The sequence below is a fragment of the Sabethes cyaneus genome, chromosome 3 (genome assembly GCF_943734655.1).
Source record: "Sabethes cyaneus chromosome 3, idSabCyanKW18_F2, whole genome shotgun sequence".
Lineage (NCBI taxonomy): Eukaryota > Metazoa > Arthropoda > Insecta > Diptera > Culicidae > Sabethes > Sabethes cyaneus.
The window spans coordinates 120,330,049-120,402,137 of record NC_071355.1 but is presented as its reverse complement, the minus strand read 5'-3'; the positions used below and the strand labels follow the sequence as shown (position 1 = coordinate 120,402,137).

Below are 72,089 nucleotides of genomic sequence, written 5' to 3'. Positions count from 1 at the left end.
TTGCCAATTCAAAACAAGTTTCGTATGTGGCTCTGTAGACCCGTTAGAGGGTTAATTTCTAATTTTCTATATATATTCATTCAAGTCTGCAAACATTATCTTTTGTGTTTACATTATGTTTCTATAAATCACGTAAATGTTATAAAACTAAATAATATGTTCATCAAGTAACATAAATGACGCTTACAAGTATTTCTGCACCCAAGGAAAGAAAATATAATTATTGTAAGCAATACGTTGTGAATTTGACTGGCAAATAAGAATTTTGAGGAATACAGAACGGATATTTCAAAATATAGTCAAGTTAATTAGAGATGTTCCTGAGAAATTAAATAGTGATTATTGTGGCAGTAGAAAGGCTAGGTCACGCCGCTAGGTGGATTAATTCGGGTTTTCAATTATGTATTATTTCAGCGTAATCTTACGCATAGGGCTCATTTTATTCATATCAACCAATTCACAATTGCTCCGATTTTATTCAAATTTTGTGTGCTTATTCCTTTGCAGTATATTTTAGATTCGTATTTTTATTTGGTACTTAGGGTTCTCTTTTCTGAGTCAGTGTGGTCCCAAAAGTAACCATTTTTTCCACCTTTCTTTCTTTAAAAATTCATGACTTTTGATCCATTGAACCGATTTAAATGACGTTAATACCAAATGGAAAGTATTTTAATGAGCTTTTTAGACAAAAATATAGGACTGAAGCCCAAACTTTTTTTTTATTATCGCAAAAACATCGAAAACATTCACTTTTTATGTTTCCATGGTGTGTAGACCAAAGAAATTCTTCATAAATTGTTGTTCGCACACGGGAGAACAGCGGTGTAAATTTACCGGGAGGATCTTCTTCGCACTTGCCGTTCGGACACTAACTCTTTGTCGCGGGCCGCGTAATGATAAAACGGTTTGTCCTTAACAAATATACGAAGAGTTTATTCACTAGCGAAAATTATTCTTTAAGGCAAACGCTCGATGTGCACCTTATACTTTAATTTTAATTATTTAATGGTAAGGTATTCACTAAAATTATGGAACTATAGGTTTATATAATCAACAGATGATAAAATTATCTTCTCGACTGGCTACGTAGCTCAGGAGCGTTGCGTGGCTTATCTTGAGGCGATAGCGATTGAACTGATCGGTACTGAAGCAGCTGCCCGAGGCTTGCAGGTAGTGCGCTCATCGAGTGACCGATTAAGGGTGAGTGGTGATCCTTCTCTGATAACGGATCAGCCTCTCAGCGAAACGATGATGGATCCATTGATGATGACGATCGTAGCGGATGACGGGTTCTGGTGGGGAATTACCGTCTGGTAACGAACATCCTGGCACCCGCAGAAATAACCATTTCTGGAAGTTGTAAATCTCTTGGGAAGCGTCTTGCTGTAAAAATCGTCGAAACCGTAGCTCGTCGACATGAAAAGAAATATTAGACCCGGTAGAGGGTTTCAAAAATATAAAAGCAATGGACAGGTCCTCACCTGGACCCTGCCGTTCGAGGGCCTTGAATTTTCATTATTATTCCAATATACTGTTGTAGGTTGATATTTTCTCATTGTTATTGAAGTGGTTGATTCGCCCCTGCGAAAACCATGCTGGGTTGACGTGTCTCTACTTTTATCGAATGCTGGTTGATTCCGAAAAAAACGCGGGCTGGTTGTTGTGGTTATTGATTTGCGGCATTGCTAGATGGCAGTGTTTCTTCTTCTGCAGGTATTGGAAGTAGGCAAATTTTTGCTACGGGACGTGTGACAAATCCAGTAGCGGTTTGAAGTGTTACTACTCGCACTACACCGTCCTTTCCAGGGTGTAAATCGTGGATGCGAGCAGTTGGCCAACGTATTGGAGGCTGGTTTTCATCAAGAATGAGCACCAGTTGGTTCTTTCGAAATTCCACTGGTGTATTAAACCATTTTGTTCGAGATTGAAGAGTGTGTAAATACTCCATATGCCAGCGCTTCCAAATTAGCTGGAACATTTTTTGAACTTGCTGCCACATGGTGAGTCGATTGAATGGGATGTTTTGGTAATTAGAATCGGGAACAGCCTTCAGTGCGGTCCCAGCCAAAAAGTGACCCGGTGTAAGAGTCTGGATGTCCGACGGATCGTCCGTCAACTTGATGAGTGGGCGCGAGTTTAAGCAACACTCGATTTGTGCCAAGAGGGTTAGCATGTCGTCGTATGCCAATTCATGTTCCCCGAGAACACGCACAAAGTGTTTCTGGGCAGACCGGATAGCGGCCTCCCATAAGCCACCAAAATGAGAACCTTTCGGTGGATTAAAATGCCATCTAATGCCATTACTGGAGCATTCGATAGCCATGGTCTGCTTGAATTCCTCAGATCGCATGAGGCGACGTAGCTCATTTGCCGCACCGACGAAATTTTTACCGTTGTCGGTATAAACGTTGGAACACAGGCCCCGGCGTGAAACAAAGCGACGAAATGCCTGCATGAATTTTGCAGTGCTTAAATCTGCCACCAATTTGATATGTACCGCCTTGGTGGCGAAACAGATAAATACGTAGGCCTTCGGTGGCGTATCTCGACGATGACGAGGTTTTAGATAGATTGGTCCCCAGAAGTCGATGCCGGTAATAGTAAAGGGCCTCGATGCTGTTATTCTCGCAGAAGATAATTCGCCCATAAATTGTTCGATTAGCTTTGGCTTGGCGCGAAAGCAAATAACACAGGTTTGTACTATGTGACGAATGAGACTGCGGCCGCCTAAAATCCAAAATCGTAATCTAATGGTATTTGTGAGCAGCTCAACTGCCGCATAAAGAAGACGCTCGTGGTAGCTACGCACAAGAAGCGTTGAATACGAATGTGATTTGGGTAGTATAATTTGATGCTGACAATCATACGATTGATTGGAACGACTCAGTCGTCCGCCGATGCGAATAACATCGCCTTTACCTAAACATGGATTGAACCAACGAAGTCGTGACGAAGCAGATACCAGTTGATTTTGCTGTAACGACCTCCACTCATTTGGAAAAGCATCCTGTTGCACAAGTCTGATGAGAGCGAATTCAGCGTCTTGTAGTTCCACCGTTGTAAGTGGCTCACAATTCTTGCGTTCCGCTCTTGGTACTCGAAGCATTACGAACAGCCGCCTCCAGTACGCTGCGGTCCGAAGTAAACGTTGGTAATTTGAGAAAAGATTGACATATTCATCGATAAAGGACGAGGTTGATATTGCAGCAACTACGTGAGCAGTTTTTCGCACTTCCTTTGAACACTCTGGATTTGGGGTTGCTTCGAAAGTGGAGATAGGCCAGAATTCTGGCGATTTCTTAAGCCATGTGGGTCCCACCCACCAGGTTTTACAGCATGATAATTCGTTTGCAGCAAGCCCTCTCGATATAATGTCGGCGGGATTTTCCACTCCAGGAACAAAACGCCATTCACAATTTTGTGTTGCACGCTGTATTATAGCAACCCGATTTGCTACAAATGTGGCCCACGTTGTCGGTTTTGCTTGAAGCCAACTTAATACTGTCGTTGAATCCACCCAGAAATAAGTTTTAGCGTCGATTCGAAGCGAATCAGAAATTTTGATGTATAATTCGGCTGCTAGACGAGCCCCACAAAGCTCAAGGCGCGGAATGCTTATTTGCTACCTTAGAACGCGATGTAAGGAGTGCTGTTTTGATTTCACCCGATAAGTTCGTTGACCTTACGTATACACAAGTTCCATATGCAACTTCGGAGGCATCCGAAAAGAAATGAAGTTCGATTGTTGTTGTGTTAGGGAGCATGACCAATCGATCAATCCGAAGATCGCTGAGGTATGTTAATTGAGAGACATACAAACACCAACGATCCTTCATTGAATCGGGTAATTCTTGGTCCCAGTCGAGAGGTTTACCGTTATTATCCGTCACAAACCACAAATTCTGCATAAATACCTTCGCAAGCAACACAACCGGCCCAACTAAACCTAATGGATCAAACAATTTAGCGATTGACGAGAGTGTGTTGCGTTTTGTGATTGGAGTTTCAGTGTCGAGTTTTATGCTTGGAATGACATATTTTAGTCGATCAGTTTGTGGCTCCCAATGTAAGCCCAACGTTTTTATGGATTGATCCCTGTCGAAATCCACCAGATCATTGAGTGCACGATTTTCTTCTGCAACGTCATCAAGTACAGAACGAACATTGCTCGCCCATTTTCGTAACTGCATACCCGCTGAATCGAACATCGCATCTAGCTGTTTGCGTAACTCAATTGCTTCGTCGACTGTTTTTGCGCCCGTAAAGAGGTCGTCAACATAAAAATCTCTGCACGCCACTTCTGCTGCCAAAGGGTAGTGATGCTTTTCATCCATCGCCAATTGTTGAAGGACGCGAGTCGCCAAGAACGGTGCTGAAGCGGTGCCATAGGTTACTGTTTTTAGTTCGAAGACACCGATGGCTTCATCAGGAGTACATCGCCAGAAAATCCTATGTAGAGGCGTATCTTCAGGATACAGACGAATTTGCCGATACATTTTGGCAATGTCGGCAATTAGCATGACTGGATGCAGACGGGAACGAATAATAATAGACCGTAAATCCTGTTGTACGGTCGGCCCCACAAGCATAACATCATTTAGCGATCGGCCAGTTGCACTCTTGCAAGAGGCATCGAATACGACGCGGACTTTTGTCGTACTGCTCTCCTCTCGAATCACAGGATGATGAGGGAGAAAGAAAGCTTGAGAGGAAGCGTTAGACTCTTCAACTCTCTCCATGTGGCCGAGTTGAAGATACTCGTCCATAAATTTCCGATATTCTACTGCCAAATCTGGATCACGACTCAAACGGCCTTCAATGAGGCGATAGCGATGTAACGCGGTACGCCTATTGTCACCCAACTCGTTCAAGATTTCCCTTCTCAGTGGTAAACGCACAACATATCGGCCATCAGGATCTCGGCTGACGGTTTCGGTAAATAACTTCTCACAGCGTGCTTCGTCTGGCGAATATGCTGGTGTGGAGTCGGTTTCGATTGTCCAGAAACGTTCCATATCACGATGAATGTCGGCAGTACTTGCAACGTTGCAAGTGATAGAACTGCGCGGAGCACCCTCGCTCACTTTTCCGGAAACGACCCCTCCAAGAACCGAGTTGACCAGTGTAGGTAGAGCATTGCCGAGAGGAATCTGACCTGAAGCCTTAAATAGGTCGAAGAACACTTCTGCTCCAAGCACTACATCGATGGAACCGGAATCGTAGAAGGAAGGATCTGCTAACTGAATGCCCGTTGGAATGGACCAAGATGTCACATCAATAGACATTGAAGGTAAATCAACTGTAACCTTCGGGAGAACTAATAGTTCAATACTTGTAGAAAAGTCTGTAATCCGCGACATCACTGTAGAACGGAACTTATATCGAACTTACGTGGATGCTTGCCCAATGCCCGCAACCGAAATGTTGACCTTGTTACGATGAATACACATGCTTTGTGCGACGCGTTTGGTAATAAAACTGCACTCGCTTCCTGAATCTAATAATGCTCGAACGGGAAATTCACCTCCTGAATCGTCGACTAGCAAGATAACAGCTGTTGCTTTTAATCCCTGCTTGAACATGACTGTTCTCTACCTCAGGGTGCGCTGCGGTAGCTGATGAAACCGGACCATCGCACATAAGAAGGGCTCCATATAAAGTAGCGGCCAAAATTGCCGAATGTAAAATTTCACATTTTAGCACATGCTTAAACGCGGTTTTGTAGTAAATTGTCTATATTTTTATGATTCGTGAATAAAATTTTGAAAGAAAAAAAATGTCATGTAGAAATAAGCCGTCAAAGTTGCCCATTTCAAAAGTTTGAAAAAATGAGTCATTTTGAAAAAGTCAAAAAATTAAATAGTTATCGCGGATGTAAATATTATTGTTATATATCATTTTAAAACTGATATTTTAGCCTATTAAAAAATGAAATGAAAACAAATTTAAACTCAATGTGGTGCGCCATAGGCTACTTATAATAAAAATGAAATTTTCACAAACTTTAATCAAAAAAACAACTCTTGTCGCCTCTTGTCGCCGCAGTTTCTAACAGTGCGTCTGAAAGCTCGAAGTATGTTGTATCAAAACATGAATTAAAAGTTTGCTATAATTTGACGTTTTCCGAAAAAAATAATTTTAAAACTGTCATATTTTTAGCAAGTCTTTGAAATTTTAAGTACTCTTTCAACAAATTTGGTTATCTTTGTTACTAAATTTATTTAGTACCTGAAGAGAGTTTCAATGACAAAATGGGAGAATCCCCGCGAGAAAGAAAAATTTTTTTTGTCAAGCAAATATTTATATCGGTAACATTTGATCATTTTTCCCCAAATCACCCTAAATATGAGTTCTTATATGTTTAAATCATTTCTTTTGTTACAAATATAATCTAGAATCAATTTGAAACTAAAAAATAATTTTGGCCAAAAATCGCAATTTTCCGACTATTGTGCATCGGTTCTACTCGTTTGACGAAATGAGTTGTACTGGTATGGTGGTTGAACTGTTACAGGTGGATTGCTGTTGCTGGTGCAAAGTGAAGTGTGATGCCTACCATGACACCTACGGCACATGCTTTCTGAGGAGCAATTATGCGGCAGGTGGCCTTGTCGTAGACAATTTCTGCAGAGTTTTTTACTGCGAATTATCCTTTCCCTTTCATCGACAGTAATTCTAGAATATTTTTCGCACTGGTATATAGAGTGATGACCGGAACAAACTAAACATCCCTTGAAACCTCTTTGAACCGCACCGTGGTTTACTGCACGCTGGACATTGGATTTCTTGGAGGATGAGGATTGTGGCTGTGGATCAGGCCTGGTTACGACTGATTGAAGTACATTGACCCGAGATTGCAAAAATTCAATCAGTTGTTGAAATTTTGTGCTCTTATTTGCCTCTGAGTATTCTTCCCAGTCTCGCTTAGTGGTTGGATCTAAACGAGTGCTGAGAAGGTGGATCAATAGAGCATCCCAGTGCTCAATGTGCTCTCCTAATTGTTTCAGGATTCTAACGTTTGCTTCGAAGCGCTCTATCAATGAATGCAATTCAGATGCGGATTCCCGTTTAATGCATTGAAAGTTGAAAAGTGATTGAATATATGTGCGCTGAAGACGACGAGGGTTTGAGTAATGCTCAACTAGCATTTTCCATGCAACCGAGTATTGTTCGTTGCATATAGGGATTGTTTGAATCAATTGTAAAGCGTCGCCAGCCAAGGAAGAGTGTAAGTAATAAAATTTTTGAATTGTCGACAAGTGCATTGATGTATGCACGAGCGACACGAACAGGTCGTGGAAGTTGAGCCAGCTCTCAAACTCTCCACTAAAGGTGGGCAATTTGACGTCAGGTAATTTAACTTGTGGCGATTGATGGAGCTCTTGAGAGCGGGGTGCAATCAATTGCGAGTGAGTCTGGGGTGGATGATGATGCATGATCATACCCTTTGAGCGATAGTAGGCCTTTTCGATTTCAGTGCGTTCCTTCAGCAAGGCTTCTTGTTCGGGTTCCGAACCTTCTAATTGCTCCAAATCGGCTTGAATCTTGTTGAACTCTGTCCAGAGAGCGTTGAGATTCTCTAATCGTGCAGGAATTTCTACAGCATCTCGTTCCGCGTCGAAATTAGTAACGAAGCTCGTCATGGTTGTGAAAGAAGCGATGACACTGCGCTTGCGGATTTTTAATCCACGAAGCTTCCGTTCCACCGTTGACGTCATTGTTGACGCTCTAAAAGTATAGACCGCGTAGACCGAATAGGAAATTTAAGAATAATTGGAATACTAATCACCTGCTATAGGCAAGTAAATTGCCTTGAATTATATTATTATTTTATTCCTTTAGCCCAAGTTATCGTCAAATTCATCAGCGGCCGGGTATCGTAGGTGGCATCACAACAGCGTAATAATTAGTTGAGATGTTGATCGTAATTGCGGGTGATCTTCCCTCGATTCAGTTTATCGATCGCCAAATCCGTATCAATCGGTATGAAGAGCAATCACGAAGCACAAATGATGAAGTGATCTCGAAAATAAAAGATCTGGTAGACCAACTCACAATGAATTAATCGGATGGAATTGCACTCACCTTGGTGAGGCAAATAAATTGCCTTGTATTATAAATTTATCAGCAGCAACTAATAACGGATAGCGTGGTTTTTATACAGGTGCGATGGCGGCCAAAGCTTTTGTCCTTGCACAATTGCAATGGCGAATTCTCCATTACGCCATCAAATGGCGCGAAGTAGCGTGGATTTGGGCCGGATAGACGGAATAATCAACGTCTATCCGGTTCGAAGGACCATTTTCGCACACGGGAGAACAGTGGTGTAAATTTACCGGGAGGATCTTCTTCGCACTTGCCGTTCGGACACTAACTCTTTGTCGCGGGCCGCGTAATGATAAAACGGTTTGTCCTTAACAAATATACGAAGAGTTTATTCACTAGCGAAAATTATTCTTTAAGGCAAACGCTCGATGTTAGGGTTGGGAATACCGACAGGATTTTTGAGAACCGGTATTTCGGTACTGGAAGGATCAGTACCGGTAATACCGGTACTGGTACCGGTACCCAAAGCTTTAAAAAGATGCTTTTATTTGATGTCCAATTCTTAAGTCACTTCACCTCACCTTACAGTTACCATTTCATTGTACTGTCACTTAGGTAACAGGAGTCACCCAGGTACTTTCAAAATCGCTAATTGTGTTTTCATATAAAATTTATGAGAATAGGGCCCTTGCAAAAATGAACAGAGTTAGCGATTGCAAAAATTGGAGTGATTCCAAACGACATCTGGCGAAAGTCGGGAGGTTACGATGGGTCGACAATGTCGCAATGATGGCGGATGACTGTGCACCCAAATCTGTTCTTTTCGAAAACCCCACCGATACCATGAATAAAGGAGCCCAACGACCAGGTTGAAGTCGACTTCGAGAAGCTCAATGAATTGGTGACAAGTAGCCTACGACCAAGTACAGTGGAGACACGTTTTTGATACAACACGACCTCACGGTTGTATGCTGCTAGAGGAGAAGCTTACAAAATTCAACTTTAAGATGCACAGAATATTCAACGTACTGTTTACCATGCGAAAGCAAATCTGCCAGACGCTGAAAATGCTTTCTCAGAATGTATCGCTGATGGACAGGCTGTACTCAGGGTACCGAAAAGCATAGTCCAATACTCGCTCTTCAATCCTTGAGTTACATCGAAGCGAATTCATTCCGCAGAGTGTTTTGGTATACAGGTCTAATCGAACTTCTTAAAGCTTGAACTGCTATAGGCGTCTGAAGTCCGTTCTATTTTTTCTTCATGATCAGCTAGCTTTATTCATTCCAATAACTAACGCTCAACAATTTCCTCAATCTCGTTACTGGCGTTAAATCGTTGTAGTAACTCATCCGCTAGCTTTATCAAAAAATAGCGCGTAGTTTTAGAAATTATTTTAAAATTGTTATCTTCGATTTTAAGGCCGAATGTTAGAAAAAATGCATAATTGGTCAGTACCGAAAGTATCGGTTTTGTCTTGTGCCAGTACCGGTATTTCGGTACTGGAAAATCAGGCGGTAGTACCGGTATTCTCGGTTCCGATACTCCCGGTATCCCAACCCTACTCGATGTGCACTAATTTTAATTATTTAATGGTAAGGTATTCACTAAAATTATGGAACTATAGGTTTATATAATTAACAGATGACAAAATTATCTTCTCGACTGGCTACGTAGCTCAGGAGCGTTGCGTGGCTTATCTTGAGGCGATAGCGATTGAACTGATCGGTACTGAAGCAGCTGCCCGAGGCTAGCAGGTAGTGCGCTCATCGAGTGACCGATTAAGGGTGAGTGGTGATCCTTCTCTGATAACGGATCAGCCTCTCAGCGAAACGATGATGGAACCATTGATGATGATGATCGTAGCGGATGACGGGTTCTGGTGGGGAATTACCGTCTGGTAACGAACAAGTGTCGAGAATATAATGGAGACGCATGGTTTTGTGTTTACTTGTAATAAAAGGAGTTTATCACAAAGAAATGCGTCTCCAAAATAAAAAAAAAACCGAATTAATCCACCTAGCGGCGTGCCCTAGCCTTTCTACTGCCGCAATAATCATTTAATTTCTCAGGAACATCTATAATTAGCTTGACTTGGGTAAATGATTTTGAATTGGACCTAGTCGAATTCTGATCTTGAATGGACCTATTTTTAAATAAGAATTTTTGGATATAATTATCAAGTCTTTGTACTGTATTTAGCTTTTATGTTTATCTTTAATCATCACTGAACGTAAATATACTAAAATTAAATTAAAATTATAGCCAAAACCACTTTATTGCCGTGTATTTAAAAGTAGCTGTTTTTCAGCGTTTTGGCAGTCACCATAGAGTATTTTCAAACTGTTACTACCCGGAACCCTTCTGGTTTGAAATAAAACAATACTCTTAAAATGATGCTAAAATATGTGTAATTTCTATTTAGGTATTTAAAAGTTCAGTAAAACCAGTAAAATCTTCAAATTCCTTAAAAACGTTAACCCCCTTTTTTGATCTTGAATGGACCTAGTATTGATTTTAGAATGGACCTAGTTTTGCGCTTCGAGACATCACTGGCGGTAGCTATCATTGCCTACCACTAACGAACACGCCGTTGTATATTCCATAAAACTGCTTGTTGTCACTATAGTATCTCCGTTTATAATTAATCTATAAGCACGGGATATTGAAAGTAGGCTTGATTTATAGCCTAAATAAAAATTTAATTATATTGATAAAACTAACTATCACTCATCCTTTTTCGTAGTTGCTTCATAGTGTTTGTACATTGTAGCCTCTAGTTTTGAAACTATAAAGTCTTCCTAATTAGTTAGCTAACATATGTCATTTTGTGCTTAAAATAATATAAACTTAATTTATTCTCAGTATTGTACAAAAATTTTAACCAATCATTGATTAAAAGATAAGATGAATCAAAAGATAAGAGGGATACTAACTGCCTTCTGTAAAGGGAGCATAGTACCTTTTAAATTTTTTAAAACCTAAATTTTTTTATTGATTATTTCGAAAGAATAACATTTTGACCATATGTGTTTGAAGTCGTTTGCATGAATTCCAAATATTGACAAAGTTACAGCTATTTGTACCGTGCATGTCTGGAGCGATTAAACAACGAGTAAAAACTTCAACGTCGTTTTTCTCGAAACCAGGTTTTGAAAGTCGGTACCATAAATATCTCAAGAACGGCTCAAACAATTCTTATGATTCTATTTTTGTGTGAAAGCCAACAAAATTATCTAGTATTTGACCCATCCTTTTCTTGATATTGTAATTTTTTAATTTTTTTAGAAATGTTTAAAGTCAATTTTTTCGCTTAAAAACCATACATTTATGTTTCAATGTCCGCCATTTTGTTATGTGTTCGAATTCTAAAAAAGGATGGATCAAACACGAGATAATTTAATGTTCTTTCATGTCGTTTTGGAATTTTTCAATTCGAAAAAGCCCCCCAGCGCCAATCCATGGTACCGCAATTCATGATTTTTTGAACGACTATCTTCAAGGAGCCGTAGGGGCAAGGGGAAAAGGTTCCCTTATGAAAACAAAATTGCAAATATTAGTATAAAATCGAAGACCCCATTACTAACAAGACTGGCATCTCTGTTATTTTTTCATATGAACATCGAGCGTCACTATCAGCGGCGCTTGTTTTAGCGAAGGTGGTAAATTTTGCATGAGTGTTAGTAAGCTCTCCAAAATTCTGTATTGGTGTTTGATCGGCTATGTTGCATGGCGCTATGAATACTAGCACTCACTCACACAGATGCATCCAGGGACCACCTTGGCCGCTAGAGCGAGCTACCATCAGCGTCTCCCGAATATTAGCAGAGCTGCCAGTCTTCTTGTTACAGGGGTCTTCGATAAAATGTAATGTTTCGAATGCAAAAACCCCGATTCAATTTGCCTTTCGCGTTATCGAGAAAAAATTATTTGAAATTAGGCAAAAAATATGGTGTAAAAGGTACTATGCCCCTTAAAAAAGAGCTATTTTTGCTTCATTTGCATTTAGCACAAAACCAGTTACACTTAAATTTTTCAACTGGATTTTACATATTTGTTTTAGCACGAAGCAAAAGTGTAATCTATATAATCTATATAAGTAATCTGTATAAGTAGAGTAAAATTTTCCCAATTTGTTCGCCCTATGTAAAAAAAATCCCAAATTATGGTAAACGGGACAATTCTTGTATCATTATAAGTAATGCACAGAAGAATGAAACAAGTTATTTGAGAATACAATTCTGAAGATTTATATATAGCTTTATTGTATAGGAAACTCTAATATTGGAACTTCGAATTGAGTTACGAAGCTAATATTCCAAACTCTATTTAAAGTGGTTATCCCTGCTTAACTAACCTAGAAGGGAGGGCTCCCATACAAATGGAACACAAATTTCTTCATAACTTGGGAACTAATCAAGCAAATGAAACCAAATTTGGCATGTGAAGGTTTTCGGAGGCAGATATTTTTTCTATGGTAAATTAAGACCTCTCCTTCCTTTAATAGGGGTGGGGGGGGGTTCATCCATACAAATAAAACAAAAATTTCCTCATAACTTAACTATTAATCAAGCAAATGGAACCAAATTTGGCATGTGGGGGTTTCTAGAGACAGGATTTATTTCTACGGTTGTTTGAGACCCCTCCCCCTCTAGAAGGGGGGGCTCCAATCAAATGAAACACAAATTTCTTTATAACTCGGGAACTAAATAAGCAAATGGAACCAAATTTGGCATGTGAAGGTTTTTGGAGGCAGAAATTTTTTTCTATGGTAGATTGAGAACCCTCCTTCCTCTAAGAGGGGGGCTCCCATACAAATAAAACACAAATTTCCCCATAACTCGACTATTAATCAAGCAAATGAATTTGGGGGTTACTGGAGGCAAAATTTTTTTCTATGGCGTATTGAGATTCCTCTCCCTTCTGGAAGAGGGGAGGGCTCTCCTACAAATTAAACAGAATTTTTTTGCAATATTCAAAAAGTAATCGAACTCGCGAGTATTGCCGTCCATACTAAAATAAACCTGATTTAATCCACCTAGTGGTGAAAGGAACCTTTGTTATACGGTTTTATTGCTCTTTGAGATAGAAATCGACAAGTCTTCGGAACCTAATTCATCTATTGGTTAACGTTGCGTAGTGCGTTGGTTTTCATAAAACTTTTGGAAATTGAATAAGTTTACAAAATTTTAACAAAATAGCAGCACCTATAAATTTTGATAGATCCTTTTTTTATGAAATTACTGAGTAAGGGTAAGTTGGTTGTTACTAATTTGAGTAAGTGCAAGTAAAAGAAAGTTGTAAGAGGAAATATTATTCGTTAACATATACATTGCGTAGTAAAAGTCTAGTTCATAGGTTTTTGAACTACGCATAAATTTCTGTAATGCCATTCTTTTTGATTGACATCAATAAAGTTTTCTTGAATAAATTTCATCAATTTTTATTAACCTTCGGTTACTCACGCTGTTGCATTTTGTACAACACGTGTAGGTTTTTGAATGCCATATTGTTATAAAGTTACGAATCGCTGTTAAAACTAACGTATATTTTTCAATAAACTTGTTATGAGCAAAATGTCATAATTATTCAATGCATTAATACGTTAAATTGTTGGGAAAATAGATCAGCATAAACCGACATTACAGAAACGAAGCTAGCAGCATTAAGGTGTACCGCAATAGGCCCCAACTGGAATTTTCTCTCGTTTCTTCATATAGAAAAATGGTGTCTGTATGCAGCAAAACTATCAGCAAATGTAAAATGTATAAAATGTATCGGTGTAAATGTATAAAAATTCGGAGTCAAAATCAGGGTATCTTTTATGATCAAAGTTCTACAGTTCCTAAACAAGCAAACATAGAGGGATACTATGTTCAGCAAAGTTGTGTATTTTTACTGTTTGCACAGCTTTGTAATACACAAAAAAGGCATACAACAATTACAAAAAGAGCTAAAATAGACAAACTGATTTTACAAATGCATATACAATAAATAAGATTTCTCTAACTTAGCTGAAGAGATAGAAGGTTACTGTCTTCAGCAAAATTTCTTGTAATAATATGCTCTAAAACTTTGCAGAACATATCAATGTGTTATATTGAAACTGAAGAAAAATAATTTTTTTATTTCACTTTTAGGGGGATTAATCAAATTTTAAATTCTATCAGACGATAGAGCATTCAATTTCAAGAAACTCTCCCAAAGGTTTGATAAACTTTAAGCCAAGTTTTCCTAGTCAAAAGTCTAGTACGCACGTTTTCTTTGGTTTGGGCTATTGTGCGCGCGAGTAACCGTGTTACAAAAGTTGGCGCGAGTGTTAATATCTTTTGACCGGTAAAACCAATTCTTATGAAAATTTGTATATATATTCGTAGTGTCAAAACCTCTCGATTGATATAAAAATAATAGAAATTAGGTAAATTATCTTGATTAAAATCATTATAAATAATTGTTAATTTTGGTGTGGTGTATACGATTGCTCATAACTTTCAAATTAAACGTCCAATCAAAAAACCATTCAATAGTGATCTATCCGGCTATATTACCTGCCAAATGAAACTAATAGCGCATAAATCGGTTTGGCCATCTCTGAGAAACAGGCGATCATTTGAACCTTGTCAAAACTGATTTTTTAAGGCTAACTTTTAAACCACTTGTTTGTTTTCAATAAAACTTGGCACAATGTTTAGCAATAGTAAGAGCTTTCATTTGGTACTAAGATCGTTGAAATTGATTGTGTGGTTCCGGAGAAAATCGTGTCACGTAGTTTTCACATTTTTGCTTATAACTTTTAAACGAAAAGTCGGACCACAAAACAGATAGCATAGCAATATTCTCCACTATAATACCTTTCAAACAAAAGTAATAGCAGACAAATCGGTTCAGCCATCTCCGAGAAATAGGCGATAGAAAATAAGCAGCGCACACACACACATACACACACACACACACACACACACACACAGACATTGCTCAATTCGTCGAACCCTATCGATTGGTATATGTGACTTGGCCCTCCGGGCCTTAGATCAACTTCGTGTTTTTCGACCAATTCCTAAACCTTTGTTATATAGTATAACAAAGGTAATAAGATAAATTTGGAACGAAATTGTTAAGAATAAATCGGTGAAGCCTAGATAATGGGTCAAATTAAATAAAAGTAAGATAATATAACACTTATTTTAAAACCAAAATTGAAGAGAAAATAAATTCTGGAAATGAAAATATGAAGAAAATAATGTTGAGATTACACTAATTTGATGGTTTCTGACCAGTTTTCAACTTATTTCAATCGAACTGAATTGAATTGAATCGAACGAACAAAGTGAATTTTTTAATTGCTCGAACATAAAAACATGGGTTTTAAGCATTTTTATTTAAAGTTTAAGCGTGAAAACCAAATCTGTTCTTGCTTTTAATATATACGTTATTATTTTCCATAGGCTGTAGAGCACACGGACAATTGATTTTATACTCATATCCTACAAATTTTTTTTAGCCCCCCGATTTTTCAAGCCAATTTCCAAAGGGGGGGGGGGGGTGACAAAAACTTAAAAAATACTTTGCAAAGGCCTTATATTCCGCCGATAAGTAAGCAGGTTGACTTCACATCACCTTTTGGTCGATTGACAGATAGATTAAAAATCAGTTTAGTAAAATATTCAAAATCATGCAACCGGACTAACGTTGTACTACGTCATCCGTGGTCGTATCTTATACACAACCCCTCTGATTTTTTTCTTGGGGGATGTAAAGTTTTCTTTAAGCACTTCTCCCCTCTGACTTGTGACAAAATTAATACCTCCTTGTCCACCGAAATTGAGTGACCCTGAGATCTAAAATATTCAGTTTTGAAACTTCCTATTTTCTATCTGGTACAGTTCTTCATCGATTATCATTTAAAATTAAAACCTAGTATCTAACCTTACCTTTAAACCTAGTAGAATTACCAAGTCTAATTTTTTCAAGCACCATTTACAGTATGATTTCGATAAATATAACTTGTAATATATATGTAATATAACTTGTATTAAACGTAGTTTATCAAGTACAGTGGGGTTCGAGTTTTTATTTAGTGATTGCATATTTCGAAAAGTCAGACTTTTACTGACGTAGGACTACGTCTTACTGCAAAGTATCTAAAGGTTTGCGACAGCCCCTGTCGAACATTTTGAATATAAAACCATTGAAATCGTGAAAAATTCGTTAATTAGTGGTAATTATTCAATTTTTGACACATTTATTTGCAATTTTTTCAGTTAAAAATGGTCTAGATTTTGCCACGGTTTAGATTTTGGCAACATAGGCGACACGCATTTGTTGTCAAATTCGAAATCATACTGTAAATTGTGCTTGAAAAAATTAGACTTGGTAATTCTACTAGGTTTAAAGGTAAGGTTAGATACTAGGTTTTAATTTTAAATGATAATCGATGAAGAACTGTACCAGATAGAAAATAGGAAGTTTCAAAACTGAATATTTTAGATCTCAGGGTCACTCAATTTCGGTGGACAAGGAGGTATTAATTTTGTCACAAGTCAGAGGGGAGAGGTGCTTAAAGAAAACTTTACATCCCCCAAGAAAAAAATCAGAGGGGTTGTGTATAAGATACGACCACGGATGACGTAGTACAACGTTAGTCCGGTTGCATGATTTTGAATATTTTACTAAACTGATTTTTAATCTATCTGTCAATCGACCAAAAGGTGATGTGAAGTCAACCTGCTTACTTATCGGCGGAATATAAGGCCTTTGCAAAATATTTTTTAAGTTTTTGTCACCCCCCCCCCTTTGGAAATTGGCTTGAAAAATCGGGGGGCTAAAAAAAATTTGTAGGATATGAGTATAAAATCAATTGTCCGTGGGCTCTACAGCCTGAAAAACTCGAAAAATGAGTGTACTTAACACTTCTAGCACGAACGAAACAGAAATGGAAATTCGAATTCGGAGTTTCCGAAAATCGTCCAAAAAAAATTCTCTCGTTTTTGTCTTCTTTTCGTACATTTTTGCATGGAAAATAATAACGTATATATTAAAAGCAAGAACAGTTTTGGTTTTCACGCTTAAACTTTAAATAAAAATGCTTAAAACCCATGTTTTTATGTTCGAGCAATTAAAAAATACACTTGTTCCCCCCCCTTCAGTGGCCCAACACCGGAAGGACAAAAACTTTATAAAATACTAGAGGACCCGGCCCGCGTTGCTACGCCATTCTAAAAAGGGGGTACATGCATAATACTGAAGATTTGATTAATTGTAATCTTGCAACCAAGAGCTTTCTTTTTGACAACCCAAGATATTCCTAAATCATGCCGTACATTTCTAATCCAACGCATCAGCATTTGTGACTCGAGCAGCAACGTAACGATTTGGGTTTTATTACCAACCCTTAAAATGCTAATGTTGGCAAAATCGTAATAAAATATCAGTGCAGTTCGATTGAAATGAGTTGAAAACTGGTCAGAAACCATCAAATTAGTGTAATCTCAACATTATTTTCTTCATATTTTCATTTCAACAATGTATTTTCTCTTCAATTTTGTTTTTAAAATAAGTGTTATATTATCTTACTTTTATTTAATTTGACCCATTATCTAGGCTTCACCGATTTATTCTTAACAATTTCGTTCCAAATTTATCTTATATTTTAGTATGGACGGCAACACTTGCGAGTTCGATTACTTTTTGAATATTGCAAAAAAATTCTGTTTAATTTGTAGAAGAGCCCTCCCCCCTTCCAGAGGGGAGAGGAATCTCAATACGCCATAGAAAAAAATTTTGCCTCCAGTAACCCCCAAATTCATTTGCTTTTGTAGGTCGGTTGGGCATCACAAAGTTTTACGATGGTGAGGAAGTTTTTAACCATCAGAAGTGGCTGCTTCTTTTTACTCAGACGAGTCTGATTTTGTGACTACAGGATCCGGTTGAATTTTATTGGCCTTAGGGTTTTCGGTCAGCGCGCTAAAGGTGTTTTGAAGCTTTGGTATATGCTTGATTAACGTGTTTAAACTATTTCTCATCTGAGTTTTGTCAAAACCTAAAGTTACAGCAAAACTTTTTGCTGTATTTATATGGAAAATACAGGACGTTATTTCTCTTAAATGTCTTTGGACACTTTACTTTTTTGTTCTTACAAAGTATAAAAATTACCTTTTTTGCCGACCGGTTTCGGGTAAGTAGTTACCCATCTACGGGGCCGAGTCCAAGTTCTTACGTTAGCACTCTTACGTTAGCACGACTACGTAATTTGAAGGACGTTATTTGTCCAAAATTTTGATTCCAACCATTTTTACGATGTAGCCCGTAGATAGTTAAGCAGGGATAACCACTTTAAATAGAGTTTGGAATATTAGCTTCGTAACTCAATTCGAAGTTCCAATATTAGAGTTTCCTATACAATAAAGCTATATATAAATCTTCAGAATTGTATTCTCAAATAACTTGTTTCATTCTTCTGTGCATTACTTTTAATGATACAAGAATTGTCCCGTTTAGCATAATTTGGGATTTTTTTTACATAGGGCGAACAAATTGGGAAAATTTTACTCTACTTATACAGATTACTTATATAGATTATATAGATTACACTTTTGCTTCGTGCTAAAACAAATAGGGTAATTGATCTTGAATGGACCTATTTAGCGCTTTTTAACACCACCACTCGCACTCCTGCTCAATTTACTCGTCATTTATAAATAATATGTGGTGATGTTACTATTTGTTGGAAAGTACCACCTTTTTTCTACATTATCAGTACTTTAAAAATGTATAATTGATGAAACTTTTATTAAATATATCGTTTTTTGCCAAAGCCTTTTTTTGATTTTGAATGGACCCAACACGATCTTGAATTGGACCTATTTTTGATTTTGAAATGGACCTAAATTTGGATTGTCATAGTTTCTTCCATGTAAATGAACAAAATAATAACAAAGAATTTTTTTTAATAGTACAACTACACTACTGTTATTTATTAATAGGACACAAGGTTGAACAGCTTTTACCTTTCTTATACTCTGTTAGAAAGGTATGAAAGTCGGTTGAAAAATTTGAAATCAGTCACAGTCGCCGAGGGTCTTGTTTTTATGTCAGCCCAACAATTGAACAATGTTTCAGTGACTTGATATGCGTTATGTATGTATCTGTGTGTGACATTTGTATATTGGGAATTTATTATTACCTGTTGTTCAGATATGGTTGAAACGATTTCTACGTCATAAAAAAATTATGTCGCCTATTAGTTTCAAAAATTTAAACCATTCATTAAAAATATGTAATATAACTTGTATTAAACGTAGTTTATCAAGTACAGTGGGGTTCGAGTTTTTATTTAGTGACTACATATTTCGAAAGGTCAGACTTTTACTGACGTAGGACTACGTCTTACTGCAAAGTATCTAAAGGTTTGCGACAGCCCCTGTCGAACATTTTGAATATAAAACCGTTGCAATCGTGAAAAATGCGTTAATTAGTGGTAATTATACAATTTTTGACACATTTATATGCAATTTTTTCAGTTAAAAAATGGTCTAGATTTTGCCACGGTTTCGATTTTGGCAACATAGGCGACACGCATCTGTTGTCAAATTCGAAATCATACTGTAAATGGTGCTTGAAAAAATTAAACTTGGTAATTCTACTAGGTTTAAAGGTAAGGTTAGATACTAGGTTTTAATTTTAAATGATAGTCGATGAAGAACTGTACCAGATAGAAAATAGGTGAACCTTCCTATTTTCTATCTGGTACAGTCGAATATTTTAGATCTCAGGGTCACTCAATTTCGGTGGACAAGGAGGTATTAATTTTGTCACAAGTCAGAGGGGAGAGGTGCTTAAAGCAAAAACTTTACATCCCCCAAGAAAAAAATCAGAGGGGTTGTGTATAAGATACGACCATGGATGACGTACTACAACGTTAGTCCGGTTGCATGATTTTGAATATTTTACTAAACTGATTTTTAATCTATCGACTGGTCGATTGACACAAAAGACCGATTTTGTTTTCATAAGGGAACCTCTTCCCCTTGCCCCTACGGCTCCTTGAAGATAGTCGTTCAAAAAAACCATGAATTGCGGTACCATGGATTGGCGCTGGGGGCTTATCCGAATTGAAAAATTCCAAAACGACATGAAAGAACATTTAATTATCTCGTGTTTGATCCATCCTTTTTTAGAATCCGAACACATAACAAAATGGCGGACATTGATACATAAAAGTATGGTTTTTAAGCGAAAAAATTGACTTTAAACATTTCTAAAAAATACAAAAATTACAATATCAAGAAAAGGATGGGTCAAACACTAGATAATTTTGTTGGCTTTCAAACAAAAAAAGAATCATAAGAATTGCTTGAGCCGTTCTTGAGATATTTATGGTACCGACTTTCAAAACCTGGTTTCGAGAAAAACGACGTTGAAGTTTTTACTCGTTGTTTAATCGCTCCAGACATGCGCGGTACAAATAGCTGTAACTTTGTCAATATTTGGAATTCATGCAAACGACTTCAAACACATATGGTCAAAATGTTAATCTTTCGAAACAATCAATTAAAAAATTTAGGTTTTAAAAAATTTAAAAGGTACTATGCTCCCTTTACAGAAGGCAGTTAGTATCCCTCTTATCTTTTGATTCATCTTATCTTTTAATCAATGATTGGTTAAAATTTTTGTACAATATTGAGAATAAATTAAGTTTATATTATTTTAAGCACAAAATGACATATGTTAGCTAACTAATTAGGAAGACTTTTTAGTTTCAAAACTAGAGGCTACAATGTACAAGCACTATGAAGCAACTACGAAAAAGGATGAGTGATAGTTAGTTTTAACAATATAATTAAGTTTTTATTTAGGCTATAAATCAAGCCTACTTTCAATATCCCGTGCTTATAGATTAATTATAAACGGAGATACTATAGTGACAACAAGCAGTTTTATGGCATATACAACGGCGTGTTCGTTAGTGGTAGGCAATGATAGCTACCGCCAGTGATGTCTCGGAGCGCAAAACTAGGTCCATTCTAAAATCAATACTAGGTCCATTCAAGATCAAAAAAGGCGGTTAACGTTTTTAAGGAATTTGAAGATTTTACTGGTTTTACTGAATTTTTAAATACCTAAATAGAAATTACACATATTTTAGCATCATTTTAAGAGTATTGTTTTATTTCAAACCAGAAGGGTTCCGGGTAGTAACAGTTTGAAAATACTCTATGGTGACTGCCAAAACGCTGAAAAACAGCTACTTTTAAATACACGGCAATAAAGTGGTTTTGGCTATAATTTTAATTTAATTTTAGTATATTTACGTTCAGTGATGATTAAAGATAAACATAAAAGCTAAATACAGTACAAAGACTTGATAATTATATCCAAAAATTCTTATTTAAAAATAGGACCATTCAAGATCAGAATTCGACTAGGTCCAATTCAAAATCATTTACTCTACCATGCGTTCAAAAGTTAGTATCTTTGAAAAACAAGAGTTCAGAAAAATTATTATATTTCGCTTTTGAAGAAAAAGGATATCTACAACAAAATGATTAATCTCAAAATTTTACTATTAGTTTGCTTGGCTTCAATTTTGTAATACATATATCTGAATTAGAAAAAATAACTGAATAGAGCATTAGATATGAAAAAGAGAAATTGAACTTTTTCTTAGCTGGCGCTCCTTCAGATAATGTTTTTGCATGAAAATCAAAACTTGACCTTCTTTTGAATGTACTTTCATGAAAAGATAGTCATTTCATTAGCTTGATCGCATCGTTTTTACAATGTATCCCGTTAGAGGGTCAGGAAAACAAGATGAGGTCGAATAGTGCAAAAGCTGCGCCATAAACTTGTTTGAGAATGGGAAATATGATCGATATGATTTCCAGTGCTTGTCAATTCGATTTATTCATTAAAATCTGATACATGACATAAGATTTCTGTCATTTAAAGTGTCACTAACGAAAACAAATCGTACAAAATTACTACCGTACAATGCTTTCCTCCTATTTTTCATATAAAATTTCTAAGCTCTAGTATCTATTGATTGGAAAGAGCATCTATTGATGCGCCGAAATCGTTTGAAGTTTATTTGGAAAAATCAACTTACTAGTATTTTTAATCCCATACACCACTATACCTACATATGCTTAAATTAACTGCTTTTCTTCGCCTTTTGCTTTTCTTGTACAATTGTGAGTAATAGCAAGTGAAGAAAATGGCAATTGAAATCTGAAATTAAAGAAAACAAAAAACTTTCCGATTGAATCCCACTACAGTGGGATTTCGAATTCGGCATGGTTCGGTTTTGGCATGGTTCCCTTTGGCAACAAAAGTATCCGTTTTTGGCAACACAAAACATTTTTCCTCCAAAAGTGTGCTTAAATATTAGTCAGTTTCCGCATTACTTTAAATAACGAGAAATTATTGGCCTAAGTGTTTTCATGAAAAAAAGTTTGCGGTTATAGAATGTTTCGAACAATAATATTTTTATTGCCGTAGGACTACGTCTTACCGTAGGTCGCCAAAAACTTACTTGCACCGCACGGATAGCTCTTGGCGGATTTTTTGACGTAAAAAGGTTGCAATCGTTGATTAATAACAGTTAGTCAATTTCATTCAAGATTTTGTCATATCAAAAAAAATCTCGATTTTGGCACGGTTTCGATTTTGGCAACATAGGTGACACGCATTTCTTGCCAAATTCGAAATCCTACTGTATTTAATATTTTTTTGCGACAGATACGTAGTTCGCCTACAACGTGCAGGCTTCATCAGTATCTTATTTCGAAGCATATACGTATCTGTCGCGAATAAATATTAAATAGTGGAATTTAGTCGGAAATAGTTTTTTCTTTTCTTTAATTTCAGAGTTCGTATTCCACATTCCACTAAGAGACTTCAAAAACTTCAGACAATTGACATGTTTCTCACTTTTCTTGAATTTCAATGCAAATTCCAAAATTGCAAATTGTCATCACATACACACATGTACATACATACGTACATACATATATACATACATACATACATATATTACATACATACATACATACACACATACATCACTCACATTGAATACAATCAACATTTGATTGATATATTTTGCTTTTACACGTTTTAACGGTTTAATATACGGTGCTTAAGAGTTAAAGTTTGAATAAATTTTGAATGAACCGTCCGATTTTCAATAACTTGGTTTTGTTTATTTATTTATTTATTTATTTATTTATTTATTTATATTTGTAATTCATCTAACTAATGTCTACATGAAGTGTAATTACTATAACAGATTAGAGGCTTTTATCTTCTGCAAAAATTTATGCGAAGGCTCATCGAACTCAAATAATTCTTCAACTTTCAAAAAGGTTCTAATACATGCGGTAACTGGTTCATTATATCCAAAAACAGTACGATGGAATGGAACTTGTAGTAGGCCAATAGAACGTAGAGTCCGTTGTGAAGCACGAAAATCCAGTAGTGACAAAAGCCTGGGAGAATCGATTTCACCATGGATGACTTTGGCCACGAATACAGCTTGCTGGGTTCTTCGTCGGTAGTCTAATGAGTCAAGATCAAGTAAACGGCATCGATCAGAGTATGGCGGGAGGTTCTCGGGATTGCGCCAAGGTAGATGTCGCAAGGCAAGCCGGATGAATTTTCGTTGCACTCGTTCGATGCGCAGGATCCATGTTAATTGCTGAGGACACCAAACTATATTACAATTTTCAAGCAGCGGTCGAACCAGGGCACAGTATAACGATTTTAGGCAATGAGGATCGTTGAAGTTCCGACCAATTTTCGAAATAAAGCCGAGCTGACGCATTGCCTTCGAAATTATCGATTCACGGTGCAGGTCGAATGTTAGTTTAGTATCAAGTAGCACACCAAGGTCGCTAACGTAGTCTACTCTGCGCAGCTCAGACCCCTCAATCTGATAGTTGAATACAATCGGGTTTTTAATGCGGTAGAAACTTATCACCTCACATTTTGCCACACTTAGTGTGAGCCAGTTTCGTTTACACCAGTCAACAAATGTATCAAGTAACGCTTGCAGGCGGCAACAATCGTCAGTTTTTCCAACAGGTAGGAACAGTTTCAAGTCGTCAGCGTACACAAGTCTGCATCCGATATCCAAGAGCAACGTAACGTCGTTGAAAAACAGTGAAAAAAGCATTGGTCCCATATTGCTACCTTGCGGAACACCTGAGGTATTGGTGAATTGCGCAGAGATACACGAGCCAAGCTTCACGCGCAATACTCTGTCACGCAAGTACGAGCTGAGCCATTGCACTAATTGTTGAGATGCACCGAGTCGAATAAGTTTATGCAATAATATTGTATGGTCAATTCGATCAAAAGCTGCTTTCAAGTCCGTGTAGATTACGTCCACTTGCTTCTTATTCTCTATTTGCGAAATACAGGTAGAGGTAAACTCCATTAAATTCGTACAAACGGAACGGCCAGGCATGAAGCCATGCTGAGCTGGAGATATGTAGTTTTTTGTACGAGACAACATCATACTGCTAACAATTATTTCGAACAATTTTGACGCGGCAGACAAATTAGTAATTCCGCGATAGTTCCTAACATTCCGGCGGTCGCCTTTTTTATAGGGGAACAAGGGGTAAGAAGGCCCGGCGGGGTAAGAGGGACCACATCGATTTCGTCAAGAAATCCTTAAATTTTCTACAAATGCCCCAGTATGTTTTGTTTATTAGCCTATCTAAATACTTTCGAGACAACCTGTGGCACTCGGCCGTATCCAACGTCAAAACTAGAATCAAAACAAACTTTTCGTTCGCAGTGTCTTCATGCGATATAATTTCAGCAGCAACAAATTTAAGGTTTTTCAGCAAAAAAAGCTATGTATTTTGTCGTTTCTCTTACCACTGACTTTAATTGGGCAATTCTTGTTCTGCGCGAGGCGGAAAATGTATATAAAATAGTACGGATTGAGAGATAAAAGCAAAATAATGTAAATTGTTAGCTAGGGGTAAGACGGGCCATTTTTCATGGGGTAAAAGGGCCATACGTCATAGTGCTCATAATTGCCTAAAGTTCTTCTGTTTAGTGTCTTAATAGCTTTTAAAAATATTGAATGAAGAAACGCATTTTTTTCCTGTTAAATTTGACAAACTATTTTATTGCTCTGACAGATACGCATTTCGTTTACGACTTGCAGGCTTCATCAGTGTCTTTTTCGAAATAGAGTACACCTGTAATAAAAATTATCCCTGAATCTGAGATCATCCTGTCTAACACAGAGCCGTCAAAAGAAGCCAACAAGTGCCATTCGAATTACACAATTAATGTAAATTTGAATCTAACGGAATCAAAATTCGATGATTCCAATTCACTTAACGTTGCCTTTTTTGCCTTCACCTAAAGTTAAGGGTCTTCGAAGAGTAAACGTACTGCTGACAAATCAACAAAAATAACGCCAAGAAAAGAGTAAATAAAAACCAGTGGAGTAAAATAACGTCTACTCTTACTTTCAAAATTGAACTAGTAGTAAAATTCCTTCTTTTAGCAGGTGGCTAAATTAAACTATACCGTCTTTTAGCATGTACCTAAAACCCATTAAGGACTTGTTCTTACTTAGTTAATAATATTGAAATTGTGTTTACAACTCAAAGAAATCTTCCAATCTGCCACAATCCGCCTTACTCCGCCATGGTCCGTCTTACCTCTTTGGTGGTCCTTCTTACCCCGCCTGGTTGTGAACGAGTAATTTTTAGACGTTTCGAAAATTGATAAAAAATCACGGAAAAATAGACTAATTAATTCTTTATGTAATTTTTAATGGTAGATAAATGAATGCTTTTCCATGTGTGGAACAAGAAAAGGTGAATTTTCGTACAGATTTTATGCTAGCAGTTTATTCGCTTAGGGGGGCCGTCTTACCCCGTCTTCCCCTACACTGGGAATATAAACGACTCCTTCCAAATATTCGGGAATTTAGCTTGTTCGAATGATTTGTTGAAAATAATGCGTAAAGGAACGACCAACGGTACAATACAGCGATTCAGGACTACAGCTGGAATGCCATCTGGCCCCGCAGAGAAAGAACGCTTCAGTTTTTTTGCAGCAGTTATTATCATGTCGGTAGTGATCTCAAACACATTCAAGTCGACCAGATCAGCAGGAACGTATGAAGCAGCGGTTTGTGCATCACGATCAGAGGCTGTTTTATTGGCGAACACAGATGAGAAGAAGTTTGCAAACAGCTCACAAGAATCAGAAACGGTAGTGGATTCGATTCCGTCAAGGCACACGTGGGAAGGGATGGAGGAGCATTTCCTTTTCGAATTAACGAAATTCCAAAAATTTTTCGGTTGTTTCCGGAGATCGGTTTGTACACGCAGGACATATGATTTGTACAGAACCGCATTCAAACGCCGAAATTCATCGCTAGTACGTTTAAAGTTGCGCTGTGTCAGCATTGTCTTACGTTTCCGATGTGCACGCTGTGCTCGGTTGCGCTCCCTTCTCAACTGCCTAAGATGCGGGGTACTCCACGCAGGCGAAGCCGGTCGTTTCACAAGAGGTACATTGGAGTTCAACCATCGCGAAATAGTTTCACAAAACTTCGATGCCATCTCATCCACATCGTTATACTCCAGTAGAGCCCTCCAATCAATAGAGAGCAAGTGCTGATCCAATGCAGAGAAATCGATTTTTCGGAAATTCAATTTTTTTGTTTCATCAATCAGAACAGTAGCAGTATCACCATTATCACAGACAGGTATCGACATCACAAGCGGTGGGTGGTGAGGGTCGACAGGCAGCAGCGGGGTAACACAACGGTCGATAGACAATAAGCATCCAGAAGTGCAAAATACCAGGTCCAATGTGCGCCCGAGATGATTTCGTTCTGTGTTCACTTGTGTAAGGTTCAGAAAATTCATGCCATCGATCAAAGCGGCACTCGCACAGGGCAGATGTGCTGTGGATACTTTTTGACTTTCATCCGATCCCCATTCAATGCGAGGCTGATTAAAATCGCCGCACACCAGAAGCGAGCCACGATCAGTGCATTTGTCCCAAAGCTCGCAAATAGATGAAACGTGTATATTGACAATGTCGGTGCTACGACTTCTATCGGGCGGAATGTACAGGCAGCAAAGTAACAGCTGTTTGCCACGGATAGTAGCATTCACGCAAACTTGCTCTACGTGGGCACTGTTAGCAGATTCGGCGATCGAGCTAGGATAACATTGCGCCACGGCAATAAGTACACCTCCGAAACTGGATTTGTCACTGTTGCGTGGATTACGGTCGCAGCGGAAAACATTATAAGATGTCCCGAATAATTGAAGCGAGTCGATGCGGTCGTCTAGTCCGGTCTCGGTTAAAAATATTACGTCAAGATCACACTCGTGAGTCGTCAAGAAGAATTCGTCGATTTTAGTCCTCAATTCGCGTACATTTTGTAGATAGAGAGTGATGTCATGCGCACTATCGACGTCACACTGCAATACGGAATCACTTAGGGCAGTAGGAACAGAATTATCGCATAAATACTCGCCTCTGATGGGAGCCCTAAGGTTCCCATCGTCCACATAAAAACGCCTTGAATTTAAATCATCACCTCGTCTATTGCAGTGGGTCGTCGGTTGAAGTTTTTTGGCTGGTTTACAAATTCCCTGAATAGTACGCCAGCCGGCCAGGATGCAGGATCCAAAGCTTGAATTTTCAGCGCCGGGTCAAGTCCGATTTTGTACGACACGAAGGACAATTGACTAATATCCTTGTCCTTGGGCACTAGTCGTACAACTTCGGTAGTGTCGGGAACATTTAAACACTGTGACACAATTTTTTGCACGTCACTGTCAGTAGCTAACGGATTCAGGCCAGAGAGATACAACCAAAATCTAGCTGCTGGTACGGTGGTAGGCAGAATAGAAGGAACCGAAAGATCATTCAATGTAATGTCTTTTGTTCCGCGATCGGTAGCCGCCGCACTGGAAGGCAGCTGTTCTTCTCGACGACGTTTAACACCACGTACAGGCCAGATTGGTGAGCCGGTTGGGTCTTGTGGAGGAGCAAGCGGTGGCATATTATTCAGTGAAATGTTGTCTATTTTGCTGCTCAATGATTCGACGACATCACACAGACGCTGGCATTGCGCAGATAGAACGGATGGACCGCTGGATTGGCATTGCATATCACTGATATATTTTTTTACGCTGCGGTTATTTAGTTCATCTCTACATGCAGTACACATGAGTAGAACCTTTCCCAGAGTAAACGCATCTTTCAATCCACGTACGTTAATGCCACAGCATTGCTGGCTTATATGCATGTAAGCCTCGCAAAAACCACAGCGCATTGGTTCGATATCATTTATTTCATTATTGCATTCGCAGCATTGTTTTTTCTCCATTGCGTTGCGTGCGTTGGTACGTAGCAGGTAGATAAAGCAGACTCAAGCAACTGTCAGAAGCGTTTGACGAAAAAACTGGTGCTGCCGGTGATTAAGCCGCGCAAACAAAACAATCACTTTGCAGTAACGAAAAAATATTCCTTTTCCACCGGAGAAACGTACGGATTACTATAACTCCACGATATCACTCAACTAAGAATAGTTATTGATCGCTTTAAGCAAACTTCGATACAAAAAACAGTAATTTTGCAATCCAAACTCAGAAAAACTGAAGAGCCGATAACAACAACTGTCTTAGTAACTTAACGAAACGAAAAAAATGATAGATCTCAACAGTAATTTTCAAATAATAATAAATTGTGTAATGTTTTACATTGAATTAATGCTTATATATTACAAAAATATGTTTTAAATACTATTTTTTCACATTTCTTTATGTAACTTTTAAACTACAAGCCCAATCGTCATGAAATTTGGGAGTTAAGGTTTTTAGAGGCTCCCCTTTCATATGCAATCAAATGTTCAAATCGGTTAAGGGACATATGAGATAATGAAGTCCCATATTTTTCGTATTTTTATACATAACTTTTTAACTAAAAGTCCGATCAGTATGAAATTTAATAGCGACCTATGAGACACCTAGACTTTTCATTTGACACTAAGAACATTAAAATCGGCCCAGCCATCTCCGAGAAAAGTGAGTGAGATTAAAAGCGTTACATACACATACACACACACACACACACACACACACACACACACACACACACACACACACACACACACACACACACGCACACACACACACACACACGCACACACACACACACACGCACACACACACAGAAAATGCTCAGTTTTCGAAACTGAGTCGAATGGTATATGACATTCGGCCCGCAGGACCTTCTTTCCATTTCCGGTTTTCCGAGTGATTTCTATACTTACTTACTTACTTATGTGTCCATGTCCGCCGGTCCGGCAGAACAAAGGGATGAAATCAGAGATCTCCACTGCTGACGGTTACCCACCATGGCTTTTACCTGTCGCCAGGACAGGTTCTCGTCTACAGCCCGGATGTCGTTGGCTAAGCTGCGTCGCCATGAGCCTCTGGGTCTGCCTCTTCTACGCTGTCCTTGTTGATTCCAGTCGAGTGCTGCTCTGCAAACCTCGTTCGCTCCTTTCCTCAAGGTGTGTCCGATCCACTTCCACCTACGCTCACGAATTTCTGTGGCTATCGGCCGTTGATGACACCGACGATGGAGTTCCTTATTGGATATCCAATTATCAGGCCACCAGGCACGAATAATATATCGCAGGCACCGGTTAATGAATACCTGCAGTTTTTGCGTTGTCTCCGCTGAAACGTACCACGTTTCGCAGGCATACAGCAGTACGGACTTAACGTTTGAATTAAAGATTCGGGTTTTCGTACGTATAGTGATCTGGTTTGAGCGCCAAATGTTTCGCAGACCTGCAAAGGCACCCCTAGCCTTCCTGATCCGTGTGGCTATATCAGTCTTGGTACCACCATCGGGCGTTGTTTGGCTACCAAGATATTGAAAGACGGCTACCTGCTCAACTTGTTGTCCCGCTACTGTAAAGTTGGTGGAATTGTCAGTGTTCACTACCATAGACTTAGTTTTCGCTACATTGACTGTGAGACCTGCTGCCTGGGAGCTCTCGGAGAGGTCGTCTAACTTGCTCTGCATATCGTTTCGGCGTTGTGCGAGCAAGACAATGTCGTCGGCTAGGTCGAGGTCATTTAGCTGCTCCATCGTTAGAGGATTCCAAGGCAATCCTCGATTTGGTCTACTGTCAATTGCTCCAACTAATATCTCATCCATAACGATGAGAAACAGGAGCGGTGATAAAATGCAGCCCTGTCTCACGCCAGCAGTAACCCTTATGGGGTCGGACAAGACGCCGTCGTGCAAAACCTTGCACGAGAACGCCTCGTACTGAGCCTCGATGAGATGGACTAGCTTATCTGGAACTCCTCTACGCCTAAGTGCGCCCCAGATGTTTTCGTGATTGAGTCGGTCGAACGCCTTTTCGAAGTCAACGAACACCAGCAGAAGAGAGTCCTGGAATTCGTTGATCTGCTCCAATATAATGCGGAGCGTTGTGATATGGTGTACACATGATCGGCCAGCACGGAATCCAGTTTGCTGCTGCCGGAGAGTAGCGTCGATCTTCTCCTGAATCCGGTTGAGGATTACCTTACAGAGTACTTTGAGAGTAATACAGAGCAACGTGATGCCACGCCAGTTACCGCATTCCGTTAGGTCTCCTTTCTTAGGGACTTTGACCAATATGCCCTGCATCCAGTCCACCGGAAAAGTTGCGGTTTCCCAAATATTGCTGAAAAGCTGATGCATCATCTGGGCTGACAAAGATGGGTCAGCTTTGAGCATTTCGGCTGAAATACGATCTATCTCTGGCGCTCTATTGGATTTCATACTCTTGATGGCTGCTACAATTTCATCCAGCGATGGCGCCTCCGAGTTCACGCGATTTATTCGACGAACTGTAGGCGTCGTACGCTGCTGGTTTTGTTGGTCTCTGACATTTGAAACTCGGAAGAGTTGTTCAAAATGTTCAGTCCATCGCTTAAGCTGTTCTGTACGGTCAGTCAATAGCTGACCAGCTCTGTCCTTTAGCGGCATCTTTGTATTCATCCTGGCACCACTAAGGCGGCGAGAAATATCGTACAACAAACGGATATCACCATTGGCGGCGGCGGTTTCTCCTTGTTCGGCTAGGGAGTTAGTCCAGGCTCTCTTGTCCCGCCTACAAGCACGTTTAACAGCCCTCTCCAGTTCGGCGTATCGTTGACGGGCAGCTGTCTTAGCCGATCTGGTCCGCGCTCGCTCAATGCCGGCTTTCGCCTCTCCTCTCGTCGATCTTCCTCCAAGTTTCATCCGAAATCCACTCCCTCCGCCCACTGCGCGCTTTGCCGAGGGTTTCATCACTGGTCGTGATGAAGGCGTTCTTGATGCCGGTCCATTGCTCTTCGACGGTTCCACCAGATGGCAACTCCGAGGCTCGAGATTCAAGTTGTTCAACAAAGGCCCTTTTCACCTCAGGATTCTCCAATCGGCGGACGTCGTAGCGGCACCCAACTTTCTCCTCCCGTCGTTGGACACGTGCGACGCGCAGACGTATCTCAGCGATAACAAGATGATGGTTGGATGCAATGTCAGCGCTGCGTTTGTTGCGTACATCAGGAAGGCTCCTTCTCCATTTCCGGCTGATGCAGATGTGGTCGATTTGGTTTTCTGTTCGGCCGTCGCGGGAAACCCACGTGACTTTATGTACTGGTCTATGGGGGAAGAGCGATCCACCAATGACCATGTCATTATTACCACAGAATTCTGTAAACAGCTCCCCGTTTTCGCTCATCTCTCCTAGGCCATGGCGTCCCATGACGCGTTCAAGGTCCGCGTTGTTTGAGCCAATCTTCGCGTTGAAGTCGCCCATGTGAATTTGGATGTCCCCCTTCGGGATTTTCTCAACCACGCTGTTCAGCTGGCTGTAAAAGCTCTCTTTCTCCTGCAGGTCGGCAGCATCTGTTGGCGCATAGCACTGGATTGCCGTAAGGTTCCTAACCCGTGTTCTAAATCTGGCAACGATTATTCGCTCATTGGTTCCCACTTCATCAGGGTCGCACGTGCCCCAGGGCTCAGTAGGAATCCAACTCCTCTTTCTCGAGTAGCATTTTCACCTCGTATGCCAGAGTAGAGCAAGACTTGCCCGGATGATGTCCTGTGTTCGCCAGTACCCGGCCAGCGGACCTCGCTCAGCCCCAGGATTTCAAGCTTCAGGCGGCTAGCTTCCCTTGCAAGTTGAGCCAGCTTGCCCTGCTGGGCAAGGGTCAGTATATTCCATGTTCCGATTCGTGTCCGTGTTTTCATGCTAAAGGTCGTTGCCAATAATCCGGAGAGATTTCTTCTTTCATTTTCATTAACTTTTTGTGTGTTCTGGTACAGTAGGCTGTTAACCTAAGGTCCTTATCCCGCTGATGGGGCTGCCATCTTAATGTGGGCGGGATCCACTGTGCCCCCTTTCCTGTTAGCATACGACGACCGAAGTTGCGTACCCCAGCCGGCACCTCGTGGAGGTAGGAATAGGAGTTAATGAACAGAGGTTGTGGAATGCACATGTTCACCCTTTGCCAGCCAGTGATTTCTATACCTTTATACTATATATTTATATAGTAGAAAGGCAAAACCATGCGAGTCCATTGCATGGACGCATTTGATTTGATTTGATTTGATTTGTATTTCGAATATAGGCTTAAGCCCTTTACCCATTCTTAAATCTATACTACAACATAGGCTTACAAATAAATAAATAAATAAATAAATAAACACGCACAAAATTACAATTGTCTTAAAAATTAAAAGAATTCGATTTATCGTAATTGTCCTCTAAAGTATAAACTGAGTCTATGTCTTATCACATCCGAGCTTATGCTTATAACTTATAGCTTATGGTTATAACATGTTGCAATGCATTGAAGGCGTTCATGAGTCGGGAAGTCGGTTCATGCTGTGAGTAATTTCTAGACCTAAAAGGTGGGTCACAAATCCTACGTCGTCGGAGCGTGACTGCACTATTATTAAATATCAATCGACTGGTCAGAGGTTGGCTGTTTGTTCGTTCTGAGAGAATGTTCGCGAAGAATAGGATATCGGCTATCTTGTGCCTCGAATGGACCGTATCAATATCCACCAAAGAACAGAGATCGTGGTAAGGCGGAAGTTGTTCTCCGTTCCATCCGAGATTCCTGAGAGCGAATCTTACAAATCTCTTCTGAATCCCTTCGATACGGTGTACGTGCGTTATATACAGCGGGCGCCAAATAACGCTAGCGAAATCGAGCATGCTTATGACGAGGCCTTTGTAGATCGCTAGTACTGCATGAGGGTCATCGAGATCACGGCCAAATCTTCAGGCAAGTGCGTAAAGCTTCAGGCTCTCATTGATGACATTGTCAATGTGCCTATTGAAGGAGAGTGAGCGATCAAAAGTTACCCCCAGGTCGCGGACAAATTCAACTCGCGGAACAACATTGCCTCGGTATGCGTAGTCAAAAATCACAGGATTAGCTTTTCTGGTGAAAGTCATAACAGAGCACTTATTCGTGTTTACTTTCAATCCACGGTTTTCGCAGTACGTTCCTACATGACCTAAGTCGAGCTGTAATTTCACGCAATCATCAATAGATTTGATCGGAAACAAGATTTTCACATCATCTGCATAAATCAGCATAGTTGCATGGGAGATAACGTCTGGCAAATTGTTCATCAGAATTACGAATAGCAATGGTCCTAAGTGACTGCCTTGTGGTACTCCTGAATGCACAGTAAACGAACGAGATTTGTAGCCACGAATTTTTACAAATTGTACTCTATACTTGAGATAAGATTTTAACCAGTTGTACAACGAGCCACGAATGTCGAAATCTTTAACAGCCTCCAAGATACTATTAATGTCGACTGCATCAAATGCTTTGCTCATATCTGTATATATGCAATCCACTTGAAATCCCTTAGAAATGTGATCTGTAACTGTAGAGCTGAATTCACAGAGGTTTGTAACAACTGATTTTTTCTTCAGGAAATACGGTTAACTACATTGTCGTAAAGGCGACTGTAAACTAACGACTCGAAAAGCTTCGGAATAGCTGATTGGATAGCAACTCCACGATAATTTTCCACATCGTCTCTGGCCCCTTTCTTATGTATTGGAGTGATGTGCGAGATTTTCCAGATTCCCGGAAAATGGCCAGTAGCTAATGACACATTGAACAAGCGCACAAGAGGCACCACAAATTCTAGACGGAACTCTTTCAGGATTCTGTTTGCCAGCATATCCGGTCCTGCAGACTTATTGACATCGAGCTCACGAATACCGTTTTCTACACACGTATTGGATAATTGGTATGGTACATCGTCAGTATTAACGGGCAATCCGGGGATGCTGCCAGTTGCTGCAGTAAAAACACTTTCGCGAATAGTTCAGTCGATGATTGAACATCAGCAGATGTGACACCCTTGTAACTAACACAATCCGGAACGCCAGGACTCTTTCTTCTACTGTTCACAAATTTCCAAAACGATTTGGGGTCTCTTTTCAAACGAAACTGAATGTCTGCGATATAAACCTGATACGATTCCCGATGAGCAGCCCTAAACATTCTCAGTATTTGTTTGTAGTTTGTCACGTTTTTGTTTGAAGGAGACCGACGCATTCGTTTCAGAGCTGCTCTTTTCTCCTTCATTAAATTTATAAGCGCCGGTGTGAACCATTCTGGATAACTGTGTGAATATTTTTGCCGTTTCGTCATCACCGGAGAATGACGAGAAAATATGTCAAAAACTGTATAATAAAACCGCAGTGCATTATTATCAATTGAATTTTCGATAACCAACGTATTTCCACAACCAATATTTAAAATGTTCATTGATCGGAGAAACTCGCGCATTCTTTCTGCTTGTCTTTGATATTCCTCGCAGCCGTGAAAAATGTCTTCTGATATAAAAAGATCATGCCAACTGATATTTTAGCAAGTTCCAAACGGGCGTTTCCAAAATCCATTGTATTTAAATTCAGTTGATTTTCGAGCATCCCTTGTTTGCACTCTATCGGTTCGATTGCGTAGACGGTCAATAACATCGCATTGTGATGAACTTCATTCTTTATCAATGGATCCGTTAATGTTACTTGACAGATGTTCGGTGCCGTAGTGAACACCAAGTCGAGAAAACAGCTGTTATTGTTTGGAATATTACACACTTGCAGCAGACCGGCAGAAAGAAAACCGTCAACAATAGCAATCTCTCGCTGGGAGCTGACTTGGTCGGGTAAGTAGAATAAATTGTTCGGATCGAAATTCGACTGCTTCCATTTCAAATTCGGCAGGTTCAAATCCCCGGCAACGATAATTTCATCATCAGGACCAGCTGATTCGACAATGGATTCGACGAATGAGCAGAACGAGCGATAGCGTTCAACACTGGAGGTAGGTGGACTATAGCCACAGCACAAAAAAAGTGCACCATTGGCTATTGATAATTTCACACAAATTGCTTCGTTACTTTCAGCCTTTGCGTGTTCGGTGCTTCTGAAGCGATTGTGTATGGCAATTAATACACCACCGCCGGATTGTTTGTCGCTATTGGTAGTGTTTCTGTCGGAGCGGTAGACGTTGAAGCAGGGCGAGAAGAACGATGAACCTATCGCTGTGTCGTCCAGGTGAGTTTCAGAAAATGCATATATATCTATGTCCAATTCTAGCGAAGATATAAATACATTTTTTTGCCTTTCGCTACCTCTTATGCTGTTCATGTTCTGATAATAAATGTCTAATATTCCTTTTCTTTCCACAGCGTTTTTCGTGGACAAGCATACATCGGCAGAAATTTCGCTATTATGGGGCTTCGTTTCAGGTACATTGTCATGTTTGACATCGTTTGTTACAGTTTCATTACAATCAGTTTCGATTCCAGATGCGTTCCTTGGTTCAAAATCACTGTCTTGGTGGAAAGCTGGCTGGCGGAGTGAGAAAGTTGTCTGCGTTGGAATCATTATCCCTAGCGCTAAGTCGAAAAGGTTGTATTCCAATATCATTCACAAATTCATGGAAATAAATCCCTTTTTGCCAGCTCGAGGGCTGCATCGCTTTTTCTTTAAACTGCAAATCGATACCGACTTTGAACGATACAAAAGTCATACGGTTCAAGTCGGCATCCCTACGTACCAATTTGACTACTTCGACCGGAGCATCAGTCTCAAGATTCTGTTGCACTAATCTAGAAATTTCATCCACAGTGGCGTGTGGCGAAAATCTAGATAGAAACAGCCAGAATTTTTGCGCACGCGATGCGACTGGTGGTATAATAGGGAGAGACATTCCCGTTTCGGGTTCTTTGTCTCCACAAAGCACTTGCGGTGAGTTTGTTTCGTCATGTAAAGTATCAATTAAAATGCGAGGGCGTTTGGAAGGCCTTCTATCAGTAACGGGAACTGGTAGAGGTGGTTGAGAGCAGACTGGGGTCAACGGAATTTTTCGTGCTATACGGTTAATCATATTTGCATTGTGTTTGATCTCACTCTTTAATTCGTTGAGCATTTTGGTTTGCTCCCCCAGAACGCTTTGAAGCTCGTCATTCGCGTTGCTGAGAGCGTCTCGGAAACGAACATGGCCCATAAGTTTTCTGCAAGCCTGACACATCCAGAAAATAGCAGAACTGGATTGAATTTCTGACCACAGTGCGGGGGTTAGCTTAGAACAAGTGATATGAAAAGTTGACTTGCAGAAACCTTGACAAGTAACCATATTATCAACCGCAGAGATGAAATTAGCGCAGGCATTGCAAAGATGCTCCATGGTTAATTTTAACCAATCCGGAAGGTCACTAATAAAAACTCGATATTCCACTGGTGTCAAATCGGCTTAGGAACACTTAGCACATAACAAAATTTACATACGTAGTACAATTATCGCAAAATATTACAAAAAAAGTGAGCGTTGATACGGGTTGTAAATTCACTTTTTGTTTACAAACAAAATCTTTATTTCTTAAAAAAAGAATATCTCAAAAACGGTCTGTTTTTTGATATCGTATGTAAACAACTAGCTTGCCATTGAAAGTATGGTGAAAAAATAAAAAACGAATATATTAAATGTTTTAAGTAATTTTAAGAGGCTCCTAAAAAATATTTTTGCAATCATAAAAAACTTTTAACGTCAGTTTACTGTTTTTTTCTGAAAAACTCATTAAAATACCTTTATTTGGTAATAAAATTATTAAAATCGGTTCAATGGTTCAAAAGATTAGAATTTTTAAGAAAAGAAAGGTGACAACCATAGTTCCTAGCGGAGACGCTGTGTACCCGATAGCGTTACGGTAGAAAAAAATCTCACAAAGGATCATTATGAAATGTTAAAAATAAACGTTACACAATAAATGGAAGTTACTTTGCGTATTTGACTTTAGCATTATTACACCCATTCTCTGTATAATTACATACCACAGATGCCATATAGTAAACTATAAAATACAAAGAAATGTTCTCTGTTATGCATAAATGCATGAAATATTCCAATTTTTCATGCCGTATAATTGAAATAACAATTTTAAAAACCCGAATTAATCCACCTAGCGGCGTGACCTAGCCTTTCTACTGCCACAATAATCATTATTTGATTTCTCAGGAACATCTATTTATAATTAACTTGACTATATTTTTAAATATCCGTTCCGCATTCCTGAAAATCCTTATTTGCCAGTAAAATTCCCAACGTATTGCGTAGAATAATTAAATTTTCTTTCCTTGGGTGCGTAAATACTTATAACACCTTATTTAGTTTTATAATCGGTCGGCCTTAACTTTCGGGCTTCAGAGCCACATACGAAACTTGTTTTGAATTGACTATATGAAATATGTGTTCATAGCAGATTTTTTGATATTTTGATATTAATACCATGCCTTTAATAGTTAGCATCTTTGAAAAACAAGAGTTCAGAAAAATTATTATTATACTTCGCTTTTGAAGAAAAAGGATATCGACAATAAAATGATTAATCTCAAAATTTTACTATTAGTTTACTTGGCCTCAATTTTGCAATATATCTGAATTAGAAAAAATAACTGAATAGAGCATTAGATATGAAAAAGAGAAATTGAACTTTTTCTTAGCTGGCACTCCTTCAGATAATTATTTTTGCATGAAAATCAAAACTTAAGCTTCTTTTGAATGTACTTTCATGAAAAGATAGTCATTAGCTTGATCGCATCGTTTTTACAATGGTAGAGGGTTAGGAAAACAAGATGAGGTCGAAAAATAGTGCAAAAGCTGCGCCATAAACATGCTTGAGAATTGGAAATATGATCAATATTATTTCCAGTCCATTTTTGATTTATTTATTAAAACATGATACATGATACAGGTATACCTCGATAGTACGTACACCCGCATATCGTTTAGCGTACGTACTATCGAAACGTACGTTATATCGAATCACAATTTTTAATGTCAAGTATTGTTTTTATTATGTTAAATATTGCCTAAAATTTCCAAATTTTAATATATTATAAAATAACTAATTATTTTGGGAGCGTGTAGGGCGCTATATCTCTACATATTTGGGTTGGTAAGCGGCATTGCTTATCAACTTAGGAACCAATTGCTTCAAGAAATGGTTAATTGGTTTCACTGTTCCTGGTTTTTGCTGTCAGGTATTGTGACCAGTTAGCAATGTGTGATTATGTACGTATTCGTTATTTATTTATTTATTTACTATTGGATGGGGCTTTCAACCGTTGGTTGGTTCGCCCCAATACGTATTCATTAAAATTGCCAAGAATTTGGAATGGTTTCGCAATGGTCAATGTTCCTAATTTAATTCTAATGATTATTGAAGCAAATTTTTATTCTCAGTTTTCGTTAATAGTGTTTGAGGTGTTCTAGTTCGGAATATTTTATTGCGAGGGATCAGCATCGCTTGCTTTCGTGTCTCGTTCATTGCAAAACTTTGACAACAAAATTTTATCGAAGCGGTAACAATTACCCAGTTTTAAATTCGAGCCAGTAGTTTGGACTTTGGAATAGTAGTTTGCATTGTAATTTACAATAATATTTGACTCAAGTGAAGGGCCGAGATCGCAAAGCAGCAAATTTTTGTATGTAACGGTTTGTAAACGAATTAGAACGCGTGATTTTGATGACCAACTCGATGTCGTTATCTTAATTTTGCGAGAAACCTCATCCTCATCTAACAAGACGGATGCAATATTATTCGTCCACACAGTGGATTCGCGCGGGACTAGTTTATGTTTTGCTTCCGGAAATAAATTTTCAAGGCATAATATTCATATCATCGAAACGAACTCAGACCCAAACACGTCGCACACGCTTTCTAAACGACTATTTATTTGCAATGGTGATCGCGAAAAGTAGAGATGAAATGTAATCGCTGACGCGTTGTTTCGTTGCATCATATCATCTACCAAAATGAACCCTGATCTATACCTTCCCCTACTAACATAAATCCTATCCCGTGGTACTTGTGGAGATGCAGTGGTACCTGCGGTCTCTAGCAACAACTAGTATCGGACTAATATTCCTTCTTTTTCCCATGTAGTACGGCCTTTTGGTCGTGGCCGGCGTCATTATTGGTCAATTTTCAGTATTGAATCAGTAGAAATTACTCAACGAGTATGTCATGCTACTCCCAAGCACCATTCAATTGGTTCTTTGTGCAATCTTACTGGTTTGGCCAATCACGGAGTGCAACTACGGGCAGTCTACCTAAGCTAAGCTAATTATAAAATAAGTAATTATCTTGGCAAAATTATTTTAGAAAAAATATTACAAATGTTAAAAAATAGTTGAAAAGTAAAGCAAAAGGAATCCAAAAACATTTAGTTTTTTGCAAAATTCTCTCTCAAATTGAAAATTTACATATTTTAATCGAATAAATCTAGGTAAAGGTTTGGTACATAGTTGTCAATATAAGCTGAAATGTTCGAATCTTGGCTAGGCGGTGCTGCTAGATAGAGTCAGTAGGATTGCTGCACTAACCCCGTAACTGTCTTGTACTTTAACAGCCGGCTGCGAAGTCTGTCCATAAAGAAGGGTTAGAAAGATGTTGCCCAAGGCTATGCTTTATGGAACAGACGTGCTTTTATTTTTGCAACTTGCGCTTGTAAATAAAAGCTTAATTGGCCAATCTTCGAAATTTTGTAAAAAATATGCATTTGTGGTTAACTTTACAACAAAATTAATATGGATAGTTTAATTACTAGCGCAACGTGATTTTTACTCCAAAGAAAGTAAAATAATTCTTATATAATGACGCACAACATATATATTTATAAATTAGTCAGTTGCTTGCAGTCTCATTTTTCCACACTTCACTTTTGTCCATATGGGACAGTTACGCTTTTATAAGTAGTAATCGTATTCCACGTATTTGACGAACACCAGTATCTGCAAACCAACGAATATAACATTACCGACTGTTCCCACCATCGCAGTTGGAAAGATTGTGAATCACAGAAAAGGTTAATTCCCTGAGCAAAAATCTGCAAAATCAGAATACTAAAAAATAACTGTTATTTAGAACGTATATTTGATTAATTTACTATTTAGAAACTGTTTTTAATTTTAAAATATAATGGTTTTTACATAACAGAAATAACTGATATTATTCAAATATTTAGAATTATTGAATACATATTTGCTTGTATTGACTCATAAATATTCATAAAAAAGTTTCTGCTTTATATAGAAAATAAAAAAAAATCATTGCTGGAAAATGTACGTACTATCGAGGCAAAATGTACGTATTATGGAGGGTACGTAATATCGAGGGTACGTACTAACGAGGGTACGTACTATGGAGGTATACCTGTAATACGTAGTCCTACGTCAGTAAAAGTCTGACCTTTCGAAATATGTAGTCACTAAATAAAAACTCGAACCCCACTGTACTTGATAAACTACGTTTAATATAAGTTATATTACATATTTTTAATGAATGGTTTAAATTTTTGAAACTAATAGGCGACATAATTTTTTTATGACGTAGAAATCGTTTCAACTATATCTGAACAACAGGTAATAATAAATTCCCAATATACAAATGTCACACACAGATACATACATAACGCATATCAAGTCACTGAAACATTGTTCAATTGTTGGGCTGACATAAAAATAAGACCCTCGGCGACTGTGACTGATTTCAAATTTTTCAACCGACTTTCATACCTTTCTAACAGAGTATAAGAAAGGTAAAAGCTGTTCAACCTTGTGTCCTATTAATAAATAACAGTAGTATAGTTGTACTATTAAAAAAAAATTCTTTGTTATTATTTTGTTCATTTACATGGAAGAAACTATAACAATCCAAATTTAGGTCCATTTCAAAATCAAAAATAGGTCCAATTCAAGATCATGTTGGGTCCATTCAAGATCAAAAAAAGGCTTTGGCAAAAAACGATATATTTAATAAAAGTTTCATCAATTATACATTTTGAAAGTACTGATAATGTAGAAAAAAGGTGGTACTTTCCAACAAATAGTAACATCACCACATATTATTTATAAATGACGAGTAAATTGAGCAGGAGTGCGAGTGGTGGTGTTAAAAAGCGCTAAATAGGTCCATTCAAGATCAATTACCCTATGAAAAATAGGAGGAAAACATTGTACGGTAGTAATTTTGTACGATTTTTTTTCGTTAGTGACACTTCAAAAGTTCGAAAATCATCGAACCCTATCGATTGGTAATGTGACTTGGCCCTCCGGGCCTCGGATCAATTTCTTGTTTTTCGACCAATTTTTAAACCTTTGTTATAGTATAACAAAGGTAAAAAGGTGACAAACGAGACATCACTAAATACCGCGGGATCACGTCATTGTGCGCTTGCTCAAAATTATTCGAAATTATCATAAATGACGCTTTGTTTGCTTGCTGTAAATTCTATATTGACGTTGACCAGCACGGATTTTTTTCCGAAAAGATCAGTGGTCACAAGCCTGATGCAATTTATTTCCCGTTGTCTACAAAGTTTGGATTCTGGCTTTCAAACTGACGTTATTTACCTTGACCTGAAAGCTGCTTTCGATCGAGTTCACCACGGAATATTGCTCAGCAAAATGGAAAAACTAGGTGTATCTGTAAACGCCGTATGCTGGTTCAGATCTTACTTGATTAATAGAAGTTTGTGTGTCAAAATAGGCTCTGCTATCTCCAAGTGTTTCTCTAATCAATCAGGTGTCCCACAAGGCAGCAACCTGGGTCCACTGCTATTTTCAATGTTTATAAACGATGTCTCACTTTTTCTCACATATGGCTGCCGATTATTTGATGCCGACAACACTAAAAATGTTAAAGTCATTACGTGCCTGAATGACTGCGCGGAGCTCAACCACGTAGCCAGGAGGCATCCAGCCCCCCCCCCCCGAAATATTTAATTTAATTACATTTAAAAAAAATCAATGCAAAATAACAATACACCAAGCTAAAACAGTAGCACAAGTATATTTTGGATGAGTACGTCTTTGAATAACAATATGGCCGTCATCGTTTTTTATCTCTCACAGTCTGTGAAGATTCTCAACTATGTAGCTCTCTGTTACTCGGAACATTCGGCATGGACAAAAGCGACGAATTAAGGACATGGTATGGAGTCTTGGTACCTGGAACTGCAGATTGCTCGATTTCGTTGGTGGTGACAAGCTGCTCCATCAGTTAGAACCCCGAAAATTTGGCATATCTAAGCATATCCACGAGAGAATTTGGCCAAGTAACGACGAGCGCGGAATGAGTAGGTCATAATCCTGAGGAGAAAAAAGCGCCAGAAGGAGGACAGGAATCGTGAGGAGAACAGGATCGTGAGGAGCTGGAACAATTATTCCGGGCTAACGGCACGCGCAAGTTTTACGAGAAGGTGAACCAAACATGTGAGGGCTACACACCTAAATCTGACATATGCAGGGATGAAGGAGGGGATCTAATCACAAATGAGCGCGAGGTGGTCGACAGATGGAAGCAGTATTTCGATGAACACCTTAATGGCGATATAGCAATAGGAGATGCAACGGAAGTTGACCTCGAAGTGCCTACAAACGACAACAGCGTGCCGGCTCCCGATCTCGAAGAGAACCGGCAAGAAATTCGTCAGCTGAAGAATAGGACTACCGGTCTGATTAGCGCTTTATACATCGTCAGCTTTGAGCGGCGTATGCTCCTTAATCGAAGCGTTTTGTGGAGGGAAAAGTAGGCTCGATGCTGAGATGCCAGAAGCTATGCAGTCTTTAAAAATTCTATGAAACATTCTTCTCAACAGCAAACTAATTAGCAGAAATCATATTGTACGCAAACTTTTGAAAACCATTAGATAGTAACATGTATTACATCATGTAACTTACATGAATACTTAGCTAAATTAATTAATTAATTAATTGGAAAAAAATTAAATATATTTCTTAAACAAATGGTTTTCTGCATAATAACTTGGCCTTCTTCAAGAGGCGAGTGAACCTTTTAGGATTAAAACTTCTCTAATAAAAAAAATGGCTTGCACCCCCCCCCCCCAAACGAAAATCCTGGCTACGTCTCTGGCGGAGGTGCAAGAGTACGTGAACATATTTTATTTGTGTATTGGTGTGCTAGAAACCGCTTGACGTTAAGCATAGAGAAGTGCAATGTGATTTCGTTTCACCAAAAACGTACGCCCGTTGAATATAGCTACACTATTGCCGACCATCGCCTTCTACGTGTACAGTGCCTAAAGGATCTGGGAGTGCTACTAGACAATGAACTTACATTCAAGAACCACTACGAAAACATCATCTCGAGGGCCAACCGACAGCTGGGATTCATTTTCAAGATTACGGATGAGTTTCGTGACCCACTATGCCTGAAATCGCTGTACTGTTCGCTTGTGAGATCAATCCTCGATACTAGTTCTGTTATGTGGTGCCCATTTCACGCTTATTGGTCACGCAGGATTGAAATGGTACAGAAAAACTTCGTCCGCTGTGCTCTTCGCCATCTTCCATGGAGTGATCCCTCCAATTTGCCGCCGTACGAAAGCCGCTGCCGACTTCTCGGTATTCAGCCATTGGAACTGATGTGAAAGTTTTCGAGAGCAAGAAAATTTTCTATGGTGAATTAGGACCCCTCCCAACCTTAAATAGGAGCCCCCCCTCCTATACAAACGAAATACAAATTTCCTCATAACTCGAGAACTAATCAAGCAAATGGAACCAAATTTGGCACGTGGGTGTTTTTGAAGACAAAAATTTTTCTATGATGAATTGGGACCCCTACCCACTTTAGGAGGGGGGGCTCCTATACAAATGAAATTCAAATTTCCTCATAACTCGAGAACTAATCAAGCAAATAGAACCAAATTTGGCATGTGGAGGTTTCTGGAGGCAAAAATATTTTCTATGGTTCTATGGGAGGGGTCCTACCCAACTTTAAGAGGGGGTGCTTCTACACAAATGAAATACAAATTTCCTCATAATTCGAGAACTAATCAAGCAAATGGAACCATATTTGGCATGTGGGTGTTTTGGAGGCAACCATTTTTGCTATGATGAAATAGGACCCCTTACCTTTTTAAGAGGGGGGGCTCTCATACAAACGAAATACAAATTTCCTCATAACTCTAGAACTAATCAAGCAAATGGAACCAAATTTATCATTTGGGTGTTTTTGTAGGCAAGAATATTTTCTATGGTATACTTTCTATGGATTTCCCCACTTTAAGAGGGGGGGCTCCTATACAAATGAAAAACAAATTTCCTCATAACTCGAGATCTAAACTCATAACTCGAGAACGAACCAAATTTGACATGTAAGTGGTTTTGGACGCAAGATTTTTTTCTATGGTGAATTGAGACCCTTCTCTTCTTTAGAAAGCGAGTTATGGCCCATCTCCCCTTTAAGAGGGTGGGCTTCCATACAAATGAAATGTAAATTTCCTCTTATCTCGAGAACTAATCAATCAAATGGAACCAAATTTGGCATGTGGGAGATTTTGGAGTCTTGAATTTATTTTACGATAGTTGGAGACCTCTCACCCCTGTGGTAGGGGGATATGGACTCTCATACAAATAAAACAGAAATTTTTGCGAAACTCAAAAACTAATCGAACTCGAGAAATTCGAGACTCTTCCATAAAACATTAGTCAATACAAGACCACAAAAACTGTCTATAGTAACACTAGATCATCCAGGACGAGACGGTCGCGAGTGTTGCCGGTGACCCGCCGTCGGAAGCGCCGTCCACTGGGGGGCTTGCAAAACTCGAGATTGTGACAAAGATCATCCGAGATTCATGATTATGTACAACACAGGTTAATTTGTGGCAATACGAAGTTTGTCGGGTCAGCTAGTCTATACCTATAAAGAAGGATTTCTGTCTGTCTGTCTGTCTGTCCGTATGTTCCTTATAGAATCGAAAACTACTGAACCAATCGGCATGAAAATATGCATGTAGAGGTTTTTTGGGGCCAGGAAAGGTTTTAGTGATGGTTATAAACCCCTCCCCCCACTAAGAGGGGGGGCTCCCATACAAATGAAACACAAATATCTGTATAACTCGACAACTAATCAAGCAAATAACAAAATTTGGCATGTGGGTGTTTTCGGTGACATGAATTTATTCTATGGTAAATTGAGACCCCTTCCCTCTTTATAAGGGGAATTATAACTCCTCTCCTCTTTAAAAGGGGGGGCTTCCATACAAATTTCCTCATAACTCGAGAACTAATCAAGCAAATAGAACCAAATTTGGCATGTGAAGATTTTCGAGGGCAAGAATATTTTCTATAGTAAATTAGGACCCCTCCCCACTTTTATTGGGGGGGCTCCTGTACCAAAGAAACACAATTTTCCTCATAACTCGAGAAGTAATTAAGCAAATGGAACTAAATTTGGCATGTGGGTGTTTTTGGAGACAAAAATTTTTTCTATGATGAATTGGGACCCCTCCCCGTTTTAGGAGGGGGGGATCCTATACACATGAAATACAAATTTCCTCATAACTGAAGACCTAATCAAGCAAATGGAACAAAATTTGGCACGTGAAAGTTTTCGAGGGCAAGAATATTTTCTATGGTGAATAAGGACCACTCCCCACTTTAAGAGGGGGGGCCCTATACAAACGAAATACAAATTTCCTCATAACTCGAGAACTACTCAAGCAAATGGAACAAAATTTGGCACGTGGGTGGTTTTGGAGACAAAATTTTTTCTATGATGAATTGGGACCCCTCCCCACTTTAGGAAGGGGGGCTCCTATACAAATGAAATGCAAATTTCCTCATAACTCGAGAATTAATCAAGCAAATGGAACCAAATTTGGCATGTGAAAGTTTTCTAGGGCATGAATATTTTATATGGTGAATTAGAACCCCTCCCCACTTTAGAAGGGGGGGCTCCTATACAAACGAAATACAAATTTCCTCATAACTCGAGAAGTAATCAAGCAAATGGAACCAAATTTGACACGTGGGTGTTTTTGGAGACACAAATTTTTTCTATGATGAACTGGGACCCCTTCTCACTTTAGGAGGGGGGGCTCCTGTACAAATGAAATGCAAATTTCCTCATAACTCGAGAGCTAATCAAGCAAATGAAACCAAATTTGGCATGTGAAAGTTTTCGAGGGCAAGAATATTTTCTATAGTGAATTAGGACCCCTCCTAACTTTAAGAGGGGGCTCCTATACAAACGAAATACAAATTTCCTCATAACTCGAGAACTAATCAAGCAAATGGAACCAAATTTGGCTTGTGGAGGTTTCTGGAGGCAAAAATATTTTCTATGGTGAATTAGGCCCCTCCCAACTTTAAGAGGGGGTGCTTCTACACAAATAAAATACAAATTTCTTCATAATTCAAGAACTAATCAAGCAAATGGAACCATATTTGGCATGTTTGTGTTTTTGGGGGCAACCATTTTTTCTATGATTCTTAAGAGGGGGGCTCTCATACAAACGAAATACAAATTTCCTCATAACTCTAGAACTAATCAAGCAAATGGAACCAAATTTGACATGTAAGTGGTTTTGGACGCAAGATTTTTTTCTATGGTGAATTGAGACCCCTCTCTTCTTTAGAAAGCGAGTTATGGCCCATCTCCCCTTTAAGAGGGTGGGCTTCCATACAAATGAAATGCAAATTTCCTCTTATCTCGAGAACTATTCAATCAAATGGAACCAAATTTGGCATGTGGGAGTTTTAGATGGCAGAAATTTTTTCTATGGTGAATTACGACCCCTTCCCCTTTTAAGAGGGGAGCTCCCATACAAATGAAATTCAAATTTCCTTATAACTTGAGAACTAATCAAGCAAATGGAACCAAATTTGGCATGTGGGAGATTTTGGAGTCTTGAATTTATTTTACGATAGTTAGAGACCTCTCACCCCTGTGGTAGGGGATATGGACTCTCATACAAATAAAACAGAAATTTTTGCGAAACTCAAAAACTAATCAAACTCGAGAAATTCGAGACTCTTCCATAAAACATTAGTCAATACAAGACCACAAAAACTATCTATAGTAACACTAGATCATTCAGGACGAGATGGTCGCGAGTGTTGCGGGTGACCCGCCGTCGGAAGCGCCGCCCACTGGGGGGCTTGCAAAACTCGAGATTGTGACACAGATCATCCGAGATTCATGATTTATGTACAACACAGGTTAATTTGTGGCAATACGAAGTTTGTCGGGTCAGCTAGTAAATAAATAAATAAAACATTCAAAACTGTTCTCGAATAAGAGAGTCGCTGATTTTCCTCGCCTTGAGAATTGCTGGTCACGTCAAATCTCTGGTAATTTTTAAAATAGACATATCTGGAAATAAAAGATTCTCTTGATCTCTCCTCTCTTCCGTTTTTTACGACGATACTAATGCATTTTAGCGCTTTGCATAAATCGGTTGCTGGAGTCACTAGTTAGCTATATGTTTTGAAAATTTTCTTTTCTATGCATTTATGTAGCTGTAAAAAGCAGAAGAAAGGAGACGCGAAGAGAATCTGTCATTTAATATTTAAAGGTGATATCGGTTGAATGAAAGGGATGGTTTTACACTTCAACAAAATTGTTTACGTTCAAGACATCAAATTGGACTAAGTTTAATGTTTAAACGATAACACCGGTTGAAGGAGAGGGGTGGTTTGGCGCTCTGGCATACTTCCCAAGCACAGATATCAAATTGGACCAGGTTTAATCGCGTTCGTAAGGAATTTTGTTGGGACGAGGAGACTTTGTCACTCTTTCTGGCGTATTTCTTAAGCACAGATATCATCAGATTGGTCTAGGTTCAATCGTCGCAAAGAATCTTCAACCTGTTGGGACGGGGAGATTTTGTTACTTTTTTTCTAAAAATACGTTGCAACCGATCACGAAGCGAGGATTGTCAGTTGGACAATGTTTTATTATTTTCGATTTTTCAATAATGCGTACTTTGAAATCAACAGATGGGTTGATGCGTAGAAGATTCTCCGATCGATTGGTGCAAAATTATTTAAAATCGATCGGGAAACCGCTAAGCTATCAGCGCTCAAAGCCTATCATTTTTCGTGACGTTCGCATTTTTCGATTTTTCGGAATGACACCTTATCCCAAACCTTGCCGTAAGACGTAGTCCTACGTCAAAAAATTCATCCAGTTCCAATTGAACAAACAAATTCGGCATAAAAGTAAAGCAAGATTCATCGAATGAATGCATGCAAGTTACCTATTGAAAGACATCCATTCGTTCAGTTCATGTTTACCAGCTTGATAGATTGCGTGCAATGAACATTATTGTGTGCAATCTTCCTGGCATAACTGATATCGTTCAGATTCATGAATAGGTATATTCACCGATCTGCAACCTTTCCACGCCGGTAGCAGTCAACCATGTTTATCTTCAATTAAAATCGCTGGAGGCAAAGTTTAAGCCTGAGATTTGTCATTTAACTATTTCACGTCGAAATATTCTTCTATTTTCAGTATATATTTTTATTTGATCAATTACAATTACAGGCTATCGCAGCAAATTTATAACCCTGACGAACATAACGCACTCAACAGTGTAGCATGTACTACGCAGAAGAAAGTTAAACGACTAGCAAACTGTGGTCGTACTGATAATTCATCAAGTCGTAAAATTGCCAGACTAAATTTGTAAGTATATTGTTTAATAACTTTTGGTAGCTAATCTTTTAAGAAATATTACTTAAGTCCATTGGAACCAAACAAATCAAACGAAGAGAATTCATCAGCAGATGGAGCATGCGAAATGCGCAGTCCTCGTATTAAAGCACTTTTGAATCGCCAATACTCGGATGATGTTATCAAGGTACGTAGAATTATATTAGAGTATACCAAGGCAAATGGGAGCTAAGAAACTCATAGTTAAGTTTTATTCGACTACCGTCATCCGGGGATACTTGCAACACCGGGGTTACTTGCAACACTTTGGCGTATCGCGCTTTTGACAGCTCTAACGCATTTGTTTGTTAACATAACCATTTGTACCCAATGCCATTTTAAGGAAGGGATGTTTACCTATTGTTTAGTTAAGTTTAATCCATTACATCATTGTTTTGCTTGTTTTTATACGATTGGAAAGTAATTTCACTTTCAGAGTAGGAAAAATGGATGTGCAAAGTTCCGTCAGTTCATTGACATGGAATTATTTTTTATTATTTGGTTTCTGTACACAATAAGTGCATCATAAAAGCTAACAAATAGCAACTTTGAGCTTTATTTATATTTTGAACTTGGAGAAGAAACGATGAATTCGTGTTGTTACTTCCAATATGGCGCGGCTTGCAGCACTTGTAAAAATGAAAATTGTCGTAATAGACAGTATGTACAAGTAAGTTTGCATCTGTACGATGTTATTTTGTCTACCATCATCTCCAGAAAAATTAAAATTGTGAAAAATTCCACGTGCCTTGAAACGGCAACTTGGAGTTCGCCGACATGCTGCATTTTAACCGAATATCTTTAAAAAAGCGATAGACGAAATTGGGAAACAAAAAACGCCGCCAGTATCTCTTGTTTTACTACAAATACATTCAAAATATCTCAAAATAGTCATCCGCGGTTTGAAATCAGATATAAAATCATAAGAAATGCAAAATCAGAAAAGTGTTGCAAGTAATCCCGTTTACTGGGTAACTTGCAACACCCCTATTTTCGGTTCATTCTGCAGATTCATTTAGTTTATATTTTTTCTCATAATCATAAATTAAAAGTATTCACCACTATACAAGTTTTGGCTACTTACAGTTGGACCTAAACACTGTACTTCGCAAGTTATACCAAGTCAAAGTTCAAAAGTGTTGCAAGTATCCCCGGATGACGGTATGTAGTTTACAATCACAGACAAACAGACAAGACTCCTGAGTTCCATTGTCCGTGCAGAAATCACTCATTTCGCAACATGGCCACACAGCAGCATGAACCCCCCGTTCGTTTGACCGTTTTTAATCGGAACACTTTTTAATTTGAACCCCGCTGGTTTGCACGACATGCAAATTAAAAATGGTTAAACCCGTTTTAATCCACCTAGTGGTGAAAGGAACCTTTGTTATACGGTCTTACTTGCTATTTGAGATAGAAATCGACACGTCTTTGGAACATAATTCATCTATTGGTTAACGTTGCGTAGTGCGATGGTTTACATAAAATTTTTGAAAATTGAATAAGTTCACAAAATTTGAACATAATAGGAACACTTTGAAATTTTAATAGTTCCTTTTTTCATGAAATTGCTGAGTAAGAATAAGTAAGTTGTTATTAATCTGAGTAAGTGCAAATAAAAGTAAGTTGTAAGAGGAAATCTTATTCTTTAACACATACATAGCCTAGTAAAGGTCTAGTTTATAGATTTTTGAACTATGCATAATTTCCTGTAATGCCATTCTATTTGATTCACATCAATAGAGTTTTCTTGAATAATTTTCATCAATTTTTATTAACCTTCGGTTACTCACGGTATTGTATTTTGTACAACACGTGTAGGTATTCCTACGCCATATTGTTATAAAGTTACAAATAGTTAAACACTAACGTATGTTCTTCAATAAACTTATTATGAGCAAAATGTCATAATTATTGAATGCATTCATAATTTAAATTCTTGGGAAAATAGATCAGCATAAACCGCCATCACAGAAACGAAGCAATCAGCATGTGAAGTGTACCAGAATTTTGCCCCAACTGGAATTTTCTCTTGTTTCTTCATATGGAAAAATGGTGTCTGTATGCAGCAAAACTATCAGCAAATGTAAAATGTTTAAAATGTATCCGTCTGCTGGTAGTCGAGTAATTCGGAGTCAAAATTAGGGTATTTTTTATAATCAAAATTCCACAGATCCTAAACAAGCAAACATAGAGGTGGTATACTATTTTCAACAAAGTTGCAACAATTACAAAAAGAGCAAAAATAGCAAAACTTATTTTACAAATTCATGTACAATAAATAAGATTTTTCTATCTTCGCCAGGGCTCTACAACGTCACCTTCAATTGCATAGCGTCACTCATAAATGAAGCAGTGAAGCTTCGGTTTCTACATAAGCAACACCGCTTCAGTTTCAAACTAGCTTCAGTTAGGGTCAGCGAAACGGGTTTCACTTCGTCATGACGATCAGTTTCAACTCTTCATTAGTACTTTTCTATCAAATATTCAGAAAAAGACCAGCAACTATGAATGCAAATGAATTGAATTTGAGTAACAATTCCTACAATGCAACGCATATTAAAGTTTACCTTGTTAATGTCAACAAACCGTGCCTGACTTTCTGCCGTTGTCAATTGAAAGAGCCACCAACTTCAACTGAAGCTTGCTGAAGTTCAGTTCAACAAACGAAGCAAGTCACTTCATGTATGCAGCGAAGGTAAGGAAAAGTCAGTTTCATTTATTTGTTTCGACGATTGCGGGTCCTGATGTTCGCTGCAGAGATAGAAGGTTATTGTCTTTAGCAAAATTTCTTGTAATATTGCTCTATAACTTTGCAGAACACATCAATGTGTTATATTGACACTGAAGAATTTTTTTTTATTTCACTTTTAGGGGGATTAATCAAAATTTAAATCCACCACACGATAGAGCTTTCAATTTCTAGAAAATCTTGCAAAGGTTCGATAAACCTAAAATCAAGTTTTCTCAATCAAAACTCTAGTGCGCACGTTTTCTTTGGTTTGGGGCTATTGTGCGCGCGAGTAACTGTGTTACAAAAGTTGCGCGAGTGTTCGAGGAGTAATAGCTTTTGACCGGTAAAACCAATTCTTATGAAATTTTGCATACATATTCGTAGTGTCAAAACCTCTCGTTTGATATTAAAATAATTGAAATTAGGTAAATTATCTTAGTTAAACCCGTTATAAATTATTGTTAATTTTGGTCGGGTGTATACGGTTGCTTATAACTTTCAAATTAAACGTCCAATCAAAAAATCATTCAATTGTGATCTATTAGGCTATATTACCTTTCAAATGAGACTAATAGCGCATAAATCGGTTCGGCCATCTCTGAGAAACAGGCGATGATTATTACCTTTTCAAAACAGGTTTTTTAAGCATAACTTTTAAACTACTTGTTTGTTTTCAATAAAAAATTCCTGAACAATTTAACTTTAACAAGAGCTTTTATTTGATACTAAGATCGTTGAAATCGATCATGTAGTTCCGGAGAAACTCATGTCACGTAGTTTTCACATTTTTACCTTTGTCATACTATAACAAAGGTTTAAAAATTGGTCGAAAAACACGAAAAAAAAACTTTTAGATTTATCGAACTTTTGCAAGTTTTTTGAAATTGAAAGCTCTATCGTCTGGTATAATTTAAATTTTGATTAATACCCCTTAAATTATTTTTCTTCAGTTTCAATATAACACATTTATATTTTATAACTATTGCAAGAGTTTCTTGAAATCGAAAGCTCTATCGTCTGGTATAATTTAAATTTTGATTAATCCCCCTTAAATTATTTTTCTTCAGTTTCAATATAACACATTTATATTTTAGAGCATATTATTACAAGAAATTTTGCTGAAGACAGCAACCTTCAGCGAAGGTAGAAAAACCTTATTTATTGTATATGAATTTGTAAAATCAGTTTTTCTATTTTAGTTCTTTTTGGAATCGTTGTATGACTTGTGCATGTATTACAAAGTTGTACTGTAGAACTTTATAAAAAATACCCAAATTTTGACTCCGAATTACTTGACTACCAACAGACGGATACATTTTACATTTGCTGATAGTTTAGCTGCAGAAAAACACCATTTTTCCATATGAAGTAACAAGAGAAAATTCCGGTTGGAGTCAATTGCGGTACACCTCACATGTTGCTTGGTTCATTTATGTGATGTCGGTTTATGTTGATCTATTTTCCTAACAATTCAAAGTATTAATGCATTGAATAGTTATGACATTTTGCTTATAATAAGTTTATTGAAGAATATTCGTTAGTTAAACAACGATTTGTAACTTTATTACAATATGGCATTCAAAAACTTACACGTGTTGCACAAAATACCGAAGGTTAATAAAAATTCTCGGGTAAATTTTCAAATAGACCTAAGTGACAATAAGAGCTTCTCTTCGCGGCTCCTCTCTCTTTCGCTTTTTACGGCGATCCTAATGCATTTTAACACATCAGCTTTGCATAAAACGGTTGCCGGAGTCACTAGTTAGCTAAATGTTTTGAAAATTTGCTTTTCTATGCATTTATGTAGCCGTGAAAGACGGAAGAGAGGAGACGCGAAGAGAATCTCTCATTGTCACTTAGGTCTATTTGAAAATTTACCCGAGAATTGATGAAATTTATTCAAGAAAACTTTATTGATGTTGTTGGTCCCTGGTCCTGACCAACACGCAGTGAGACCGAAAGATGGAAAGTGGACTGTATCGATAAATTGGCGGTTCCTGCCAATGGATGGTTGACGCCACGACCGACGGTAGTGTCTGATCCAATTCTGTTCGGATCGATGGCCGCTGTGCCGCGGTGAATAATGATTTACGCCACTTGTAACTAATACCACTATTAACGCAAAAACGCCGTTTATTTAAGTAATTAACTTGATATAGTAATGTATTTTAATTATTTAGGAATTTTAACTATTATTTATTAAACTTAGGTATTTTAATTAGCTTGTAGGATTTTAATTAGCTTTAGGTATAAATTAGCTTGTAAGTATAAATTTTCCTGCGGACTCCTGGCGACCGCTTTGATCGGTAATCGAAATGAAACTGCCAGTGGTACTGATCCCAATGTAGGTCACTGGCGGGTAAATGACGAATGCGATGATTTTTTATCCTGAGAGGATCTCCACGGCTCTCTTGGCTGCTATCAGTAGTTATCGATTGATCGATACGCCACCGATAGACCTGCGCTGATAACGGATCACCACCACTTATCCACAGTGGCTTCGGTCGATGCCAATACGATGATGACGATGATATTAATCGGATATGTTTATCTGCTGCAGCTGCCGGAACCGTGTACTGCTTACTTTCGGATAGTAGAAATTTAGTGGACTGCTTGCTTTCGGATAGTAGCCAGGGATGAAGCGTGGGGTGGGTTCTGTTGATATCCAACATCCTCACCCACCCGGAAATAACTGGATTTCTGAAAATAAATAAGAAAAGGCTCCTCCTCGACTGGGATGGGATGGATGGTTAAGAGACTCGGTTCGCTCGATCAGTCCCTTCGTCGTTTTCGGCGAACTCTGCTGTTGGCAAGATGCATATTTTTTCCACAGGCCGAGTTAGAGTGCCTGCTGCGGTTCTCAATGTAACTACGCGTACAGTACCATCTTGTCCTGGATGAACCTCTTGAATCCTGCCCATCTTCCAACGTAGAGGGGGTGAATTGTCGTCCTTGACGACTACTAGTCTACCAACTTCAACAGTAACGGGTGGACGCCAACGTTTAACTCTCGCCTGCAGTTGGGATAAATATTCCGTTCTCCATCTTGTCCAAAAGCATTGGAGATTTTTCTGTACTAGTTGCCACTGTTTCAGACGGTTTGTAGGGATATCCTGGTAATTGTAATCCGGAAGTGCTCGAAGTGAGGAGCCAACCAGAAAGTGTCCTGGTGTTAGCGGCTGTAAATCACCTGGATCTTCAGAGATAGACGTGATTGGCTGGGAGTTTAGACATCCCTCAACTTGAACGAGCAACGTGCTCATATCCTCCAGTGTGGCTGGATTCTCACCAAGGACTCTCAGGATGTGATGCTTGGCTGAACGAACCGCAGCCTCCCATAGCCCACCGAAGTGCGGCGGGCTGAAATGCCATTGAATTCCCTCTTCCGCACAGTAGTGTGATACCTTGTCGTGATGATCTCTGCTCCTCAACAGCTGCATCAGCTCTTGGAGTTTATTTTTCGCCCCGACAAAATTTGTGCCATTATCGGAATACAAATCCGAGCATAATCCCCTTCGTGATACAAACCGGCGTAGGGCTTGCAAAAACCTCTCCGTCGATAAATCCGACACCAGCTCCATGTGAACTGCCTTTGTGCAGAAGCACACAAAAATAGAAACGTAAGCCTTCACTGCTGGGCGGGATTAAACGTAAGTACACTGGGCCAAAATAATCAACACCAGTTTGTGAAAACGGGCGGGCCACATTTACTCGTGCTGCTGGAAGATCCCCCATGAATTGTTGTACTGTGGTTGGCCTTGCTCGAAAACACCGCTGACACTTATGAACAGTTCGCCTAGCTGCATCCCTTCCTCGTAATGGCCAAAAGCGTAGTCTCACTACACTCAGAAGCAATTAGGGTCCTGCGTGCAGCATTCGTTCATGGTAGTGCAGAAAAATTAATTTTGTTAGATGATGGCGTGCTGGTAACACCATAGGATGTTTTCTATCCAAAGATTCCTGAGCGTTCTGTAGTCGGCCACCAACTCTCATGAGATCGTCTTGAGAAATTTTGGGATTAAACCAACGCAGTGGAGACTGCCTTGAGACTGTTTCGTTTTTCGAAAGCGCATCCCATTCCTTAAGAAAAGATTCCCTTTGAACTCGCCTAATAAGTAATTGCTCTGACTCCTGCAGCTCTTTTGTAGTAAGAAAATCAGATAATCGTTTTTCCCCATTTTTGCGAAGCAATTTTATAACTCGCAGTAAGATTGCCGTAGATCTTATTAGTTTTGGAAATGAAGAAAATTTGCCGAGATACCAATCAGTAAATTCTGCCGCCTGAGAAGATGTTGCGGCAGCTGTTCTGTGTCGTCTATCCTCCTCCCCTTCGCAACCAACTCCATTGGTCGCGGTTTTTGGCCAACGATCACGGTTTTCAGTTAGCCATGATGGTCCGTGCCACCAAAAATCATTATGAATAAAGTCCTGTGGGTTTACACCTCTCGAGATCAAATCTGCTGGATTTTGAGATCCGGGAACGTGCCTCCACGTGTTGACCGTCGTAAGTGTTTGAATTTTAGCCACCCTGTTTGCAATAAACGTACTCCATGTTGAGGGAATTGCTTGGATCCAGCGCAGCACACATGTAGAATCGGTCCAAAAGAATGTTGGTACCTCCATTTTCACTGACTGCTTAACCTTAGTGTACAGCTTAGCGACCAGCTCTGCCTTACAGAGCTCTAACCTCGGTATGGTCATACATTTTAACGGTGCAACCTTAGACCTTGATGTTAGTAATTGAACAGACACGTTGCCATTAAGGTCCAGACTCCGAATATATACAAGGCCCCCATATGCCTTCTCCGAGACATCGCAGAAGCAGTGAATTTCTACCGTCACAGCTTCCGGAAGAATAATGCAACGTTTGATGCGAATCCCATTCAGCAAAGGTAATTGAGAGTAAAAGTTCCGCCAATTCTCACCCACCGTTTGAGGTAATGGTTTGTCCCAGTCTAATCTGCTTCCATCCTCGGATTGCAGTGTCCACAGTAGTTGCATAAAAATTTTAGCCGTCGTAATAACAGCTCCGATGAGGCCCAATGGATCAAAGAGCGTAGCTATGATAGAAAGTATGCGACGTTTACTAAGCGTTTCGTACGTTTCCAGTGGTGGAATGTTGAACTGAAACTTAAAAACGTCTGTGTTTGGCATCCAGGTTAATCCCAGCGTTTTTATGGCTGGATCTGGATCTAAATTAATTCTTTTTTTCTGGCAGCACGGTTACCGTTGATACGCGCCTTTCAAAGGCTCTAGTTTTTTTCAAAAAAAATAATTGTTTTTTGAATAGTGGGTTCATACAAGTAGTATAGTGGTGATATTTTAGTGGTAAACCTTCTATATCTCATGAAGTGTAGTGTTTCTAGTGCATATAAGTAACAAAATCTTAAATGAAACGAATGCTCTTTGTGGGATTATTGTGTCTATAGTCACACAAAAAAACCTTATCGCCTTGCAGCAGTGGTTGTGCTTACTTTGTACTAAAAATAAAATTACAGTGTGTTAGAATATACCTGCTATTGTGCTAGAAAGGGACTGTTGATCATCAGTTGCGAACTATATTGCAGAAGCTTTCAGGCTAATGTGCTTTAGTAATACCGTCGATCACTCAGTTGGTGTACCGTGGTTGCATATTTACTGTAGTGTCGCTCCTCTGTAGAGCAACATCTTTGTATACAGCTATACACCCAATAGTTTGGATGCAATTTGAAACTGTTCTGTCTGAGTAGAGCTTTTGCGAGAGTGGTGAATGAATTGAGTGTACCTATGTATGTAACTGATGGTTGAGTAAGCGTGAGTGGTGCTCTCTTTCTCGATCAGGCGAACTCGTTTTATACACGGCTATACATCAAATAGTTCGAGTATAATTTCGTGCGTTTGTGTGGAAAACACAGCTTTGGCACGAGTAGTGTGAATGAGTACTGAGGTGCTTTAGTAGCATTATTCGGCACGCTCTTCCTTACGACAGCTTCTGCAGTGTCTATATTTGCAACGGTGTTCTGGCGGTTGCACACAGCTATACATCTAATAGTTCGGGTGCAATCCGTCTACTACCATTGCCGATACAGCCTGAGCAAAACCTGCTAAAGTGATTTGCGTACCCGATTTCTGTCGCTCAGCACACGCAGCAAAGTGCTACTAGGTGACCATCTGTATGTTGCGCTCTCTGTGGACTTCTAGCTGTGTGCGGCTATACACCCTATAGATCGAATGCAAGCTGTGCAAGCCCTAGATAGAACGACACGATAGTTAAGGAAGTAACGTATGCCTGAATGTTTTGATTATTACAGCAACAACGTAGAGCGCTGAATCGCAGCCTGCATGGCTTGATAGTACGGAGATTGTAAGTTTAAACAGATGTTTAACGCACAAGGTATGTTTTTTTTCTCTTGTTATTCACGCATTTCTACTGCAATGGCACTTTTCACCGAGTAGACAGAGTATGCCCCACAAACAGCATCCGTATTTCGCGCTAACGCACTCATTTACAATCGAAATCATGCTATACTGCTGTACGAATCTGCTCGTTCATTGATCGATTTAGCTTAATCTGTCTTTTTATGCTACTGGTTTATTCATATACATTTTTTTTTCTCATACTTTTGGATGATGATGGCTGAAGAAGAAATTTATTGCGTGGAGTGTAAAAGGCAGGAGGTTGATCCTAATAAAGTTTTGACATGTTTGTATTGCTTTTCTAGTGCACATTTCAAATGCCGCAATATAATTGGTAATGCAGTTAGACGTATGAAAGAATCACCCTATTTTTGCTCGGCGGATTGTTCAGTTACGTACCAACGAATTATGGAAATGAAGCACAACAATCAGTCCATGGTTTCGGCACTTGCCACTGAACTGAAAAATGCTGTAGCTTTCGAAATGGAAGGGATTAGAAAAGAGGTGAAACTTATCACGTCCGCAATTGAAGCCTCTCAGGAATTTTTATCTTCCAAGTTTGATGATATCGTAGCCGATTTTTCGGAACTGAGGGCTGAGAATGAGCTGTTGAAACATGAGGTAAATGCGCTTAAAAAATCAAATTCAACACTCACTGACGTCGTCCGCAAACTCGAATCAAACGTCGATAAAACCAATAAATTGGCTACTTGTAACAACGTAATGCTGTTTGGCGTCCCATCTGCGCCCAATGAAAATACCTCCGAGCTTGTGCAAAAAACTTTGACTTTTCTTGGTGCGTCGACAGTTACTGATTCAATAGCATCTTCCAATAGAATCTTTACAAGTATCAAATCTGGAAATCCTTTAGTCCCGATCAGAATTGTTTTTAAAAATGCAGAAGCTAAAGAAGAGGTACTTAGTAAAAAAAAGGCTATAGGGCAGTTACTTTCTACATCGATTGACCCTTCACTTTTACTGAATGGGAAAGCTAGCACTATTTCGATTCGCGACGAACTAACTCCGCTTTCGTTAGAAATCATAAAAGAACTTCGGCAATCACAAGAAAAACTTAACATAAAATATATTTGGACTGGTAAAGGTGGGATGGTATTTGCAAAAAAGGATGATGGTGCGAAATCTGAGATGATAAGAAACCGAGCTGACCTAGAAAATTTTATGGCACGCCAGATAAATCTCTCTGTTTTGTCTCCCTCTCCGAAAAGGAAAAAAAGTACAACTGACAAAAACCAAAAGAAGAAAAAATAGGATACGTTTTAATTGCTTACAAGTTTGTTGAATAATAACAGCTAAATGGCCACTACACAAATACAAAATCACATTCATGAGTGCATTGATGATTTCAAGATCCAGTATCAAAATATGAATGGTAGAAGTTTACGGATTCTTCAATGGAATATTCGCGGGATGAATGTAATTGAAAAATTCGATAATATATTGTATCTCCTGAACTGCTGTGATGTAATAATTGATGTCATTGTAATTGGTGAGACGTGGATAAAGGCAGATAGCACTTCAACTTTTGAGATTCCCGGTTACTGTTCTACATTCTCATGCAGGGACTCGTCTCACGGAGGGTTGGCGTTATATGTAAACAATAAAATAGTGCATAACATCAAAAACAATCTAGTTTCTGATGGATTACACTCCATTCACGTTGAGCTAACTGTTAACGGGTTTTGTTATGATGTTATTGGTATCTACCGCCCCCCTTCCTTTGATTTTCACAAGTTTCATGACATCTTAGAAGAGTGGTTGCACAGTTCAAAAAAGAGTATTCCATGCTTCGTTGTAGGTGACGTTAACGTTCCTGTCAACCTAATCAACAATAATGTCGTGGTTAAATATAAGAACTTATTAGAATCATATGGCTTTATATGTTCCAATACAATCCCAACTCGGCCAGCCAGCAATAACATTCTCGATCATGTAGTCTGTAAGATAAATGACGCCTTTTGCCTACGTAATGATACAATCGCTACCGATATAAGCGATCATTCGCAAATTTTAACCACCATACGTCTTACTGGCAGAAAGCAAAGGCAGGTTCTTACTAAAAAAGTTGTAGATAATATGAGGCTTGCTAGCATGTTTAATGAATATATAAATAGTATCGGATCTGTGAATGACGTTGAAAATTGCTTTTTTGAAATAATCACAAAATACAACCAGTTGCTTGCCTTGTGCACAAAAACGTTTGAAATTGAAATGACAGCTAAAAATGATTATTGCCCATGGATGACGTTCGAATTATGGAAGCTCATGAAGATTAAAATCAAGTATCTAAAGAAAGTTAAAAAACATCCTTACGATGCTAGTCTACGAACTATGCTTAATCATATTACAAGAAAAGTAGATATGACAAAAAAACAGAATAAGAAATCTTATTACGAAAAGCTTTTGAGTACTACTTGCCATTCAAAGCTCTGGAAAAATATTAATGTGATATTTGGGCGTTGCAAAGCAAAAGAACAAATAAACCTAATTGAAAACGGGAACAGAGTTTCTGATGCGCAACACGTCTGCGAAATTTTTAACAAATATTTTTCGAGTATTGGTGCGAATCTCGCAAGCAAAATATGTCCAACGAACGCTAGCCCTACTAGTAATATCAGATGTGTCTCGAACACAATCTTTTTACGCCCAGCAAGCACAAATGAAGTCATTGCCCTAATTAAAGAGCTAGATACAAATAAGAGCTGTGGACCAGATAACATAACAGCAAGAATAGTTAAAAATAATCCTCAGGCCTTTGCTTCAATTTTAAGTCAAGCTTTCAATAAAATTATTGCCACTGGAGAATATCCTAACTGTTTAAAAACTGCAAGGGTAGTGCCAATCTTTAAAACGGGTAATCCCTTGGATGCGTGCAACTATCGTCCAATCTCTACATTATCTGTCTTCAACAAGATCTTAGAAAAATTGCTCGTTTCTCGGCTATTAGACTTTTTCAATGCAAATAATGCTCTTTACAAATTTCAATACGGCTTCAGAAAGCAATGCAGTACTATGACCGCCATAACAGAGCTAGTAGACGGCATAATCAATGAAATTGAGTCAAAAAAACTTGTTGGAGGATTATTTCTCGATCTCAAAAAAGCATTTGATACGCTTAATCATAATATCTTACTACAGAAGCTAGAATTATATGGTATAAGAGGAGTCGCAAATAACATTATCCGCAGTTATTTAACCAATAGGACACAATTTGTGACAATTGGTGATGCACGCAGCTCACTCCAGAAAATTGATGTTGGTGTGCCGCAAGGTAGCAATATTGGTCCGTTATTATTTCTAAGCTACATCAACGACATTGGAAATTTAAATCTGAGAGGGATACCAAGGTTATTCGCGGATGACACGGCATTGTTTTACCCTTGCACTGACATTGGCAGTGTGATATCAGCAATGGAACAGGATTTAAAAATTCTGTCACAATATTTTGACGCGAATTTGCTTTCGCTTAACCTGGCAAAAACCAAATATATGGTATTCCATCCACCTAGGAAAAAACCAACCGGTCATTTAAACCTGTGTGTTAATGAAACACTGATAGAAAAAGTGGATAATTTTAAATACCTGGGTATTTATCTTGACTCTACGTTGTCTTGGGATCAGCAAATTAGGCATTTGCAGCAGAAGATCTCATCTTTGTCTGGTGCCATGAGGAAAGTGAGTTGCTTCGTTCCTAGAAAGGCACTGTTACAGTTTTACTATGGTTGCATCCATTCCCAAATCCAATACTTAGCAATAGCTTGGGGTCATGCCTGTAAATCAAAACTCAAAAAGATTCAAGTCTTGCAAAACAGATGCTTGAAAACCATATTTAAACTGCCAATACTCTATCCAACTGTCCAACTGTACTTCAATAATAGCCACACTATATTACCTGTCCTCGCCTTACGTGATATGCAGACTGTTATTCATATTCACAAAGTCTTGCACCAACCAGATTACCACCATAATATGACTTTAAATGTTGGCAATAGATTGCAAAATACTCGTCGAGCAAATTTCATACAGCGTAGCAGAGCCACCACAAATCTAGGCCAGACGCGAATTTCATTTTTCGGTCCCTCAACTTATAACACCTTACCTGATGAATTCAAACAGATCACCAGCATCAATGTCTTTAAATGTAATGTGAAAAAATACCTCAAAACTAATATAAGTAATTATATAATCTAACCGTATCAACCTACCGTATGTAAATTAAAACAATATTAACATTTTTTTGTTGATTAAAACCAGTAGCCTAGTTTATTTTTGTTTTTAGTTTAATGTTAAGCTTATTTTTTATTTTTGAGCCCCTTAAAAGGAATCATAAATTCCACTGGGTGCTCATTGTGTAATAAATTAGTAATTATACCTCTTTTGTAAATACCTCAGCTATAAATTTGTGTTTAGTTTGTTCGCTGTCCAGTTTTTTCCTACTAGCTGAGGTCTGTAAGTGTCCGATACCAGGGAGCTCTCTGTGTGAGCTTTTTGGTAACGGGGGTGTGTGGAGGGTTAATAAAAAAAAAAAAAAAAAAATTCCACCGACATCAATCGCCAGATTCTCGCTCGGAATACCTCGTAACACCTCTGCGCAGTTCGATGCCCACTTGCGCAATCGAAATCCACCACTATTCATAATTTCATCCAGTTGCAATCTCAGCTGTAGAGCTTCTGCACTGTCGTTAGATCCTGTGATGACATCATCCATATATGTGTCTTCGGTGATGGCCCTTGCTGCCAAAGCAAAATGTTCCCCTTCATCTAATGCCAGCTGCTGCAAGACGCGTGTCGCAAGAAACGGAGCGGGTTTAGTACCGTACGTCACTGTATTTAGTTCGTAGGTCGCCACCTCCTCAGTAGGCGACGAGCGCCAAAGAATACACTGTAGCGGCCTATCGTTTGGGTCGATCACAATCTGCCGAAACATTTTTTCAACGTCGGCTACCAGCATAATTTGCTTGGTCCTACAGCGTAATATAATTGACCGTAACTCCTCCTGGATCACCGGTCCCGTCAACAATACGTCGTTCAGCGAAATTCCCGTTGATGTCTTACAAGACGCGTCGAAGACAACGCGCACCTTTGTGGTCGTACTGGCCTCCTTAACAACCGGATGATGCGGTAAGTAGCATCGGCCTACTACTGCTCGTTGGTCTTCCTCAACCAAGCGCATATGCCCCAAATCTAGATATTCGCTCATGAACGCCTTATACTGGTCAAGCAAGCCTGAGTTCCTTGCCAACCTCCTTTCCGTTGCGTGGAGACGTCGTAGTGCAATGTTTTTCGACTCGCCCAACCGCGATATGGCCCCCTCGGCCATAGGTAATGCAACAGTGTATCGTCCATCAGGTCCCCGTTGTACGGTCTGCGTAAACAGTTTCTCACACCGCTCTTCCTCCGGTGAATAAGATTTTTTGATATCGACCTCTTCACATGCCCAAAATCTAGCAACCAATTCATCCAACCTGTCCTCGGTCATATGACAGCTGATATGAGGTGATTGCTTATGAGATGATAATCCGCCGCAGACCACCCATCCGAATACCGACTCGTTAAGCGATGGCATCTGCTCTCCCAAAATGAGCTTCCGACCAGACACGAAGAAATCAAAAAATGCTTCGATACCAAGTACTATGTCTACTCCCATAGACACCGAGAATGAAGGGTCAGCTAACTGGATATCATTTTGTATGGTCCATCCTTTCGTATTAATTGAAGTTGTCGGTAAATGAACTGTCACCTTGGGTAAAACCAGAAAGTTCAATTCCCGTGAAAACCTTGATACTCTAGAGCGTATTGTAGCTTGAACCCGTTGTTTAACCTTTGCAGATGCCTGTCCTATACCAAGGACTGAAATATGTACCTTTTGCCGATCCACCTTTAATCGTTGGCTCAAATGCTCCGAAATGAAATTGCTTTCAGAGCCCGAGTCGAGAAGCGCGCGAGCTGGTATTTGATTTCCCTCATCATCCTCGACGAGAACCACAGCAGTGGCCAATAAGACTTGCGATGTGAGCTGCATAGCGGAATTCGAGACCGATATGTTGGTAGCCGCCAGGTTGTCAACCTGTGATGAATTTGATGACGTCGGTAGATGATAAGTTGAGGTCGCACCGGAGTTTTCACCGCTAGCAGGTGGCGGCCTAGGTCTACTATCCCTTTCCTGCTTAAAGCATACCATCGTGTGGTGACGTGCCTTGCATATTCGACAAGAATATTTAGCCTGGCAATCCTTTGCCTGGTGACCCAGTCTAAAGCAATTACGACAGAGAGTGTGAGTACGAACGAAACCATCACGCTCCGTTAAGGAGATCCGTTGGAATTTTCCGCATTGAAATAGAAAATGATTTGCCGAACACGCCATGCAGCGTCCCCCAGACGATTGCACCGTGTTATAGCTAGTTTTTACCGCCGAAACTTTCTGCTTTTGCGGTAGTGGTTGGTATTGCACCCTTGCTTCCATCGCCCTTGATGGTAAGCATTCCAGAACTTGGATCCGTCGATGGAGAAATTCCAATAACTCCTTAACCGTATCAGTTTCCTGTGTAGACGAAAACTCTTCCCAACTTCTGCGAGTTGACGGATCCAATCGCATTGTGAGGAAATTCGTAAGAAGAAGATCCTTATAATCACCCGGCTGCACTATCTGATGCAGAGTCTGCACGACTCTCTCGAAGCTCTCCAGTAGAGAATGAAGTTCATTGGCGGATTCCTTTAAAACGGTTGGCAACTGGAACAACGACTGAACCTGTCGCTTTTTCAATTGCTTGCTGTTGTCATACCTTTTGAGCAACGTATTCCATGCGATTGTGTAGTTTGCTCGCGTTATTTGCAGCGGGTCGATTAAACTCTTTGGCTCACCCTGAAGGCAGCCCTTGAGGTAGTGAAACTTTTCAACATCCGGGAGTTCTGAAATGGATGAGAGATGTGAAAAGATCACGAAAACTTAGCCACTCATCGATGTTCCCGTCGAACGACTGCAGCTTTATTTGCGGAAGGCGAACATGATCGAGCGAACCTTGCATCGAAATATCACCACCGTGGATAGATTGTTCCAACGTCGGAGAGGGTTGTTGTTGCTTTACCCATTCCAGAAGAAACGCCTTGGCACGATAGTAGGAATTACTAAACTCTCGTCTCTCCTTATCATAGGCAGCCTCGCTATCGGCTGGTAAATCATCGTGTGCCTTGACGTCGACGAGGGTTTCTCCGAACCTTTCCCACAGTTCGTCGAGTTTTTGTAGACGTATTTCAACTTCCGACGTTGTACTTCGCTCTGGGAAATGGTCTACAAATTCCACGATATCACCAAAGGATGTTTGAATGCCCTTCAAGCGTGTTGTCAACACCTTCAGTGACGGTGTCTTCTTAGTAGATGATGCGGCAGCAGGCGCCATGGTAAACGTTTATTATAGACGAAGAGAGTAATTTGTGTAGTATTCCGCGGACCAATCCTAGCTTCGCCAGGCATATACTAATTTGTATTTTACCTGACAGAAAAATTAGCTGCACTCCAAATAATAGAAAAATTGGCCGGGTTGTTCGCAGTCCACAGCATATAATAATGCTGACACGAAGTACTCTCAGTATTTGAATGAAAACGGGAAATCGAGATACGGGAGCAAGACTGTAGTATCACTTGTAATCCGGGCCACTTCTGGCCGTTTACTGTTGAATCTCACCTTGAGAAACAACCAGATGCACCAATGCCACAAAATTGTTCGCAAATCAGCGAAAATATCGCTCGTAGAAATTTGTACCCCACTAGTAGCCTCAGTGGGTGATTAACGTTGATGATGAAATACAGGTGCACGTTCGAGGAGGATAATTTATTAAAATAGTGAAGAATCTGAGCCTAGCTTCGGCTAACATATACCAGTCACTAGTCACTAACCTGGAAAACCTTTAACGGCGCTTCCTCCTCTCGTAACGTGATCTGAGATAGTAGTTCCTGATTAGGAACGGATCGAAGAAATATGTTCACAGTAGTAAACGGCAATCCTTAATTGGTAATCCTGAGTTTCGTTCCGATCAACGGCAAGGGTCCCTTTAGCATTCACCGATGTCCTAGGTGTTTGGTTCCAATAGTGTCGCTCGATGTCACACGATGTCGATGCAATGATGTTCGAAAAGGCGTGTCAGTATTGCATAAATTGCCCGCTTCGGCTGGACATATAGTAGTGGATCAACTCACCTGAGAAAAATCCCTCGGCGCCAATGTCCAGCTCGATTGCGATGGTGGATGGTAAGCGTGGATAACTTTAGTGATGGCGGAACAACCTTCGTTCCCCAATAGAACAATTAGTCCATAGAATGACATCCCGTAAATGATGCGTCTATAGAATTGCACCCCATGCAATGGCGGTTGGTGGCGTCACCTTTGATGGGCCGGATCAATCCTTTTGATCCGGTTCGAAGGACCACTATGTTGGCCCCTGGTCCTGACCAACACGCAGTGAGACCGAAAGATGGAAAGTGGACTGTATCGATAAATTGGCGGTTCCTGCCAATGGATGGTTGACGCCACGACCGACGGTAGTGTCTGATCCAATTCTGTTCGGATCGATGGCCGCTGTGCCGCGGTGAATAATGATTTACGCCACTTGTAACTAATACCACTATTAACGCAAAAACGCCGTTTATTTAAGTAATTAACTTGATATAGTAATGTATTTTAATTATTTAGGAATTTTAACTATTATTTATTAAACTTAGGTATTTTAATTAGCTTGTAGGATTTTAATTAGCTTTAGGTATAAATTAGCTTGTATGGCGACATCCATTTAGTACGTCACGCAAATTTTGACCAAAATCAACCCCCCATCCCCCCCTTGTCACATTTCGTCACACATTCGTGACCCCCCCTGAGAAAGTACGTCACGTCACGGCAATCCCCCCCCCCCCTTCACAACAAAAAAATTAAATATTCATTCCAACCTTTTTATTTAAAGCTATCAAATGAATTTCAGCAAATAAAAAAAGGAAAATTTTCGAGCTTCGAGTCATCGATTCACGGATTTTGAAGATGATCTTCAATTGCTGCAATCGGATATGCTTCAGAAGTCGCTGATGTGCCGTCGATTAATGTTTAGCGCATATCTAGCCCTTTACATTCATCCACTCAAATTCGTCTGATCTAGTTGAAAGAATCAGGACTTCCAGCTGACGTCTTGCAGCAACACGCCTTGGAAGAACTTTTCTGAGGGACTTTGTCATTTTGTGTATTTCTTCAATCGTGTAATCATTCAACACTACCTTAGATGCGAAATTTAATCCGCAAGTGGCTTAAACCCTATCCTTCAGAGAGCTTTTGAGTGAGGGGCAGTATAAATTATACCGAAAAACCTTAAAAGCAGCCGTGGAACTTCGGTATGAGTTTTTGTTCATCGATTGAGTTCAGCACGAATATCAAGGGAAAACATTGCCGTGGGTCTCTGGTAGCATCCCGTAACCCTTCAGGAGTTTGTGCGACTGCTATTTGCGGTTGCAAAAATCTTTTAGGCAGGACGGTACTCAAGCAGCTCTTCAGCGGTGTACTGCGTATTCTGTAAAGCCTTAATGGAGAGTTCATACTACATAGAATAAATGAGTCCTGTTCACACATATATGTTCAAAAAAGTGTTCATTCAAAAAATTTAACTAATTGTTTTAAAATCTATCAGTACGTTAATTTTATAGAAGCCTTCAATAGTTGTATCTTCAAATGAAGGCTAAATTATAATTTCCCGAATAAATTTTCCATTTGATTTTTTTTTCATGTGACGTCACATAACTTCATACCCCCCCTCCCCCCTACGTCACAAATCGTCACGATTAGGTCAACCCCCCCTCCCCCCTATATGCGTGACGTACTTTATGGATGCCCCCTATGTATAAATTTTCCTGCGGACTCCTGGCGACCGCTATCAGTAGTTATCGATTGATCGATACGCCACCGATAGACCTGCGCTGATAACGGCTCACCACCACTTATCCACAGCGGCTTCGGTCGATGCCAATACGATGATGACGATGATATTAATCGGATATGTTTATCTGCTGCAGCTTTCGGATAGTAGAAATTTAGTGGACTGCTTGCTTTCGGATAGTAGCCAGGGATGAAGCGTGGGGTGGGTTCTGTTGATATCCAACAGATGTGAATCAAATAGAATGGCATTACAAGAAATTATGCGTAGTTCAAAAACCTATAAATTAGACTTTTACTACGCAATGTATATCTTAAAGAATAGTATTTCCCCTTACAACTTACTTTTACTTGCACTTACTCACATTAATAACAACTAACTACGCAATTTCATGAAAAAAGGATCTATCAAAATTTATAAGTGCTCCTATTTTGTTCAAATTTTATAAACTTATTCAATTTCCAAAAATTTTATGAAAACCAACGCACTACGCAACGTTAACCAATAGATGAATTATGTTCCGAAGACGTGTCGATTTCTATCTTAAATAGCAAGTAAGACCGTATAACAAAGGTTCCTTTCACCACTAGGTGGATTAAATCAGTTTTTTTTTGTTAGATTATAGTCACTTTAACAGCTTATGTCATTCGTGACTTCTGCGGGGTTGGGATTTGAACCCGTGAATGCTAACCACTACGCCGGGACTGACCCACCCCCCCCCCCTCTTTAGTTGTTTTGAGTGTAATATGTGTATACAGGGTGTTAGGTTCCCTATCTGGGATATTTTTACCACAGATAGAGGAACCCTAGACAAGAAAAAAAACTCTATGAAACATGGGGTCGCAAATTGCTGGTTTTTTTTCCGTGTTGGGTATTTTTATCACTGCGACCATTTGTTTGATCTATTGTGATATATTCCCCGTTTTATTATAGCTATGTTGTCAAGATGACGCACCACTAGCAGAAGTGATTGTCATTGTTTGACTAATAGCATTTGTCCAGCCCGGTGATGCACTTCGGATGAAGTGCACTACTGCGCTGGGAGTTGTTCTCCAAATATCAGAGGGTTCTAACAGCCCTCTTTCGAAGAACCCTAATCTTTTATTGAGAATTGCCGGACATCGGCATAACAGCTGTTCCGAGTCTTCTTTTTCTATGCCGCAGAAGCGACATATATCATCATGAAGTTTTCCCATTAGCTTCAGATGATAGCGGCTCGGACAATGTCCTGTTATAAGACCAGTATAAATGCTTAGATCTTTCTTCGAAAGCTCCAGTATTTTGCGAGTAATTGAAACGTTTGGAGAGATGAAACGTTTCGACTGCCTAGCATTGAAAGTGTTATTCCAATTTGATTCCACTTTCGTACATTCCCATGCTTTTAGCTCCATTTTTAAAGCAAAGCAGATAAGCAACAGAAGGGCTCAGGTCCTACAAATTGATGAGATGATCCGAGTCTTGCTAGTGCATCAGCTCTCTCATTTCCATCAATTCCACAGTGACCTGGGACCCAGTACAAGTTGACTTGGTTACGACGAGACAATTTTTGGAGTGATTGAATACATTCCCAGACAAGTTTTGATGTGCATGTCGCCGACTTTAGAGCGTTTAGAGCTGCTTGGCTGTCGGACATGATGCATATATTTGAATGTTTATAGTTCCTGCGCAAGCACACAGTCGTACATTCTAGAATTGCTTGTATTTCAGCTTGGAATACAGTTGGCCATCTGCCCATAGAAATTGACATGTCTATTCCTGGGCCAGTGACTCCTGCTCCCACTTGATTGTCCATTTTTGAACCATCTGTATAGAAAACTGTCGAGCCTGGACGAATATCGGGACCACCATCTTCTCAGGAATCACGTCTAGGCTCAAATACACGAAATATTCGGTTGAAGTTGTATTTTTTCTCCATCCAATCTTCATTACTGGTTACAAGAGGATTTATACTAATAGTTTTTAGAATACTGAGATGACCTGTTAAGTCCCCTTCAAAAAGGTTCTTTGATCTTTTGATCCTCAGAGCACTTTTTTCAGCTTCTAATTGTATAAACTGATGCAATGGAAGTATATAGAGTAAAGCATCCAATGCCTTCGAAGGTGTACTTCTCATTGCACCTGTTATTGAGAGAGTGGCTAGCCTTTGAAGTTTTTCCAGCTTTGTTTGGGTAGTTTTCTCTTTCGTTTTTGGCCACCAGACCAACGAAGCATAGGTAATCCTGGGTCTGACAATGGCCGAATAGATCCAATGGATCATCTTCGGTTTCAGTCCCCATTGCTTACCAAACGTTCTTTTACATATCCATAGAGTATTTGTTGCTTTGTTTACTGCTTGCTCTAGATGTGTGTTCCAATTGAGTTTTCTGTCAAGAAATACTCCAAGATATTTAACAATGTCTGAAAGTTTTAAAAGTGTTCCTTTCAATCTGATGTTATTTAATGTAAATTTTTTCCTTCTCGTAAATGGTATGATAGTAGTTTTATTGGCATTTATGCTGAGACCCTGCCTATCACACCATGATGAAATCAAATTTAAAGCCATTTGCATTCGGTCAGCGATAATAGAATCAAATTTTCCTCGAACAATTATGACTATATCATCTGCGAAGCCAATTATTTCAAAGCCTAGCGCCGTCAACTTTTGAAGAAGATCATCAACTATTAAAGACCACAGTAGAGGGTATATTACGCCTCCTTGTGGGCAACCTTTTACTGCTCTAATGCTTATAGATGAGCTTCCAAGGCTTGCTGGGAGATATTTTTGATAACATTTCGCTAATCCAGTCGATAATGGATATATCGAAACCACGTTTCGTCATAGCCGTAATCATTGAATTATGAGATGAATTATCAAATGCGCCTTCTATGTCAAGGAAGGCACCTAGTGAAATTTCTTTCGCTTCAAAAGACTTTTCTAGTTTTTTTACAACAGTTTATACTGCTGTTATTGAAGATTTGCCTTCTTGATATGCGAATTGATATTCGCTCAAAGGATCTTTGGCTAAATATGATGATTTTATATGCTCATCAATTATTTTTTCCATTGTTTTTAACACAACGGACGATAAGCTTATCGGCCTGAAGGATTTTGGTGAAGTCTTATCCTTCTTATTAGCCTTCGGAATGAACGTGACCCGTACTTGTCGCCATACTGCTGGTATATGACCTAGTATCAGGCTTGATTGAAAAAGGTTTGTTAGAATAGGTGTTAAAACGCCTTGCCCTTCTGTAGTAGTACAGGAAAAATTCCATCCCTACCCGGTGATTTGAAGGGTTCAAAAGTGTCAATCGCCCATTCAACCTTGCTTCTTGTAAAATTTTTTTTGGCCAAAGTACAAGCATCATTCCTGTTTCTATCTAACCCAGTCATTTCACTCGCTATTTCGAGAATGTCTGTCCTGGTTTCAAGATTTACAGTTCTCAATGCCGGTGCACTTTGGTCTCCGCATGTATTAATGATTGAACAGGGAAAATGTGTTCTCATCATTAACTCTAATGTTTCCTTAGTTGAGTTAGTAAAAGAGCCATCCTCTTTTTTCAAAGTACCTAACCCATTAGAATGATCTTTAGCGAGGATTTTCTGCAATCTAGCAGTTGCTGGAGTATTTTCAATGTTTTCACATGTGTGCCTCCAGTGAATCCTCTTTGATCTTCGTATTTCCCTATTATAGGCAGTGAGAGTTTGTTTATACTCCTCCCACTGTTGTGTTCTTTTTGCCCGGTTAAATAATTTCCGAGTTTTCTTTCTAAATTTCTCCAAAGTTTTGTTCCACCAAGGTACATCTCTATTCGTAGAGCGTTCCTTTGCAGGACAGCTTTCGTGATAAGCTTGTTGGATCAGGTTTGAAAGTTGTTTTGAGTTGTCCTCAAGT

The 72,089-nt window shown here is 39.2% G+C and overlaps 2 protein-coding genes across 2 annotated transcripts; both read right to left on the bottom strand.

The window, feature by feature from the left end:
- Positions 1-25,958: 25,958 nt before the first annotated feature.
- On the bottom strand, positions 25,959-28,102 carry LOC128740079 (uncharacterized). Its single transcript, XM_053835591.1, has 2 exons — positions 27,683-28,102; positions 25,959-27,515 (listed from the first exon to the last, which is right to left on the bottom strand). The coding sequence occupies exons 1-2, from the start codon at positions 28,100-28,102 to the stop codon at positions 25,959-25,961; spliced, it is 1,977 nt and encodes a 658-aa protein (XP_053691566.1).
- A 30,738-nt stretch (positions 28,103-58,840) lies between these two features.
- Positions 58,841-65,709, bottom strand: LOC128740078 (uncharacterized). Its single transcript, XM_053835590.1, has 3 exons — positions 65,331-65,709; positions 62,859-65,221; positions 58,841-58,900 (listed from the first exon to the last, which is right to left on the bottom strand). The coding sequence occupies exons 1-3, from the start codon at positions 65,707-65,709 to the stop codon at positions 58,841-58,843; spliced, it is 2,802 nt and encodes a 933-aa protein (XP_053691565.1).
- Between the last annotated feature and the right edge of the window lie 6,380 nt (positions 65,710-72,089).

Excerpts from the sequence above, each read along its gene's own strand:
- LOC128740079 (XM_053835591.1), bottom strand. The coding sequence starts at position 28,102 with ATGCCACCGCTTGCTCCTCCACAAGACCCAACCGGCTCACCAATCTGG. Across the intron at positions 27,516-27,682 it reads GCGTACTATTCAGGGAATTT|TGTGACGTCGATAGTGCGCA; the intron begins GTAAACCAGCCA and ends TCCGTATTGCAG.
- LOC128740078 (XM_053835590.1), bottom strand. The coding sequence starts at position 65,709 with ATGGCGCCTGCTGCCGCATCATCTACTAAGAAGACACCGTCACTGAAG. Across the intron at positions 65,222-65,330 it reads TGGTGATATTTCGATGCAAG|AACTCCCGGATGTTGAAAAG; the intron begins GTTCGCTCGATC and ends CATCCATTTCAG. Across the intron at positions 58,901-62,858 it reads GCGAGAATCTGGCGATTGAT|CTCATTCTCAGCCCTCAGTT; the intron begins GTCGGTGGAATT and ends ATGTTTCAACAG.